At 48.8% G+C, this 71,911-nt stretch overlaps 1 protein-coding gene across 10 annotated transcripts; it reads left to right on the top strand.

Moving 5' to 3' along the window:
• Nucleotides 1-13,232: 13,232 nt before the first annotated feature.
• LOC140711137 (presequence protease, mitochondrial-like) lies at nt 13,233-32,549 on the top strand. 10 transcript variants are annotated; one of them, XM_073014049.1, is made up of 6 exons: nt 13,238-14,416; nt 17,049-17,127; nt 18,868-19,579; nt 19,699-19,788; nt 20,333-20,704; nt 23,440-23,686. In XM_073014049.1, the coding sequence occupies exons 3-5, from the start codon at nt 19,479-19,481 to the stop codon at nt 20,667-20,669; spliced, it is 528 nt and encodes a 175-aa protein (XP_072870150.1). In that variant the 5' UTR covers nt 13,238-14,416; nt 17,049-17,127; nt 18,868-19,478; the 3' UTR covers nt 20,670-20,704; nt 23,440-23,686. The 10 variants fall into 10 exon arrangements, 9 of the variants coding, with proteins under 9 accessions (XP_072870147.1, XP_072870146.1, XP_072870145.1 ...); XM_073014048.1 differs by having other exon boundaries at nt 18,754-19,579; XM_073014047.1 differs by lacking the exon at nt 13,238-14,416 and having other exon boundaries at nt 14,848-17,127; nt 18,754-19,284; nt 19,477-19,579.
• The last annotated feature ends 39,362 nt before the right edge of the window (nt 32,550-71,911 follow it).

Genomic DNA, 71,911 nt, shown 5'->3' with positions numbered 1-71,911 from the left:
CGTCAATGGCTAATTCTAGCGTGTCTTTTGTTGAAGTCTGCAGAAGAGCCTCAACCAGCACCAGCTCTTGAAGAAATTATAAAACTTGTGTTCTTCTGATTCTGGGATTTTTGCCTGAAATGCCTCGTATATTTTTGGGTAGGTGTTGTTAGCACTTGTGTTACAGCATTTGGAGCTCTGCATTTTTGTGATGTGCTAGCTGTGAGGATGTTTAAAATTAGATTCCTAGAAATCAGGTTATAGGAGCTCTCGGCCATGCTTCATGGGTTGTGTTTTGACTCCTCATAGTGGACCCCATTGCAGTGGCTATTCTTAGTATTTGTGGAACACCTGACTGGTGATGCTAGGAGAATGTGATTTGTTTTCTTTGTAAGTCTAAAGTCTAATGACCTTGTAGAGTCTTTATACCCATCTCTTATATATCAGCTTTAATATACTTGAAAATGTCCTCATTGTGCCCTTGAAAAGCAGGCTCACATTTTAAAAGTCATCCTTTTAAAATCCTTTTCTGCAGCCTGTGCCCTTTGTCTGTTTTGTTACCTTCACTGCAACATCATGAAACAGGGACAAGGGCTAGAATCTGTTTCAAACACAGAGCTTGAAACAGGGACAAGGACTAGAATCTCTGTTTCATACACAGAGCTGAACTGTGCTGAGCGACCTGCTATGCTAACGTCTGTTTCTGTCATGAGAGGGAACCCAGACCTCTTGACTTTTCCTTTTGTACATTTTCAAAAAGAATATTTTTTCCTCTCTGGGGTCCATTCCATTGTGGGATTCTCTCCTAAGGCTGTTTCTTTGCATTCCATTTTGACAAGTATGATTTAGTTTCCGAGATGATGAAAGGGCAGTGAAAAGGCCTGGGAAAGAGAAAGCAGGAAGAGAAGGAATTGTCTCATGATTTTAGTCAGAAGGAAATCACTCAGACAGAAACGCTATTCCAAGTGGGTCAGATCCCAGGAAGTGGGATTGAATAAGTGACATGGTATCGCACAACTCTGTTTTACATTCTTGCTGTTGCCAGGGGTAACGAAAAGAACGAGTATATTCATTCCGAGGTCAAATATATATCTTTGCTGACTCTGACTATAATTAGCAGAATTCGTTCAGTTCAAGTTTGAGAATACCTTTACAGAAGAGGGTCTTCGTGCCCGTGTGCCTATTTCTATTTATATGTTCGCACGTATTGGAGTATAAATGTGTGTGTGCTGTGTGTGAGACCTCATTATTTGAAACAAGAAATGTGCAGTAGAGCTTATTAATTACGAGAAGGTACATTTGGGGGATAAACTACTTTGTTTAGAATTGAATAATGGCGTCTTTGAGGGATGTATATATGTATGTGTGTTTGCATTTATGTGTATGAAAGTGTGTATTGCATGTATATGTGTTGTGCATGTATGTGTGCCTTTGTGTGTAATGTACATGTGCATGCATGTGTATATGTGTGCATGTGTATTTGTGTTGCATGTATGTGTGTGCATCTGTTACATGTTTAGGCACGACTGCACATATGTGCAAGTAGACATGCATGGATGCTCGTGTGTATATAGTTATACATGTATATTTGTGCACGTTATGTCTACGCATTTACATATGTATGTGTGTCAGAATGTGTATGTATATGCATGTGTGTTTGAGTGTTGTGTGTATGCTTGTGCATGTGTGTTTGAGTGTTGTATGTGTATGCATGTGTTTGGTGGTATTACGTGATTATGTGAATGTGTGTGCATGTGTGAATGTATGCATTGCATGTAGGTGTGCTTGTCCATGTGTATGTGTGTGTGTGATATGTGTCTGTGCATGCATGCATGTGCACATTTGATTTGTGAATCCTCTCTGGGAGGGGCATGTTCCTGGAGACAGTGCATGGGATCCTCCGCTGTCCTCTCAGGGAGAGAGACATTGTGAAAGTTCGAGCCATTAGGTAAACATGCCTGATGTTCTATAAAATATATATTTAAATATACCACTGGGGTTAAATATATGTTAAATGGGTGCAAAGCTGTTATATTGCATTAAAAGTCATGTTAGTACTTCCTGGTTAAAGGCTTTGTGAATGATTTCCTGTACATGGGACATAATACACCACAGAGAATTACAGTGGGTCAATGGTATTTGCCAGGAGGTCTGGCTTGTGATTGGTATTTCTAGTTGCAGACATGCAGGTTGAGATTTGCTGGACTTAGAGGAGGGTCATTGACTCTGCCCACTGAATGATACCAGCGTCTCTGCTGCTTCCTTTTTCTGCCGGCTTCATCCAGAGCTGGGACAGCTGCTCTCAGACGCATTGTACTTTTCTCTCCATAAAAATCTGCAGCATTTGTTAGCAGTCCAGTAGCAGACCGAGTGGCAGGTCCAGGGGCAGGTCCAGCGTCAGGTCCAGCATCAGGTCCAGCGGTAGGTCCAGCATCAGGTCCAGGAACAGGTCCAGCGGCAGGTCCAGCGGCAGGTCCAGGGGCAGGTCCAGCGGCAGGTCCATCCAACTTTCCACATGGCCCATGTGAAAATGTACCCTCTCCCTTCCATTTTTTAAAGTAGTATCATTAGTAGAGCCTACTGCCATTTCTCCTTGAGCTCCTCACAGTGGATGGTAAGCATTTGCTTTATTAAAGCAAAGTTCTGTGCTCTTTGTGCTAAGTCTCCTCTGCCTTTCTGTGAGAGGCTAGAATTGGGATCGACCCTCAGCTGTGCCAGAGCCTTGGTACACGTCTCAGTTCTGGAATCTACTCTGTGCTTGTTGCCTTCCATCCACCGACAGCCATCTGTCTTCCTGTCACTCCTTCAACACGGAGTCCAGCAGTGTGCACACAGGTGAGCCTGTGTGAATGCTGGTTTTGTAGGATCTTATCGGGACCTTAGTCATCTTTTCACTAGGAAACCAGACACTGCAAGGGACTTAAAGAAAAGCCCAAAGAAGCCGTATCAGTAGAATCATAGAGACAGAATTCTACAACCATAGGAAATGGCATTGATTATCATGAAATGTGCATTTATGTGAGGCATAGTAAAACATCACATTTCTTACTGGGTAAGAGCTTGGAAAAGAGATTATGAAAGTATAACTGACTCTACTCTTGTATCGTGGAACATGGTAAAATGATGCAAGGTATTGTATAGAATGGAACAAACAGAATAGAATTATATAGAGTAGCGCAGAATAGAACAAATAGCATAATGTTATATAGGGTAGCATAGAATAGAAGAAACAGTGTAACATTATGTAGTGTAGTATACAATAGGACAAATAGTATTACATGGTCTAGAATAGAACAAGTAGGATAGTATTGTAGAGTATACAGTTGAACTAATGACGTAGTATTGCATAGCATAATACAATCTAGATTAGAACACACAGCATAGTATTAATATTACGTAGTGTGGTGTGGAATAGTAGAGTCGCATGGCACAGAACAGAGAGGATAGTGTTCTGTAGCACTGATGCAGGAGTTTTGCTCTTTAGCTCAGCTGGGTCCAGGTTCTTGTCTCATGACCAGGAAGAAACAGGCACGGGGACATCGAAGAGTGAGTGCAGTGGAACTTGTTAAGCTAAAAGTTAAGCTCTCAGCGAAAAGAGGGGTCCTGAGAGCAGGTTGCTGGTCGCTCCCTTCCCAGTTGACTACAAGGGCTTTTATGTAGAAGCTGATGGGGCTGGGCTCGCTGTCTAAGGGGCAAATATCTGGTGGTTCCACCCCATTCCCTCGTGTGCATGGGGACCTTTAGTCTGCTGTGAGCATGTTTAGGCGAGCGCCCCCGTGCAAGTCCCCCTATCTGCACAAAACATGGGCTGGAGGCTCTCTGGGACCCTTCCCTTACTGTCTGCCTAAAGCAAGCTGGCTAACTCCTTTCTGTATAGAAGAAAATAGAATAGAATAGAACAGATAGTACAGTATTTTATCGTATGGAATGAAGCTGTAGTATTCTATCATAGAGAATGGAATAGTATAGAATAGAACAAACAGATCGTACTAGTGTAGTATAGAATAGTAGCCTCATGCAGCACGGAGCAGTGTTGTGCTCCCTATGTACAGAGTGTAACCACCATGAGAGCGTTCTTCAGTGGGGCGTCACTGGCCCTTCATATTTCTTTGGTTCTGCGGAAATGAGGAGAGGGAGTTAAGAGAGGGGGAGGAGGTTGGCTTTCTTACTTTTAAGGCGCTCATTACTTCTTGGGGATCATTTGATGGTCCCCTTTGGTAGTATTCTGTGAAGCAGTCTCTGTACTCTGTGTAGGGTGAAATGTGGGGCAGTCTGTGGACTCTGTGTAGGGTGAAATGTGAAGCAGTCTGTGGACTCTGTAGGGTGAAATGTGGAGAGGTCTGTGGACTCTGTAGGGTGAAATGTGGAGAAGTCTGTGGACTCTGTAGGGTGAAATGTAGAGCAGTCTGTGGACTCTGTGTAGGGTGACACATGAAGCAGTTGAGAAAGGATGAAGTCAGAAGTAGCTCAGCAGAGATGCACTAACTCTTACCTGGGAGACTGTGGAGCAGTCTGTGGACTCTGTGTAGGGTGAAATGAGGTGTTTTGTGTAAATTTTTGTCTCATGCCTGGCACATGGCAGAGCCTCCGTGGATCTTGCCGTCATGAACCCTCTGATAACTTCTCTACAGTGCCCTCCACACTATAAATACCACACATTGTGGGAAGTCCGGGCCTTTTCAAAGGCTGGGTTTCTTTTTAACAAAATTGGAATGCCCTGCATATTTGGAATGGCCAGATCATCCTGCACTTTTGACTTCACTTGTCCAGCTGGGTACACCTCCCTGCGTGCTGCCAAGGTTTACAGCGGAATTCCCTGACGCCACTACCCTCACTGCCTGCACCTGAATCTGCTGTGGGGTCATTTCCTTATTGGACTTGTCTGGGGACCTCCTGAGGGGTGGATGGGTCAGGACTGGGTTATCTGGGGAAGGTGTTCATGGCATTCCTGTTTGCAGTCTGTGTCTCTGTTGGAAGAGATGCTTTTAGCACATCCGTTAATCCAGACGTGATTAGCAAGGGGTGTCTCTCTCAGGTAAGAGTTGGTGCATCTCTGCTGAGCTACTTCTGACTTCATCCTTTTTCAAGTCTGTTACAAAGAGAACTTTGGTTTCTCAAGATTTAAGAATTAATGTCAAAGAGCAATTTAGTGTTCTTTTTGAGTCCCCAGCCTTGCTGTGGATGATTCATGAGTCCTTGGTGGTTAGGGCCACAGCACAAGCGGTGGGCCGTCTGTTCCCCACCCTGGTGGATACTTTATCACCCAAAGAAATGTATTCTGTTAACATGTCTCAATTAGAATATTTTAGTAGGAGACAGAGTTATGGCTCTTGTTTTAATTTGTAATAGATAATTACTGTAGCAGGGGCAAGGTTGAGACTTGCAGTGTGGCTCATGGAAAACATTGATTAGAAGCACCCAAAATATATCACCAGCTTTGTTGCTGCAGCTCCAAGGGACTAGGAATGCATATGTATTTTTTCTTTTGTTATTATTTATTATTTTTATTTTTGAGACAGAGTCTTGCTCTGTCACTTAGGCTGGATTGCAGTGGCATAATCTCAGCTCACTGTAACCTCTGCTTCCAGGGTTCAACAGAATCTTGTGTCTCAGCCTCCCACGTAGCTGGGATTACAGGTGCCTGCTACCGTGCCCAGCTAATTTTTGTATTTTTAGTAGAGACAGGGGTCTCACCGTGTTGGCCGCCACCCCCGGCCCGCCCCTCTGGCTTCTGGGAGCCCCATTGCCGGGGGTGCAGGCACCCCCCGCGGTCGGGCTCCCGGCCGCCACCCCCGGCCCGCCCCCCTGGCTCCCGGCCGCCACCCCCGGCCCGCCCTCCTGGCTTCTGGGAGCCCCATCGCCGGGGGTGCCGGCACCCCCCGCGTTCGGGCTCCTGGCCGCCACACCCAGCAAGTGGAGGCAGGATGAGATCACAGGATGGTGTTAAAATTAAAATTAAAAATGAAATTTTGGGCACTCATTGTCATTGATAACATCTTATCAGGAAACAGGGTTTGAGAACAGACAACCTGTCTGACCAAAATTTATTAGGTGGGAATTTCTTCATCCTAATAAGCCTGGGAGCGCTACAGGAGGCCGGGGCTTATTTCATCCCTTCGGCTTCAACCGTAAAAGGCAGAACGCTTCCAAGGGGGTTGTTTATAGGCCTACCCTCAGAGCGCATTCTCTTTCTCAGGGATGTTCCTTGCTGAGAAAAAGAATTCAGCGATATTTCTCCTATTTGCATAAGAAAAGAGAAGAAATATGGCTCTGTTCCGTCCAGCTCACCGGTGGCCAGTTCAAGGTTATCTCCCTTGTTCCCTGAACATCGCTGTTATCCTGTTCTTTTTTCAAGATGCCCAGATTTCATATTGTTCAAACACACATGCTCCACAAACAATTTGTGCAGTTAAGGCAATCATCACAGGGTTCTGAGGTGACATATATCCTCCTCAGCTTACAAAGAAGATGATGGAATTAAGAGATTAAAGTAAAGACAGACATAAGAAATTATAAAAGTATTAACTTGGGAGAACTAATAAATGTCCATGAAATCTTCATATTTTATGTTTTTCTGCCGTGGCTTCAGCCATTCCCTGCATTCAAGGTCCCTGACTTCCCGCAACATTCTCTCTCCCTTTTCCTCTATATAAATGTGCCATGGCGATGAAGGATTGTTCATTGTCTCGATTTGACGCAGGATTCTTCGGCTGGTCCGGCACACTAAAAACAAGCCGATTAAACAGAGACACATAATTCCAAAATTTACTGCAGTAGAGTTCCCAATAGACTTAATCCAAGTCGTTGGGTTTAATCCATAAAGATTTTTTGCCACTTGATCTAACGCCTCAGCTCCAGGCACAATATTTAAGTGACTTTGAGAGGCTTCAAAAATTTGTTCTTTTAATTTAGAAATGTCTAAAGTGAGATTATCTTCTCTTCTTACCATGTGATAAGTAATCTGCTGGTGGGACTGACAGTAGGTACTTCTACCAACCAATTTTGAATAGCAGGCATTAAACATCCTGGTGCTCTCCCTAGGCAAATAGGAGGATAACGTTACCCAGTGGAAATATTTATCATCATTCCTTCTTCCTCCAGTTTGGCAGGGCAACGATCATCTGTGGGACCAGGTACCCACACACTATTATTAACGTATGCTTCAATAGGATTATCCATCCATGTGACTGCCCCAATTAAGGGTGGGAAAGGCACATAGGCCCAGTAGGTATAATTAGCTGCAGCTGCTCCTGCAGGCATGGGGAGACTTACCACCGTTGATACAATCATTAGAGCTGCAAGCAGCATTTTTTTCTGGGGTTTGTGTCACCTTTGTGCTAGCTAGGCTTTTTCCAGCTAACGGTGTCAGCTTCTTTAACTGTGCCCAGGTCGGCAGCTCCGCCTTCTTGGTGCGTGGTGACTTCATCTGTTCTTCTGATATCACCACTTGGTTCATCATGCGAGTCAATGGCGCTCGATTGGGTGTTTCCGTCTCCGTGGAGGTGCTTTTCTCTGCATCTCCGATGGGTTCATTGTAGAACTTTAAATGTCTAGTGGGTATCCAAACAGGAAACTGATTTTCTCCTGGTGAAACACAAGCAAAACCTCTTCCCCAGTTATCACCTTCCCTATTTCCCATGTCTTATTTTTGTTGTCTTTCCACCAAATCAGTTTTCCTTCATGTGGATTGTTCTTTTTACCAGTAAGATGTTGTTCTGCGGAAGTAGTAGTCTGATTTCTACAAATGTTTAAAAAACTTAAAATATAGAGTGCTAGATTAAGCTGCATCTGAGGAGTGGTACACTCCTTACTGTCTCCCCCTTCTTTTTGTTTAACTGAGTTTTGAGTGTTCTATTAGGTCTTTCAACTATGGCCTGTCCTTGGGAATTACAAGGAATTCCTGTTGTATGTGTAATATTCCACTGATTTAAGAATTTTTGGAAAGCTTTAATGTAATAACCTGGTCCATTGTCAGTTTTAATTATTTTTGGAACTCCCATTACAGCAAAACAAGATAATAAATATTTTTTAACATGGGAAGTACTTTCTCCTGTCTGGCAGGTTGCCCATATGAAATGTGAATAAGTATCAACTGTTACATGAACATATGATAATTTTCCAAATGAAGGTATATGTGTAACATCCATTTGCCATAATGCATTAGGACACAGACCTCTGGGATTAACTCCTGCCTCTTGAGTGGGCAGGTGTAGTACTTGACACTGGGTGGAATGTTGTACAATATCTTTTGCCTGTTTCCATGTGACATCAAATTTGTTTTTTAATCCTGCTGAAATTACATGAGTCAAAACATGAAGTTCTTGTGCTTTTATGAATGCAGAGGATACCAGTAAGTCAGCTTGTTCATTTGCTTTAGTTAAAGGTCCTGGTAAATTAGTGTGTGCTCGAATATGAATAATATAAAATGGGAAATTCCTTTTTCTTAGTTTGTTATAACAAATTGAACAACTGGTTTAACTGATCATCCATGCTATATTTAATTAGAGCTGTCTCAATATCCCTTGTAGCCTGTACTACATATGCAGAATCTGATATAATATTAACAGGTTGATTAAAATCTTGTAACACTGTAATGACTGCAACCGACTCTGCCCTTTGAGCTGATTGATATTGAGTTTTGATTACTCGCTCTTTTGACCCTGTGTAAGCTGCTTTTCCATTGCTGGAACCATCAGTAAATACTGTCAGAGCATTTTCTAAAGGTTCATGTCTGGTAATTTTAGGTAAAATCCAAGTAGTCAATTTTAAAAACTGGAATATTTTTGTTTTTGGGTAATGATTATCAATGATTCCCACAAAATTGGCAAGGCCAATCTGCCATGCACCAGAATTGATAAAGGCTTGTCTAACTTGTTCCTTGGTTAAAGGAACAACTATTTTGTCTGGGTCATTACCACACAATTTTATTATTTGTAATCTTGCCTGACCAATTAATGTAGCTATTTGATCCAAGTACAATGTAAAAGTCTCAATTGTACTGTGAGGAAGGAATGACCACTCTACAAGATCAGTATTTTGAATGATGATGCCTGTTGGAGAATGTGTACTAGCAAAAATTAAAAGTTGAGTGGGGCTAAGGGATCTATTCTACTTATTTGCGCTGACTGAATTTTTTCTTCCACTAATTCAATTTCTTTTGTTGCCTCTGGGGTTAATATTCTTTTACTATTTAAGTCTGGCTCTCCTCTTAGGATAGAGAACAAATTTGACATGGCATAAGTAGGAATGCCTAGGCTTGGCCGAATCCAATTAATATCACCTAACAATTTTTGAAAGTCATTTAATGTTTTTAGTGTATCTTTTCTTATTTCTATTTTTTGTGGCTTCATTTTTCTATTTTCTCTCTGCATCCCTAAATAATGAAAAGGAGTAGAGGTTTGGATCTTATCAGAAGCTATTGTTAGTCCTTCACTGGAAACCTCTGCTTGCAGAAATGTGTAACAGTCAATTAATTTGTCTCTTGTTTCTGCAGCACATAAAATATCATCAATATAGTGAATAATATAACAATCTGAAAATTTATCTCTAACTGGTTGAAGGACTTGACCTACAAAAGTTTGACAAATAGTTGGAATATTAAGCAATCCCTGAGGTAATACTTTCCACTGAAACCTGGTGGCTGATCCTTTATTATTTATGGCTGGTATAGTAAAGGCAAATTTTCCACAATCTTGCTCTGCCAGAGGAATGGTAAAAAAACAATCCTTAAGATCAATTATAATTAAAGGCCAGTCTTTCGGGATCATGGCTGGAGAGGGCAATCCGGGTTGAAGAGGCTCCATGGGTTTAATTACAGCATTTACTGCTCTTAAGTCCATTAACATATGCCATTTGCCTGATTTTTTCTGAATTACAAATACAGGAGAATTCCAGGGTGAGAATGAAGGCTCAATGTGTCCCTTTTCTAATTGTTCCTTTGCTAATAAATGTAAAGCCTCCAGTTTTTGCTTAGCTGGCGGCCACTGATTTACTCATACCGGTTTTTCTGTTTTCCAAGTTAATGGAATGGGTTCAGGAGGCTCTACAGTGGCCGCCCTTAAAAATGATACCCTATTCCTTTTCTTTCTTAATTTTTCTCAGTCTCAATTGGGACTTTAATGCCATTTTCATTTTTTCCTAATCCCTTTCCTGGTATATATCCCATCTTAATCATGAGTTTTTGACTCGTGGAGCTGTATAATGGAGCGGGCATAATGATTTCTGCATCCCATTGTTGTAATAAATCTCGACCCCATAGATGAATAGGAATTGAAGTAATCATTGGCTGAACAGTACTTTCTTGATTATCTGGTCCTAAACAATGTAAAATCATGTACTTTCATACACTTCTGAAGCTGTGCCTACGCCGACAAGTCTTCTAACAGCCTTTTGTTTAGGCCAATTTTTGGCCACTAATTTAAAGCAATGCCAGAGATATCTGCTCCAGTGTCTACCAACCCTTCAAACTGTTTTCCTTGAATAATGGCCTTACACACGGGTATGCTCTCAGAGACCAGACTTACCCAATATGCAGCCTTTCCTGCCGGATCAGTGCTTCCGAACCCTCCTGTTCTTTTTATCTCACTCTTTCCAACTTTAATATAAGGTAGGAGTAATAATTGAGCAATCTTGTCTCCTGGCCTGGCACTCCAAGGAATTGAGGAACAAATAGCCAATTGAATTTCGCCTTTATAGTCTGAATCAACCACACCAGTATGAATTTGAACTCCCTTTAGATTTAAACTTGATCTTCCTAAGATTAGTCCTACAGCCCCCTCAGGCACTGGGCCATATACCCCTGTGGGGATTTTTTGTGGAGGCTCCCCTGGAAGCAAAGACTGCTTGTATGGTGCATACATCTACTGCTGCACTGCCTCTTGTGGCGGGGGATAATTGCTGTATTGTGATAACTGGCTTATTCCCTGAGACACTTGTGACAGTGGGGGTTGTTGTTCCTGAAAACCCTGAGGAACAAAGGGCTGAATTTGGAATGCCCCAGTTTGTTGCGGGGCCTGAGGCTGGCCCCTCCTCTCATTTCCTGACACTGGTTGCCCATTTTTATCAAATTTAGAACGACATTGATTACCCCAATGTTTTCCCTTTTTACATCTTGGACATAGGCCAGGTGGCTCTTTATCTGTTGTTGTAGTAGCTTCAGTAGTTACATTTTGCTTACTTGAGACTAGGCAATTCTTTTTTAGATGACCAATTTGACCACAATTATAACATTTTTCCCCAAATGTTCTAACTTGTCCTCCTAAAGCAACTCCTGTGATTGCTTGAGCCATAAGCATAGCTTTATGCATAGCTCCTCCAATTCCATTGCAGGCTTTAACGTACTCTGAGATTACATCTGATCCTGCGGGAACCCTTCCTTTTAATGGCTTAATGGCTGATTGACAATCAAGATTGGTGTTTTCATATGCCATCAACTCCACTATGACCTTACGGACATTTTCATTGGTAATTGACTTTTGAGTAGCATCTTGAAGTCTTGCTACAAAATCAGGGTAGGGCTCTTTAGAGCCTTGTCTTATTGTATTAAAGGAGGGGCAGGTGGTTCCTGTGTCTTGGATTTTCTCCCAGGCCCTAAGGCAGATAGCCCTGATTTGCTCAATGGCCTCATTTGGCATTATTACTTGTTGGTCAACAGTGCTCCAATTTTGACCTATTCCTAATAGTTGATCTGCATCTATGTTAATTGGAGGATTGGCAGTCCTATTTCTTTGGACCTGTACTTGTGCCTCATCAATCCACCAAGTCTTAAATTGTAAAAACTGAAAGGGTGAGAGTGATGATTTTGCCAGAATCTCCCAATCATAAGGAATGAGTCTATGTCCATGAGCAATGGAATCAAATAATGTTCTCATGTAAGGAGAGTTGGGTCCATACTGTTTTACTCCTTCTTTCATTTCTTTTAGCATTTTTATAGAAAAAGACTGATATCTGGCTTCAGCTATGGGAGGCTCTCCCTCTTGGACCCCTTCTCCAGGTGGTCTTGCTTCTAATATTACTGGGAATTGCCATGCCTCAATATCTCCTTGTTTTCTTGCCTCATCAATAATTTTATGTACTGCACTACCCTGTGTACTAGGCGGTGCTGTAGGATTAAGTCTCATGGTGGGCGGCTGAGGATATGGCACCCTGCCCTGTGGCAGTGGAAATGTTCCTGGTTGTCCATACGGATTTTCTGGGGGCTGCCGATACTGCAGCTCGGCTGGCAACCAGTATTGATAGACTACTGGCGGCTGGGATTTATTTTCTACCGGCTGATATTGTGGACACTGTATTTGGATTGGCATTGCCATGCCAGAGACTCTTTTTCTATTTGATCTTCTTTTGGAGTTTGTACTTGTTTAACCTGCATTTGAGGTTGTAAAGTTACAGGCATCTGAGGTGCTGTAAGAGGAGTTGGCCATCGTGGTTTAGATTCTGATGGCTCTGCTAATTCTGGACTCTTTTCTTCTAATTTTAACGTTTCAGGATATACTACCTCCTGTAATTGATTATCATAAACATTTTGCATTGACCGAGCCATTACCAGCTCTGCTACACATTTACAGTGTGAACTTTCCTTTCCTTTCCAGGATTCTATCCCTGCCTCTTTTTCACAATCTACTGCACAGCTTTTAGGGACATCAGAAATTGGAACGCTATCTTCTTCTGTTTGCAATGGTTCTAAAGCTACTTTAATAATGACTCAATCATTCCATACTGTAAGTAGGATGATTTTACCTTCCCTACTTGCTTGTTTTAATTCTTTGCCAATTTTTTCCCAGTCTTTTAGATCTGAAGTTCCCTGTTCTGGAAACCATGGACAAAACTGTTCTATTGTTTGAAATAGCATAATTAGATTTTTGGTAGAGACTTTAACTCCCCCTCTTTTTAAGAGAATTTTAATAAAGCTGTGATAAGAGGCATATTTACTTTCAGTTTGCCCCATTGTTACCCTAGGTTCTTCCGAGTGCACAAGCTTATCGCAAGGCTGACTGTAGATGTACTCGGGAGTCTCTCATCGACTTGTCCTCAATGACCACGCTCTGGTGTACCTTCACCTTAGAGAAAAGCTTCCACGTTGGTCACCAGATGAAGGGGTGGCCTGCCCCTCCACACCTGTGGGTGTTTCTCGTTAGGTGGAACAAGAGACTTGAGAAAAGAAATGAGACACAGAGACAAAGTATAGAGAAAGAAAAAGTGGGCCCAGGGGACTGGCGCTCAGCTTAGAGAGGACCCACACTGTCACCGGTCTCTGAGTTCCCTTAGTATTTATTGATAATTATCTTTACCATCTTAAAGATAAGGGAGTGGCAGGACAATAGGATCATTGTAGGGAGGAAATCAGCAGTAAGACATATGAACAAAAATCTCTGTGACATGAATAAGTTTAAAGGAAAATGCTGTGCCTTGAGATGCATATGCAAACATCTCCATAAACCTTTTAGCAGCATTGTTTCAGCCTATCACATGGGGAGAAACCTTGGACAATACCTAGCTTTTCTAGGCAGAGGTCTCTGCGACTTTGGCCATGTACGTGTCCCTGGGCAGTTGAAATTAAGAGAATAGTGATGACTTTTAACCAGCAAGCTGTCTTCAGGCACTTATTTAACAAAGACACATCCTGCACAGCCCAAAATCCATTAAACCTTGAGTCGCCGCAGCACGTGTCTCTTGCACGGACAAAGTTGGGGGTAGGGTCACAGATTAACAGCATCTCAAATACAGAACAAAATGGAGTCTCTTATGTCTACTTCTTTCTATATAGACACAGTAACAAGCTGATCTCTCTTTCTTTTCCCCACAGAAGTGTTAGTTTTTTATTTGTTCAATCATTTGGAAATGTAAAATCCATTCTTGATTCGCAGGCCACGAGAGCAGGCAGGGACAGGCTGCCCCTTGCCGACCTCTGGAAGGAGCTTAGAGAAGGAAATGACAGGCTGGGCCAGCGCAGCCTCCTCACAGCGAATTCGCTGCAGGAGGGTCCTTCTTAGCAACCACTTCTCATCCTTCATCTTGGCTTCAAATGCAGTTCAGGTGGAGAAAGAGAGAACAGAACTGGCCTCAGCAACAAGAAGGAAGGAGACGCAGGGTCAAGCAGCCCTGTGGACCGATCACACTCAACATTCACACCAAGCGGAGCACAGGCAGGACCAGCCCAGGGGGGCCGAAGTGGAGGCTCTCTGGGGTGGGGGAACTCTGGGTGGGCAAGATTCACAACCTAAAACTCATATAGAAGTTCTACACAGCAGTAGTTACAGAAAACACACACTAAGAAAAGGCCAAAATAAAAATAGGACAGCCACCTTTGACCGCACCTTATCCCTCAGGAACCCACCTTCAAGCCCTGGCAGATGAAGACTCACTTCCTGATGCACTTCCCGGTGAATTATGTGGGCGAATGCATCCGAACTGTCCCCTACACGGACCCAGATCTTGCCAGGTAGGAGGGTGGAGGTTGGGATCTCTCAGGCCTGAGCCTTACAGAAGCAGCTTGTCAAGCCTGTTCGAGTTCACAGGGCATGTTTTAGCACAGGAAGAGTCTGCACTGACTCTGAGTGTTGGACCTGGGGCTTTGTGAGTCTACGAGCAGCCCTCTTTAAACAGCAGAGTCTTTATGAACAAAGGCCCTAACCACAAACTCCTTTCAAAATGCCCCATGTACTCCCCTCATCTCTAGGTGGAAATTGAATGAATTTAGGTTGAGACCTCTGATAAACATGGTAGATTAATCCTTCGTGAGGACAGATGCATGGAACGACAGCAAAGGTAGATCAAGACACAAAGCCACAAGGGAGAGTGGGAGGTGACCCAGGCAGCCATGGGGGCTGCAGGAGAACCTCATGAGCCAGACTGTGGGTGGGTGGGTGGGGGGTGCCTGACCCGGGGCCACAGAGGGACAGGGCAGTGGGGAGAAACCAGGTGGTCCTGCAGAGCCCTGCAGATGGCAGGGCTGGAGGCTGCCTCACAGTCCCTCTGAGGAGTTTGCCTCCCCTGTCTCCCCACCAAGTCAGAAGCTCAGGGAAGGAGGCCCGGGGTTGAGCGGCCGAAGCCACGGCCGAGAGTGAGGGTCAGGCCTGTTCCCAAAGTGGCGTGGGGCGAGGGAGTTTGCAGCCTACGAACTGGCCCTCCAGCCCTTTCTTCCAAAGTGTGGCTGCCCCTCGGCTGTGTTCATCCCATCTGTGGAAACTGGCCAGACCAGGAGGACAGACTCACAGACATACACTTTTGGGGACCTGTCAGTTGGGTGTGGATGACACAGATCTGTGCAAAAATGTTATATCCCGGAAATTCACTTCCTGTATCCTTGTCCCAGGCAGCTACCCCCATGAGGGACTAAACCAAGGAGGAGACCCCCAGGGTCTGGCTCCAACCTCACTGGTCCCAACTGATGGTGCCTCAGCCACCCGAGTGGTAGAGAGGGGAAGGCAGGCTTAGGCCTGGGCAGTCTATCCTGATAGGAGAAGGTGCCGGGCCTCCAGGGTGTACGTGTGTCACAGTAGGACCACAGATGGGGAGGTGTGTAGCCAGGTGGGAGGAAATGTGGGGCTGCAGTGGGGGCCCAGAAAGAGCTCTTCTGTAGAAAAGAGGTGTGTGGTCAGCTGTTTTGTTCATTAATTTCCATATTTGTAGGAGATAAACAGATCTGTCTGCTGTGCCAGCAGAAGAGTGGTCTGTTTCCACCATCCAATAGGAAAATGCAGACAGAAAACGCTAAAAATGTGGAGGTTCCCCCTGGGCCAGGGGGAGTCTAGATCTTTTTTTCCTTGTTTTTTGTATTTTATAATCTTTCAACAGTGAGCATGTGTTTTTAATATACAAGTAATAGAAATTTCTCAAGGAGGAGGATGCATGGATGGATTGAAGGCCATCCCTGCTGGTGCTTGTAGAGGCTCCGTCCCCCAGGGTCTGGCTCCAACCTCGCTGGTCCCAACTGATGACGCCCCAGCCACCCGAGTGGCACTGGGTTTCTCCTGGAGGGCCCACACGAGATGGTCATGACTTCTCCCAGCACAGCCCCTGGGAACATGCCCACTCCTTCCTTGATTTCCCACCTGGCCTATTTGACTCCCTTCATCTGCTTTGGGAAATGGCCCATCTGTGGAAGTGGTGACCCGGGGCTGATCTCGCCACGGGCGCCTTTAAGGAGCCTGTGTCTTTGCTGCAGACGCTACCATCATTGTCTGCCCTGCCTTCTGTCGGAGGAGGATGTGTTCTGGAATCATCTAGAATGTGATGTCACCATTCGCAGTGGAAGGCAGATGAAATCAGCCCCGTTCCTGGAAATGTGATGTATCGGAGAGTGTGTGTTTACTTAAGGGATTCCTATAAAACTCAAAGAGTTTGACTTCAGTTTCCTTTTTTTTTTTTGGTATCCTGATGTGAGACATTTAAATATTCATTTGCACATTTGCCTTTACAATAGAAATAACATCTTTCTACTTCACCAGATTTAAAAAATGCCACATATGCATTGGAACAAGTTAAGCAGTGTGGTGCTGGAAGTGTTAGATTCCCTCCCCACCACCACTGCTTTCAACCATGTAATCCAAGACAACTGCTTGAAAATTGTGCTTCCTTGTGCTTTTTAGTTTTTGTTAATTAAAAAGAAAATCTCATGCCTGTAAGCCCAGCACTTTGAAGGCAGGAGGATCACTTGAAGCCAGGTGTTTAAGACCAGCCTGGGCAACGGAACTAGACCCTGCCTCTACAGAAATTGTAAAAATAGGCGTGGTGGCACGCATCTGTAGGCCCAGCTACTCAGGAGACTGGTGGGAGGATCCCTTGAGCACAGGAGTTCAAGGCTGCAGTGAGCTGTGATTGCCCTTATGCACTCCAGCCTGGCGACAGAGCAAGATCCCGTCTCTTAAAAAACAAGACCAAAAACATGGGACCATAATTTATGTGGCATTATTGTACAACTTGATTTTATTTTCATTTTCACTGAATCCAATAATTACTTCATTGTCTATGTTTTTTTATCAGCCATGGTGTTTTAAACTTGCATTTTTTAATCATTAATTTCAGTCTTAAAATCCTTGCATGTTTGATGACTGCTAAATTCCTACATACAGAAATTCGAGAAAAAGGTGGCGCTTACAGTGGAGGCGCAAAACTCAGCCACAGTGGGGTTTTCACCCTTTACTCTTACAGGTGAGCTTTGCTCTAGTTCACACATTGGGACGCACACGGTGTTTTAGTCTCCTACTCATGATTATCAGTGTCATTTTCTTCTACTGCAGTGAACTTTAGACAAAAGTTGTTCTATGTGCTGCTTTTCACTTCTCGAGCACTTAGCCACACCCAGCAATGTCCTTTCTGGTGCAAGGATTGGGGCCAGCAGCGTAAACGGGAAGCATTCTGTCTTTAGTAAACCCTGGCTTAAGCCAGCATATTTTGGCAAAACACGGTAGTGCCTCCATCCATGGTTTTGCCTTCCACGGTTTATTACCCAGTCACCCTTGGTCTGAAAATATTAAATGGAGAATTCCAGATATAAACACTTCCAAAGTTTTAAATTGTACACCATTCTTCTAAGCAGTGGGATGAAAGCTGACACTGTCTACGGTACCTGCCTGTTGGTCACTCAGTAGCCGTCTAGGTCATCAGATACGCTGTGGGTGTCCAAGAGCTTCTGTTCACAGAACGCTTGTTTTACTTAGCATAACTTTTATTACAGTATAATTGTTGTATTTTGTTAATATCTTGCTGCACCTAATCTATAGACTTTTTCATAGGCATAGGAGAAAAACACAGTATCCATAGTGGCTGTCTGAGGTTGCAACCCTGCTCTGGGGGACCTGGGACACAGGCCCCAGGTGAGGGGCGCGATATAGCCTGAGAACATTCTTAGCTCATTTCATTTGGAGGTGCCTGATGTGGATGCAACTGTTAGCTTTCATAAACATAACACCGTTATTCTAAAATAATAAATTCTTGATTGTGTATGGCTTTGCTGCCCAAGAGAACCTGTATTCTGACACTTTTTAAGAAGGAGTTGGCCAGGCATGGTGGCAAGTGCCTGTGGTCCTAGCTACAGGAGGCTAAGGCGGGAGGATCCCTTGAGCCTAGGGAGGTTGAAGCTGCAGTCAGCAGATTGTGCCACCACACGCCAGCCTGGGCGAATGAGAGCCTGGCTCGTGGATGCAGAGATAGATTAGGTAGGTAGGTAGGTAAGCAGGCACGTAGGTAGAGAAGTCGGTAGCCGTTGCCACCCTGCTGAGTTCTCCCATTTGCTGTGCTGGAAGCCACTCTTCTAGACAAGGATGGGGAAGCAGCTCACAACCCCTCTGCAGCTCTGAGTCAGGGTGGAGGGAGGGCTGGGCTCTTTCCATTTACACAAAGGGAAGTCTGGATCAGCCCCCTCAGACTGATTCCTGTACTGCCCTGGGTGTGTCCTTAAGGGAGATTAAAGGAAAACCTTTGTTTGCTTGATTTTTCCATGTGAGTCTTCTGTAATTTCCTCGTAATCTTGACCTGCCCCCACCCTCCACATCTTTCCTCTCCTGATGTCACAGAGAGGTGGATTTAAATCATCTGGGGAGGACTTTATGCAGACAGACCCTGTCTAAGAGGGAGAACGTGTTGAAAGTCTTATGTGATCGGATTTAAACTTCCACTGAGAGTAATTGAGCAATTTGTCAGGGGGCTGTTTGGACTAGATCAGATGTAAAATAGAGCTGTTAACCCATAGAAAATGTTGAACTGTTAAGTCACAGGTTTGTCATAAACTTGTCCTTTGGTAAAATGCTTGCCTATTTATTTCTCTGGGTTTCCTAGGGACCCAAAAACAATAGAGACACTCCAATCTTTTGGGAAGGTTTACTGGGCAAAATCTGGAAAATTCACGCAGCAAGACATTGACGAAGGCAAACTTTGTCTTCTCAACCGTAGATGCTCCTGTCGCTCCTTCATACAAAGGTATTGTGAATGTAACAGTGAGAATCTCAGTCCACAGCCTCGCAGATGACATTGCTGTTTTCCGAGTTCCCTCATGCACAGGCAGGAGCACCAGCTTCTGGCGCCTCTGTCCTTGCCTGTGATACGATTTCCACGTCTGACACCCTAAATATTGGCCTTGGAAACACGCTTCCCGACATCTGGGCGAGAAGAGTGCATCCTGTCATTTCAGTGTTACTGACCTGAGGCCCAGTGGGGCCAACCCACGGCAGTGACTGGGCTCATTCGTGTGGAAGGATGACGTGACCACGGCCCAGGCCTGGCCACATTACACTGTAGAGCCACTTTTGCTCACAGCATTATCAGCCTCACGCGGTCCTGAATGCATCCACGCTGCAGAAGCAGGCCTTGGTAAGAGTCAGCGTGGCTCGTGGGAGCTAGAGGTCAGGGTGTGATCTCTGGGCTGTTAGACATGACCCTGTGGTTGAAACACGTATGTGAAGTAACAGTGAGATGCACCTGTCCCCTCTGGGACACGAGGGCATAGCCCACTGTGCGAGCTCCTGGGTGGCAGCCCCCCTGTGCCTGTGGTTTGTCTTCTAGGAATGGACCACTTCTTGTACGGCCTCTCGGATGAGATGAAGCAGGCCCACAGGGAGCAGCTCTTCACCATCAGCCACAAGAAGCTCCTGGCCATGAGCGATAGGTGAGTGGGGAGTGGGGAGTGGGGAGCGGGGAGTGGGGGAGACAGCGTCCGGGATTGGAGACCTTAACGGCACTGAAGTAGAAGCCAGTCCTCACTGACCTCGCCTGCCTTCCTCTCAGGTACCTCGGCACTGGGAAGAGCACGCATGGCCTGGCCATACTCAGACCCGAGAATCCCAAAATCGCCAAGGACCCATCCTGGATCATCAGGTGAGCGGCCCTGGTGCCCCCAACTGTGCAGGAGCCCCTGAGACAATAGGCCTCTAGAGCTGAATATGAAAAGTCAGAAATGCTACTGCTTTTCCAAGAATATTATATCATTCTTAAAGTGTTGCCAACTGACTGGCAAGTCAATCTTAAGAGCGACCAGGAAGATGTCCATTGAAATAGTCATACACGAAATGCCAAAGATGCACCACGTAGAATTTTCACTTTCTACTGACTGAAAGGCTTGTTTTACCTCATTAGTTCTAGAATATTTAAGAATCTAAAAATAAAGGGCAACTCTGATTTAACCTCTGCTTGAGTCATTATCTTAAGTAGCATTTAGGGCTTTTACTAAAAAACAGAAGTAAAATGAAAAGGTACACAAAGGTGTCCCGTGTCTGCCTGTGCTGATTCATGAAACTCGATTACACCGAGGCCCTGTGGGAGTGTCCTCCTAACAGACGGAAGTTCAACGGGGCGGCCGGATGGAAGCAGTCCTGAGAAGCAGGTGGGCTGGGGTGAGTAAGCGCTCGCTTCGTCTTCACAGAGCCAGAAAGGAGAGCCACCACGCCAGCTCTTCTTGGCCGTTGGACTCTGATTTCCCAAACAGCTTGTTTTTGGGGTCTCCTCTCCCTCCACACAGCTCTCCACCGCCGTTTCTGAGGCACAGCTGTGGTCTCCTGCAACCTAGAGCTAAGAGGCAGAAACGCTGTCCCTACAGGAGGTGGGCCCACGAGGGCAGCAGGGCCGTCACGCCAGCACCCATGTCTACTCTGGCAAGAGTCATCAGAGAATTCCAAATTAGGTCCCAGCAAGGACCGTGGCTTGGACTGGACGAGAAACTGGCTATCAGATTTTTCAAACCCCCACCTTGGTGGTTTTAACATGCAGCTAGGATTGCAATCAAGAGGCCGAGTAGGTAAGATTCATGTGTTCTCTTTTACTTTCTAAGGAGAGCAGGAGCCTGGGGTCAAGGCCCAGGGTCCTGGCCTGCTGCTGTGGTTGGAAACTGACACATGGCAATAAACATGGCATTCCCCTTGGCCTGTGTAAACTACTGGCTTTGTTCTCCTTTTATGACTTGTGCATAGTTCAGTGATCCCTACTAAAAATATTTTTATAATCTTTGCCCACAAAAGTGCTGAGAAAACCATTAGTAGCCACCCATAGATTGAGGTTTTAATCTCCTACTTAAAAAACTAAAACGGAGGACTGTTGGAGTTGTAGGCAAACGTTTAATACACACATCTGAAAGCATGAGACACAGTCCAGACAGCACGCACTGGAGCTGGTGGGGCACACGGTCGGTGACAGGTGCTTGCTTGTTAGGTATTAATGTCAATAAATACTTTCAGAAAGTGCTGATAAATAACTTAAGTGTTACAAAAACAGATGGTCCACGGTGAGTCCAGGTTGCAGGTACATGCAGGCAGGACTGGGTCAGACGCTCCAGGGCTGGGCTGCACGTGCTCTAGCTGGCCTGAGTCCGACACATCATAGTTGTCCATGTACTTGGCCAGGATCTTCATGAGGGGCCGCAGCTTGAGCCACCACTGTTCTTTGGGAATCCTGTGCCTGTGGAGGGATGGGGGGACAGCAGTGAGGCTGGGAGATGCCACGGCCAGCACAGTGAGCCGTCTTGCCAGAAACACGGGGTTTGTAGGGTCGGCTGAATCAACTAGATAATAAAGCCAATTTCAGGGTCAAATGAAACCATTGCTTTTATATTTCTAAAAAATTCTTCCCAAAGACCTAGTGGTGGTTTCTTATTGTTGTTCTTTTGAGACAGAGTCTCGCTCTGTCCCCAGGCTGGAGAGCAGAGGTGCAGTCTCAGCTCACTGCAACCTCTGCCTCCCAGGTTCAGGCGATTTCTCCTGTCTCAGCCTCCTGAGTAGCTGGGACTACAGGTGTACACCACCACACCTGGCTAATTTTTGTATTTTTAGTAGAGATGGGGTTTCACCATGTGGGCCAGGCTGGTCTTGATCTCTTGACCTTGTGATCCACCCACCTAGGCCTCCCAAAGTGCTGGGATTATAGGTGTGAGCCGCCATGCCTGGCCAAGACCTAGTATTTTTTAACTGAGCTTCAGAAAATCTAGTTCCTCAAACCCCTGAATGAGTTGCCGAAAGCAACAGCAATGGCCATTCTCCTGTCCTGTACTCACGTTGGCTGGGTTTGCTAAGGCAATAAGACCCCAACTTACTCAAAATCCGTTTGCTTCTTCAGCTCTGCCACAGGTTGAAAAATAAGGTTTCTTTTGCTTATTCCCAGCACACAAACGGAATCATCGGTGGTAAATTTTTTTCCTATAAAAGATTTTAAAAAAGATTAACAACACCCTGTCACATGGGCAGGTGGGAGAGCAGAATCATGGGGCGAGATGAGAAGTGAGATTCCTGGCAACCATCCTGAACCTGGCCTGGAAGCCTGGGGGAGGCTGAGAATGGCCAAGAACGGCCGAGAACAGCTGAGAACAACTGCACAGTGTGGCCAGCGCCTGGCCTGGGCAGCTCTGCTCTTGTGGGATCGCCCTGATGGCTTCCTGGAAAGCAGCTTTTGTTTTTCCTCTCAGTGGAGAGAATTTTTCACTAAATAGTGGAATAGAGAAATTACCTTAAGAAATTGATGCCCACGAATACACACACAGAGGAGTGAGAAACATCCATAGCTAAATTAGCAAAAGAAAATCGATGTAGAAAGAATCAGTCAGTTCTTCAAAAAGACAAACCAATTGAAACTGTTCACATCACTGTTTTTTTGTAGACTGTCATTCTTCTACGTTGCACATTGGCAGTGATAATGGTTTGCCCTAAAAAAGCACACACCTGGTATGACTGAAGAAAGCTGAGGGGGGTGGGGGCAAGAAAGATGCTGGCACAAACAGCCACTCAGGAATGAGTGGGGACCAGCCACATTGGAACAATTAACAATTGTATTATACAAAATGTCATGTTTTTTAAAACTTTTCAGTTTATCTAAAGATTTGTTAGAATATGTAACTTACAAAACTGATTTAAGGAAAAACATGCATAGTTCTACAAACATGAACAATTCATTCAGCAGCCAAATCTTCCTCAAAACTGGAAGTTCTGACAGATGGAGTTGCAAGGAGGTTGTCCTAACATACATCCAAAAAATAGAAGGCCCCACTTAAACTGTGAGGGAAACTGCGGGCTGATGCTCAAGATCTCCAGAGCAAAAAGCCTGCACAAAAGAACTTCAGGTTGAATCTAGCAGTGATAAAAGAGAACATGTTACCCACGCCCAAGCTGACCTTATCCCAGGAATCCAAGGTTGGTTAAATAGCAACGCTCAGAGACCAGCAGGAGTTAGAACATCACACGCAGCTCAGTACTGGACTGAAGAAGGAACCAGTATACCCTACTTCTCCCCGATAGGACAGCATTTTCACCAAGGCAGACGGCCTCCCTCCGCGGACCCCTTACCTCTGCCCCAGGCCTCCTTGAGTTTCGCAGTGATCCACTCCATAGCTCTGGCAGAGATTTTGGTTCCAAAGTTTCTATCAAATGGAGAGGGTGCCCCACCCTGTTGGTGGTTAGAGTCATATGAAATATCAGTTATACAGTAACACTTTGTTGTTAAATAGAAATGACGATTTCTATTTCACAGAATTCACGTTTTTATTTCTAGGTCTTTATGGATAGCTGGAACAGAAAAAAACACAATCTCTGTTTCCTGTAGCCTGAACTCAGCCTGTTAAGCAAAAGTGTCAAGTGTTCCCCCTGCCCAGTAAGAGGAGGATTTTAATAAATGGAATGAGTCAACTAACAATCTCCAATATTTTAAAATCTTCAATCAGGATTTCATAAACTCATCTGGGGTGGGGATGGGTCGCAGCTTTAAGAATCTGATAAACGTTGTGGATTCTTTAACAAAATCACACATACGCCTCCTATTTCATCATCATTTCAGGGGATTCATCAGCTCTCTGGAATAAATTCACGGGCTCTGGTTTAAAAGTATAAAGAATAGGAGGTTGTGAGGAAGGAGTGTGTGTGAGTTAGGAATGCTGGACCGCTGTGTCCCAGGCTCAGCTCATGACATGTGTGTGCCTGCATGCAGCTCATTCCAGGTCATTCTGATTTGGGGTGAGTGTCAAGTATATTACATGTCTGATAATCCATTTTAAATCTTAGGAAGCTCCAGTTTTTAACTCGATGAAGTGTTTAATTTGAATAAGCATTTCCAAGTAGTGGGGTTGTCACTGTTTTCATGAAAGCTGACAGTTCCCTTAAAATCCCCATTACTCAAACCTCACCGACAAAAGAATCCTAAAGCTGGTGATGTTTGGCATGACTTAAAAGTTTAGATGATTTGGCTGGGCATGGTGGGGATCACGCCTGTAATCCCACCACTTTGGGAGGCTGAGGTGGGCGAATCACCTGAGGTCAGGAGTTTGAGACCAGCCTGGCCAACGCAGTGAAACTCCATCTCTACTGAAAATACAAAAATTAGTTGTGCATGGTGGTGGACACCTGTACTCCCATCTACTCAGAAGGCTGAGGCAGGACAATCTCTTGAACCTGGAAGAGGTGGAGGTTGCAGTGAGCCAAGATTGCGCCACTGCACTCCAGCCTGGGTAACAGAGCAAGACTCTGTCTCAAAAAAAAAAAAAAAAAAATGTCTCCCAGCTAACTGGGTGTATGCATATACTGCAGATCGTTTTGTTGTATAGTGACAACACACGCGACACATAATGTGACACAACAAACTGACACAGGATGTCGATTTCACCTAAGCCCAGCTAACAGGGAGTGATGAAATCTCGTGCTGTGTTGCTCTTTCCCACCCAGAACGCAAATCATCCCTGTGCCCTAAGTCTCCATGCTGTCTGTGCCTCCTGTCCCTGAGTCACTCAGTAGCCGCCTTGGTTATCAGATGGTTATCAGTACCCACCCCCTCATGTATACAGGGGGCGGGTACTATCCCCAGGTTCAGGCACCCACTGGAGACTTGGGACACATTCCCTGAGGCTAAGAGGGATGACTATTTCCTTCTTCCTTCATAAACATCAGGTGCTAATTAGAGAAATGATTTTAAGATATCTAAAAGAGTAAGACTATAAAGCAAAAATTTTAGTTGTCTAAATGCGGGCAAGTCTGTAGAGCAACACACCACGACTCTGTTCTGCAACTGCTCAGCGTATAGTGCACTCCAGCGGCAAAGAAATTACCACTCATCCAGCCCAAAGTCACAGAGCAGAATCTAAGGACCGCAGTGTTACGGTGACCATAAGATCAGCCCTGGTCTCTCACTCACCTGAGCACAAGGCCCCTCTGGATAGTAGTCTTCATTTTCTGCGTCAGGCGCTCCACATTGGACTGGAAAAGAGCATTTTGTTAATCAGACAATAAACTTCTGCTAAGCACCTACTGTGTGCCAGGTCCTGCAGGGCGGGAAGTGCCAACCACACGTGGTGGTGAGCGTGGCCAAGGAGGCTGCAAGCTCTCACAGCTTGGGTCTCGGGGAGCCTCCCCAGGCGGCGAGAGCACGTCTGCAGCAATGAATGCTGAGCACAGGGCACTGATGTGAGCAGCCCTCACAGCGGCCACTAGAAACGCCTTCCGGAATCAACAGGGTCCCTCTGAAGATGATAATTCCGTGACTGGCCTAGTGCTCATTCATGGCTCTATTGCTCCTTATTTTCATGACGATGTTCTCTCGGCGCTCTCAGAGGAAAAGAGCGACCTGTGGCCTTTCAATGGAATCTCCTATGACGGCCTGATGAACAGTGTCTGATCAGAGAATTTTGTAAACTCTCATTGACACACAGATTTCTTAAGGAACAGATTGTCTTAGAAAAGGGTAACATCCTATATCAGATCATCCTGGGAGGATTACAAGAGGGAGGTAATTCTCTAATGACTCATCCTAAGAAAATGGAGATTTTTACATCTAATCAATCTGTCACTGGGCACGGTGGCAGAATTTCACAAAGTAGGAGCCTGGGCGCAGTCGCTCACGCCTGTAATCCCAGCTCTTTAGGAGGCCAAGGCGGGTAGATTGCCTGAGGTCAAGAGTTTGAGACCAGCCTGGCCAACATGGTGAAACCCCGTCTCTACTAAAAATACAAAAATTAGCCGGGCATGGTGGCAGGTGCTGTAGTCCCACCTACTTGGGAGGCTGAGGCAGGAGAATCACTTGAAGCCAGGAGGCTGAAGTTGCAGTGAGCTGAGATTGTGCCACTGCACTCCAGCCTGGGTGACAGAGCAAGCGTCCATCTCAACAACAACAACAACAAATCATAATTTCTCTTCTGAAGCTCTTGCCAGGTTGAATGCTGGTGAGGCAGGATCTTTGGACAGATTTCTGAAATACGGTCATGAGTCACATAACAGGGGGATATGTTCTGAGAAATGCATTGCTAGGTGACTTGAGCCTTGTGCAAACATCCTACAGTGAACTCTCACAAACCCAGGAGGCAGGGCCTGCCACATATCTGTTTTTCCTGACTACAAACCTAAATGTCTGAGACTGTTGAATACTGCAGGCAATTGTGTATCTAAACATGTCTAGATGTAGAAAAGCACAGTTAAAAATATATATATATGTATATAACATATGTTTTTTAATATATATAATCTTTCTATAAAAGATAAATAACAGTGCACCTGTTTGGGGCAGCTCCAATATCATCTTATGGGACCCACCGCTGACAGAAACATCATGATGAAGTGAATGACTCCACAAGTATTTAATATGACATAGTGAAGAAATTCGTGATTCACATGTCACATAATTAGTGACAACGCCAAGGCCCTTTTTACTTGATCTACTTGGCCCAGAAACAAGTAACATCCTAACCTTTTAAAAGACAATGGTGCCGGGTACAGTGGCTCACGCCTGTAATCCCAGCACTTTGGAAGGCCAAGATGGGCAGATCACGAGGTCAGGAGTTCGAGACCAGCCTGACCAACAAGGTGAAACCCCATCTCTATTAAAAATACAAAAATTATCTGGGCATGGTGGCACGTGCCTGTAATCCCAACTACTCGGGAGTCTGAGGCAGGAGAATTGTTGGAACCTGGGAATCGGAGGTTGTAGCGAGCCGGGATCATGCCGCTGCATTCCAACCTGTGTTGCAGAGCAATATATAACATTATATATTTATTTATATAACTAACTAAAGACAATTGTTCAAGTTGCATTTTATCTGCCAAGGCCTGTCATCCTGCATGGAGTTTAACTGAACACTGCAGGGTCCAGGCCTGGATTCTGCTGTGCCATCCAAGCAGGGGCAGACCCCGGGCTCGGTGACACTCTTCCCTAAAAGAGCCACAGATGCCAAAAAACCACGGCCGTGTGTGTGTCAGTTTAGAGGCAGACGCAGCATCAGAGGCCTCAAGATTTAAAAGAAGCTGCAGCAAGCTTCAGAGCCAGTTGCAGACGTGGGTGGTGATTGTTAGCGGAGGCGCTCAAATCGTTTGTGACAGAAGTGAGAAAACATTAACTACACAACAGACTACATCAAAAAAACAAGCTCGTGTTTCACACAAGAGACTAGAAGGTGTCCTCAACCAGGCACGTCCGCCTTCACCTGACACATGGGAGAGGCATCTGGGCAATGCGAAGGGCATCAAGCATGGCGTGTTCTGTAGTACCTGTCTCCATGCCCCCTCGAAAAGCAAACCACCCTAGATACGATGTTTCACTCCACAGCACCGAGTGGATCCAAAGGGGACGGTCCCCCTAGGCCAGCCCCCGTCACATACCTGCAGATCCCTGATGTCGAAGGGCTCCTTCGAAAATGTATGCGGCAGCGGCTCCGGCCGTGAGCCCCCCATGTTGGCCAGGTAGCCACGGTAGCCGCCCATGGACTTGATGAACACGCGCCGCTTGGTTCCGCTGGCGGACTGCTTGATGTGGTCGCAGGTCTGGTCACAGAGATCAGTCACTCCAGCCCAGGGCCAGGGTGCACCCACCATCCCAGAGCTCCCCGACGAGTAAGTGCAGCAAGGGCCCCCACCGCGCCTGAGCATGCGGTCCCAGCATCGCAGAGGTGAAGGGTGTACAGCAGCCGGGATGTGCCCTTGGAGTGGGTGTGAACATGCCCCCAACCCCCCCACCCCACCGTGGCAGCCACCTGGAGATGACCTCAATGACCTGTGGTGGGGGCCTGGCCATCTGCCGCTCCCTTCTCCCAGGACCCATAAGAGGAGACTGAAAAGACGACCCCACAAGCCAGCTCACTCCACGCTGCTCTCTGTCCCTGCTGAAGCAGCTTTCACCAGACACGGACACCGTTAGGTGTGAGCTGAGAAGTTAGGGGGCTCTCACCTACCAGCTTAGTCCATGGGAACAGCTGTGATCTTCTATTTTCTTCCATTAAAGCTCCCTGTGATTTTAGATCTGTGGCCATCTTCCATTCATCAGTGAATGTTACGTTTATAGAAACTCTACTCAAAGGCAGACGGTGGTTCTTAGACCCAGGTGCCTGGGGAGTCTTTCGGATGCATAGGCATCAGGTCCCCAAGTGAAATGTCTGCCATCCGCCCTCCACGAGGACCCAAGCTCAGTGGGGAGAAAAGCAGCAGAGAAATGCATCGGCCACCTTCCCACCCACACACGAGTCCGGGCTGCAGCGCCCTCTCCTGGGACTCTGCAAAACCTCTGCCTGGACCTCAGCTCCCATCCCGGCACCCTCCAATCTGTTCACACAGACTGGAGACCCATCTATAAAAAACATAAATCTGATCCAGTCATTCAAAACCCTTTGGCTCACTTCAAGTACACGTCAAGACTTTCTCGGGAATCCCTGGCCCCGCCTGCTTCTGATACCAGGTCCCGCTCTAGATCCAGCAACCTCAGGTCCTCCTGGGGCCTCTGGATATGCTGGCTGCTGTGTGCATTCAGGTACAGTGGTGGGCGGGAGAGCAGCCCCCAAAAGAATCCCGGTCCTAATGCCTGGAACCTGAGAACGTTCCCTCATGCGGTGATAAAGGAATCCTGAGGACTATCCAGGTGCGCCCTAAGTGCCACCACTTGCATCAGCAGATGAGGGGTGTAGAGGCCCTGGAGCAGGATGCTGCACACCTACATGGGAGGCGGCAGCACCGGGGAACAAGGCGGGCAAGGCCCGCAGCTCTGGGCACCTGAATGGGCCACGAGGGACTCTCCTGGAGCAAACACTGGCCTCAGTCCATGGCTCCTGCCTTCCAGAACTGTGTGACAGTGAGTATTATTTTCCAGCCCCAGGTGTGTGGTCAGGGTCACAGCAGCCACGGAACACACACAGGCACCTTCCTCAGCTCTGACCAGGAGGGAAATGTCATTTTCTCACGAAAATGCCGCCTGGTTTCTAATGGCAAAGTTCGTCTGTCAGGGGTTCTCGGGGCACCCCATGTCCTCTCTTCATAGAAATCACCCTGGAGTCTCTCCCTGCAGTTAGCTCGTGGTTATTTGACTTGCAGTCCTCACTAGGCTACAAATTCCATGAGGGCAGGAACTGTGGGCTGGACTTCCACCACTGCACCATCAGCAGGACCCGGCCAAGCACCCACAGCAGGCGCTCAAGAAATGCTTGTCTCTGAATGACATAAGCACAGTATTCTCCAGCCAGCCAGCCATCCTGGTCAAGGGCTGATCCTGCAGGATTCCCTAACCGGCCTCCATGGGACTCAGCCAAGAGTAAAAGCATGAAGTGGGGGTGTGGACTTGAGACTGGGGGCCACATGAGAGTCTGTGCACCAAAGTTTAACACCCACTGGGAAATTTTCACTTGAGATCTTCGGATGAAATTTTAAAACACACTTTGTTGAATAAACACAGGCTTCATTAAACCATTCCAACCTATACTTCGTTTCTTTGGCAGATTCTTTTCCTCCCAAAATAATTGGTTGATGTGTTCAAAAGTGAACACGGGCTCTAGTTAGCGGGCCACTTTGCATTGTGTAGAAGCCGAGATGGGGAGAGAAACAGGCAATGGGAAGAATTCCCATCTTTGTGCTTAGGAAGGACAGAGGACAGAAGCCCGTCAAGGGTCCAAAGAGCCCACAACTGCCTTCTTGAAGGGCCAGTGCAGAATTCTGAGGGTGTCACTGTTCCACCTGTACTGGGTTCTCTCTCTAATTGCGATCTAAGACTTAGGATGTCGTAAGGCTTTAAGACTTACCCTTTGTCTTAGAGAATCCCGGGCATGGGAAGGAAAATGTGGGTGGGGCATCAGGACCCCCAGAGCCACAAAGCCTTATGGGTTATTTTTCCAACTGAATCTCCCCCGCAGCCCACCCTGAGGTGGGGAATTACTGTCACTCATTCAAAGAATGACATCAACCACTTAATGACAAAAGAATTCTGCAGGTAAGCAGCTCTCCCAAGAGGCTGATTTGTGCCCGAGCGTGTCTGAGTTCTAGTCCCACCAGGCTGCTGCTGTGGGTGCGTGGAACAGCGCAGCGCTGACACCTGAGCCACGCCCCCGATCGTGTGCTCCTCTGAGTGTAAACACAGTGACAGCTGGGACGGAAGAGTCCGCCTTTACTGGAGCTCAGACACAGCTTTCCTGAACTCTCTCATTACCTAGATGGTGTCTTAAACCTGAATTAGCTTCTAAAAATAGCAAGTCCCTCCGGCGGTGCCTCAGGCAATTAGTCAAAGTAGTACTGACAAGAAGAAGGCTGATCCCAGGCATGGCCCTGCCTGCCTGCAGTGTTTCAAGCCTGGACATCTAGAAACTGCTAAAGGAGAGCAAAGCCAGCGATGGCCGGACCCTAACGACATTCAGTGAACAGGAGTCAAGCGCGGGGCCCAAGGAAGTCCATGGAACGAGCCGTTGCCAACCTCTGCAAAGCCAGTAGAGCACCAGGGAACACGACAGGGAGAAGCCCAGGAGAGAGATGGCCCTCAGCTCGAGTGGGAGGCACAGGAGGCTGCAGCTGACCTCACGGCCCCTCTGCTCCCTTCCCTGCACTGGAACTCAGTTCTGAAGGAAGAACCCGGAACAGAACTGCTGTTTTCCGAGGTTCTGTGCCAAGCTGAACTAAGGAGTCTCCAACAGGGCTGGGAGTTTTCATGCAAACTCTGGAGCTGGTTTGGACGTGAACATCTAAGGTAAAGGCCAGCGGCTGCTCTCCAGGAGGCACCAGGCGGCCAAGTCACTGATGTAACCCCATGTGCCAAGGGGGCCACTGTCCCATTTGCAGATGAGGACCCTCTCTGGGTCAGCTTATCAGGGACCGGAGGGGGCCACCATGAGGGTGTCAGCACCACGCCCATGACTGGCAGAATCCACTCCTTCCAAAGCACATATTGGTGAAACTGCCTGCCCAGGAGGGCATGATCTCGGCTCTCTTCAGAACCTCTCGTCTCACCAGGAAGGCTGTGGTTCCAGGCAGTGGCCCCCAGTGGGCACGCCTCTGTCCCAGAGCTCGTACGTACCAGGCACTCAAACCCCTTCCTGCAGGCTCCCACAGCTGACCCTGCGGCCTCGCTACTCAACGCAGGCGGGAGAGGCAGTCTCCAGAGAAATGGTGCTCACCACTCCCCTAGTCTAGCAGGGATAGAAACACGACCCCAAGGACTGGATATATCCTCTCACTTTTAATCAATAAAGACAGGTTCTTCCTAAGGCAGAGAAGCTAAAAAATTTACCCTGTTCTGGCCAGTGTGACTGACATAAAGCCAAGCTAGAAAAGGGTGAGGGGGAAATCTGGCTCATTCTTAACACAGAAGAAACACACTGCTAAAATAAATGAAAGAAAGCAATGGGAGGAAATGATGTTTCTTGCATTTGAAACATCAACTTGCTTTGTTCAAGAGGTTTAAGACACACGTAAGCCATGCTCCACACACACGGCCGGCCGTTTCTGAAGTCAGTGTTTCTGGAACAAAAGCCTTGGCCTGCCCAGTGAACATTCACACTGAGCACACTGTCGCGAAGCTGCTTGGCCAGCCAGCAGGGGGCAGGAGAGAGCCGCAGGTGCCATGTGGGGTCCCTGCAAACTGGCCTCACTCCCTCAGTCAAGGGCCTTGCCTCTTGCCAATCCAGGGGCTTCCTCCAAGGGGAAGCGGCCTCTTCAGCTGCCACCGCACTGACTTCAGAAGGCTTAGCCAATGGGACAATAGATTCAACAGAGTTCCATGTTGTTAAGGGAAACTTCTGTTACCAGGCAACCTTAGTATCATATTCAATGTAAAATAACCAACAAGATCGTTTCCAAACAAACATGCTAGTAGTGCCTTATCCTTCAATGCTGCTTAAACACGGAGAAGAATGAGGAAAAAAGAGCATGGCACTTACTTCTTAAAAAATAACACCTCTTCCAGGTTCCTTTTACCCATATCATAAAGACTTACAACTGGATTCCCTACAGGAAGGTGGAGTGGGGGTGGATCCCCACGCTGACCCAGCCTCCCCCCAGGTCAGTCACCCGCCCCTCACCGCGGGGTTCACAGCTCTCCAGACACTGTCACCTCAACAAAGAAAGGTGGCATCTCTGAGATCTCTTCACAGGGAGCACCCAAACGGGAGCTAGAGAGACAGACACACCCACAACTGCTGTAAAATCCAGAAACGCAATACATATTTAAGGACTTCATTATTAGTTATTTAAAACTTGAAGAACAAAGTGAGCCTGCTTTTAACCTCTCTGCCACAATAACATCGTGTACGTCTGTCTTCTACCGTTTGTTCCTTCTCCAGCAGCTGCCGCCTGGCTGGCCGCCTGCAGAAGAGCCGCCTCCGGTACTCCTGCGAGGCCCTCGGTAAAAGCGTGAGCACCACGATCACATCTCAGGACGCTGCACACTTTAGGGTCGCCCACAGACCGCCATTGCCAATGCCTGGAAGGCACTGAACGGGCCCTCCTGCTCTTTGTAAATGTCACCTCTCGTAAGCTATGTTGTGTTGAAAATTTTTAACTGCAGTCCACACATACTTCTTTGTTTCTGTCTTGTTTTTATCCTAGAGGCATATTATTATGGAAAATTAAGTTTGCAAGTGTGAAGGGTTTTCTGAAAATCGACTTCTAATCCTGGAAGGACCAAAAAAAAAAAAAAAAAACTGCCAGATGTGGTGCTCACGCCTGTAATGTCAGCAGTTTGGGAGGCCGAGGCAGGCAGATCGCTTGAGCCCAGGAGTTTGAGACCAGCCTGGAAAACATGGCAAAACCCTGTCTCTACTAAAATTACAAAAAAAAAAAAAAAAAAAAAAAAAAAAAAAAAAAAAAAAAAAAAAAAAAAAAAAAAGGATTAGCTGGGCGTGGTGACATGTGTCTATTCCCAGCTACTCAGGAAGCTGAGATGGGAGGATCACCTGAGCCCAGGAGGTAAAGGCTGTAGTCAGCCAAGGTTTGCGTCACTGCACTCCAGTTTGGGCGACAGAGTGAGACCACTTCTCAAAAAAAAAGCAAAAACTGTATAAATCAGTACAGAAGGGAACTGGCTGGGCACGGTGGTGCACGCCTGTAATCTCAGCATTTTGGGAGGTCGAGGTGGGCAGATCACAGCTGAGGTCAGGAGTTTGAGACCAACCTGGCCAATATGGCAAAACCCCATCTCTAATAAAAACACAAAAATTAGCCGGGCATGGTAGTGGGTGCCTGTAATCTTAGCTACTCAGGAGGCTGAGACAGGAGAATCACTTCAACCCTGGAAGCAGAAGTTGCAGTGGGCCGAGATTGCACCACTGCATGCCAGCCTGGGCAACAAGAGCAAGAGTCTACTTCCAAAAATAAAAATAAAATAAAAATAAAATAAAAATACAAAAAAGAGAGCTAATGCTTTTCATTTAAGGGAAGGGAGAAGAACATTCAGTATTTACACATCTCACGCACACATCTGCAGTGGTGCCCTGAAGTATTCAAAGATACACATTCCTACAAACATAGCTCAAAACCACTCACCAAGTTACATGCTAAAAGCACATGCATTGGAAGAATGCTACATTATATTTTTTAAGCATCTGTATCCAATATTTTAGCATACTGTCAATTTTCTCTTCAGGTGCTGTATGCCTAAATTATTACATCTTTAGTCATTCATTTTAGAATTTATGACTTGCTTTAGACAAAAAAATATATTTGAACATAAGCTACTAACTTAATGACTTAGGGGAAAAATTACTAAATTAACTTAGAAGTTAAACTTTGCAAACTGAATTTGTTGGACCTCATGTAAGCTAGATCATCAGTTTTTTAAATTGTTGTGTGTTTCCCTTGAGGATGGAAGTCTCTTTTCTCTCATGCACTGTGCACACCACTGCAGCCCGCGTCTCTCGTCCACTGCACCACAGTGCGACCTGCAATTCACACTGTACCACGCCTTCCACACTTTACCTGAAAGTCACTAAGTATAACCAAGGAGGAAATGAAAAGCAGATAAATGACCTCCACCCCCAAATCTAGCATACAAATGTTAAACATTCATCCAAGTAAAACCAAAAACCCCTGTTAGCTCACGATTGTAACTGGTAGAGTTATGTGCATGGCAATTGAAAGTCTCAAGAAAAAGTTTATACAAAAAGACATCTGCAAACATCGACAGTGCAGAGAGGACTTCACTCTGCATCCAGCCTGTCCTGGAAGCCACGGCCAAATGCCAGGTTGTATAGATCCGAAAAGCAGAAAAAAAAACACAAGTGTTGAAATGTGTACAGTCTTAGCAATGTACAACTTCGATGTAGGATGTGCAGAAACCTTGAATTTCCAATCAGAAAACAGGAACATGAGCAAGTTCCCCAGCAGCGCCCACCTTCTGCCTACGCCACGTTTAACAGGAATGCTGGCCACCTCCGGGGGGAGAGGCTTCCTGGTCACATTCGCTCTGGCAGCCGCACAGCTGGCCCTGCCACAAACACCTGTCTAATACTGAAGAACCACCCGCTCCCTGGGCTTTGCTCACTCTAGCCGAGAGAGCGTATTTACAGAGTATATTATCAACTGAGTCCTCGTTCAATGCGTCAAGGTTGTTGAAGGCAGGGCAACCCCATTCCTGGCCCAATTAAGTGAACTGAGCAGAGCAAATGGCCCCAGTTGGATGGCACTCAGTCACGACAGCAGCGGCCACTATTCACAGGGCACTGGCTTCGTGCCTGGAACAGTTCCAAGCATCTTCTTTCTGTCCGAGGAATGTGCACTGCAACCCTGTGGGGCTATTTGCAACGTCCACCAGAGTTCTGAGGCAGCCAAGTCCAGGCTGTCTGTGGGCCTCCCCGTGTGGCCGTTCACATCCCCTGCAGACCAGACCTCACTGCAGGGACCGCAGGGACCGTGGGTTCCAGGGCTGCCTTGAGGCACATGCCCCCTTCGCCACCTCTTCCTGGCCCCTGACACCAACCCTTACCACTGCTGCCAACACTTTATTTTCTCATGGCTCCTGAGGGGCCTGTTCTTTCTGCCCTTCCCTGCTCTTGGCTTGGAGGACGCCCACATCAACGCCAACGCTCACCTATCCCTACTCCCGCGTCCGGCTTGGAGGACGCCCACATCAATGCCAATGCTCACCTATCCCTACTCCCGCGTCCGGCTTGGAGGGTGCCCACATCAACGCCAACACTCACGTAATCACCACCCCTTCCATGGGACTTCATGCCTAGGAGTCTCAGTATCAGAAAGTCAGATTCCTGTGCTTGTTGGAGAATTTCTTCCCATCATGGAAGTGAAGGAGATACAATTCTAGGTGCCTGCAATAACCTCATTTCCACAGCTAAGCAACTTCAGTAGTAGCACAAAACAAAAAAGTTTTTTTTTTTTAACTTATTTTATACAAGCTAAATATAATTTAATTTTTACATCCACGTTCTCATCAGCTCCCACCTGGTGAGCAGGAGAATAGTAATTTTCAAAGAAACAAATTGTTCCATAATTTCAACACTTAGCATTATCACTATTAAGCAAGAATTATCCCAAAAATACACGATCGTGTTCTCACATTCAAAAATTGATTGTCACACAGTGAAATAGCACTTACTGCAAAGGAATGTTTCTTTTCAGGTTTCTGTTCTGGGGAAAAAAAAAAAAGATTTCTGGCAAAGAGATAAACATTAATTATGTAACTATCCAAAATGCGTCCGAGAAAAATAATGTCATCCAATTAGTTCTTTAAAGTGTTACACATGCAGCTCAGTTTTAATAGTAATTCATCCATAATTATCAAAAGAATCTTTAAAAATCTTAATACTGAAAGAATAACCATAAATGGATACAAAACACAAAGCAGAAGAGTTAACATTTGGGGTAGGTTTTGGCCCATATTTTTAACATATGCATAGTTACTTACTTAGCTGAAGTATATCCCTCTCCTCCTAGGCTCTTCAAGCCTGATTTTCAAACATAGACTGGCTTTTGGTTCATGAAGGCAGCTTTAGAAGATGTCAGGATCGGGCCGGGCGCAGTGGCTCAAGCCTGCAATCTCAGAATTTTAGGAGGCCAAGGTGGGCCGATCACTTGAGGTAAGGAGTTCGAGACCAGCCTGGCCAATATGGCAAAATCCTGCCTATATTAAACATTTTTGTAATTAACCAAGCGTGGTGGCACACACCTATAATCCCAGCTACTCAGGAGGCTGAGGCAGAGAGAACTGCTTGAACCTAGGAAGCGGAGGTTGCAGTGAGCCAAGATGGCACCACTCCCAGGACCCAGTAACACTGGACTAGCAAGATTAATGGGACACGTACGCAGGGTTCAGCTGCAGAAAGTGATGGCACCAAGAATGGTGTGTGCTCAAACCAGTCCCCACCCAGCCAAGCCCCTTCTCCTTTTCCCCACTGGATTCATCAAATCAAATCTCGCTGTCCTTGGCAAACATACCACTAATTTATTTGCTGCCCAGAAGAAAAGCACACTTCCAGTTAACATGACACCCCCGCTATGATAGAACAGCCTTAATTCAAATATGACGTGGAGGAACAGAGGGAGGAGGGGTCGAGGGCCGTTCTGGAATCCACAGCTGTTTTCTGGGGAAAGCCTCTGTCCCACCCGAGCCTGACACTCATGCCACACTGTCCCCCGTGGTGTCTGAAAGCTCCATGAAGACAGGGTCACTCTGAGCCCTTCACACCCACAATGCCAAAGAGGAGCAGGTGTTCAGGAAAAGTCTCCTGCTTGTGCTGAAGACAAGAATAATTCCTCGTGGTGCCCGAATGTCAGGAGAAAACAAGGTACCATGTGGACGCCTTCCAGGTGAATTTTGGAATGACTCTACCGAATGCCACTCATCCTTTTTCAGAACAAAACCAATACCAGAAAACATGTGTCGCCAGCAGAGAGATGGTCCCTTTGACGGCTCACAAACACACCTACGTTACACTGAATTTGTCTCAAAAGCCACCCTCTCTGTGCTAATGTAAAAAGTCTCCTTTATTAACCAGTACCCTTTCCCATCTGGTGCTTTTTAACAAGCAAGACAGTCCTGTAACACTCAGGCAGTCTAAAACGTCAAATGGAAGCCTAGAATCCTCTTCCATGCATCTTCACTGCAAAGTATTTTGACTTGAGCCAAATCGTGCTATTCCTACACCTCGATAGACAACTCAGAGCTTCCTATCAAAGAGATGCAGCATGATTTCTGCTAGGCACAGAAACTGGTGGGGTGGGCATGGGGTTGAGGGAACATTATATAGAAAGCACACCCCGATAATCATCTGCATGAGAGCCACACTGGACAGCAAGCCCCGGTCTGCTCAGTCCCTGCACAGTCACAGGTGTGAGGCCTACACAGGGCAGACACCTGGCACTGAACCCCCAAGGTCGTGACCTCTGCCCCTTCTCTGCTGCCCATCAGTTCCAAGCTTCTGGCAACAACGCCCGCTGCCCCCACTGCCTGATCGACTCTTCGTGAAGAGCAAATGTTGCCAGGATAGCTTATGAGTACATGTGCCAGGAAAGCAGCTCCGACTGACATTGAAACCCTGTTCTCGCACCCCTGGCAGCTACCTTGCCCCCGATGTGGACATGCTTACAGGCTCTGTCTCGCAGAGAGCCGAATGCAGACTCAATGTTGAGTCAGAAATACACAAAGAGAGTGATGGTTAGGAACTGCCTGCCTGTCCCCCAAAACACAGGTTGAAATCCTCACCCTCAATGCGATGCTGTCAGGTGGTCTTTGGGAGGTGATGAGTTCCCAAGGCTGGAGCCCCATGAATGGGGTTTGTGCCTCAGAAAGGAGCCCAGCAAATCCGTCACCCTCCCACTGTGTCTGGGTCAGAGAGAAGGTGTGCATGAACCAGGAAGTGGCCCGCACCAGAACCCACCTGTGTGGCACCCTGATCCCGCCTTCCAGCCTCTAGAACTGTGAGAAATTCCTGTTGTTCATAAGCCACTCAGTCAATGGTGTTTCGTTACAGCAGCCTGAGCTGCCTGAGATGACAATGCTTCACCGTTCTACGGAGACGGCTACTCCCCTCTCCCAGAAAGAGGGGTTTAATTAAAATCCCTGTCTCTCCTCGCCGCCACCACAGATCTCATTCCCCCACCCAGTAAGCCAGCAGTCGCTAGGATTAAAGGAAAAGGAGGATCGTTTTAGACCAGCCCCTCCATGTCGGTCTGAAGCCTTTGACTTTGCCCACTTGCACGCTGGCTGTGTCACCAGGTTCCCCATGCCAGCTCTGCAACTGCACCGGGTCCCAGGCTCTGCAGACTTCTCCAGTTGCCCATCCAGCACACCCATTTCCCTTTCTCCTTTCCAGATTGTCCTTCAATATCCAACCACCCTCTCTGCAACCCAAGGCCTTTTGATCCAGCCGTGCACTGGAGTCCTTGGCTCAGGTAACCCAGGACCAAGCCGTTGGCACCTACGATCTACTGGTTGTGGGGTCTGCACAGCCACTAGCTGCCCCAGCCACACCAGGGCCTGGGAGGGGAGGCAGAGGAAGCTCTGAAGTTGCCAATAGTCACGCGGGGACAGGGGTCCTTGGGATGAGGAGGATGTCATGGAAAGAAATTCAGAGAAAGAGCCCGAGGGCTGGACGGGTCATACCCGAAGCCTGCACTGCTGAGTTTTCCAGGTTTCTGAACTCAATCGCTGACCCACATAGCACATGTTTCCTGAGTGCTGACCCTGTGTGGTATTGGATACGGCAATAAAGCAGGACCCCCACCTCCCCCCGTCCCCCACATACATGGGGCCTCCGTCCTGGCAGGAAGTCAGGCCTGGGCACCCAGCTGGCACAGCGAGCCTGGGAATGGGGCCATTTCAGATGGACAATGGGTGCAGCCTTGCCACAGCCCAGCAGTCACCTGCACTGCCACAGCCAGGCTGAGTCTGGATCAACCGCACAGAAACCTGACCCTCTCAAGGGCACGCCTGCGCTCATTAGGGAGAGACACTGTGTCCTGCTTATCTCCAACACTATCTCTGCATGTCTAGTTACAAACGGATGACACAGTCTCGGAAGCACATATCCCAGGCCTCCCCCTGCTCCTCTCCTTGGTGCCATTGACGGGAAGGGGCCGACATGGCCGTGAGGTCGCATACCCACAGCCACCCTGCCGCTGAGAGGTGGGCCTTTGATGGTTACTTCTGCCAAAGAACCCGCTCCATCTTGGAGCACGTCATGGCGGGCGGGAAGCTCCATCCGGAGAAACAGCGATGCTTCTCCCCAGGGCCAACGGAGGGCACCCCCCACCCTGCATTCAGCAGCTTACTTACATTCTGGAAAACATCTGAATGAATGGGGAACACTAAAATGAAAAGAAAATTTAGAAGGCTGTGTGAAGTCTCAGCGAGTCCAAAGGTTTCTGAACCAAGACTGCTGGGGTCGACGAGCTTACAGGGAAAGTTTCCACACGGGCCTTCAACAGGCAACACTCAGCAGAGAGCGCCACGCTCTGGGCAGAACCTCAGACACCACAAAGTCACATCAGAGCCAACAGCAACTGAAATACAGCTCTCTCCTAAGATGTGCGTGTTACCTGCAGAAAGTTACTAGACACTAAGACGAGGGAAGAAAAGGATAAAGTTAGAAACAAATGTAAAGTAATTTCTGCATACAAAAAAATTCTATATCCACTGGCTTCCTTTCTGGGAGTAACAACTTTTATATAAGATGCACATCCCAGTTGGAAGGAGTCTGGGTTTTCCGTGGGCAGAGACAAGGGCTCTCCAGGAAATGTGAGCCCTTTCTCACTGGCTGAGCCGCGTGCCCTGAGGCCATCCTGGCCTGCCTGAGCACCTCCCTGCTCTGCCTCCAGCCAGCTCCTTCCGGCACTCACCCCGCTGCTCCCAGAGCCTGCGCTTGCGCAGGATCTCCTCTTCTGCTGCTGTCAATCTGCTGCTGCCAAACTTTCAACTTTAGGGCAAATAAGTTGGAAACTAAAAAGTTATAAGACCCCTTAGCTTTTTAAAAATTTGTCTTCTCAGAAAACAAAGATGTTGCCCCCATCTGCATGTTCATATGTGTTTTTATATATTTTTTAATCAATACTTACAAAAGCATGCACTGTTGGCTACATTCAGTTCAATTACATTTGATGTAAGAAGTTTTAAATTCAGTGAATTCAGGCACTCAAAATTTAAGCCCTCTGACATCTATTAATCAAATGGAAATATGACAGGTAGATATTACAAAAATCAAGAAGTGTTTAATATAAATCCTGGACTTTTAGATGTTTTCACAAATGTAATGTATGTATCAGTACACAAACTGAGCATTTTCACAAATCTTTGAGCTCAAATTCCATTCTTAACTTTTACAGGTAAATCAATATCCATATGTGATTTTAAGCAGCTCAAGCATCAGCTCTTAAAAACAACCAGAAATGCTGTGGGCCAATTCCACTGAGTAGCAAATAAGGGAACTGCACCCAACAACCCAGGTACCTCCCCCTGAGGCATCTGGAGCATGAGGATTAGGAGCAGCCTTTGGTTTCTGAGGTGCCCAAGAGTGGGGACTCCTGACTCCCCAAGTCTATGAAGGCCACAGTGATAAGGAAAACTGATGTAAGAAAAAAAAAAAACATCCCTGCCGGCTCCCTGCCACAGGCTTACAGATCTCACTTCCTCTCTGCCCCCCAAAGCCTGACTCCTAGAGAAGCTGGTCAATATACAGGATCCTGGCTATCCTGGCAGTGCTCAAGCTGATGCTGTAATTAACTTTGTAGTGAGTTACTTAATGCAAAGGTTTAACTTCTGAATAATTTAGATATGTGTATTCTAACAGGGAAATCCTGAGAGTAGAACATAGGCCACACCTTCACACAGATGCTATCTGGCTAGCACTTTGCCTTTTCAAGAGATGTTTTTAAAAGCAGTTTTCAATTCATAGCAAAATCAGGAGGAAAGTACAGAGTCCTCACATATCTCCTTCCCCAGCACAGGCAAAGCTTCCATCATTCTCCTGCCCCTACCGGACCAGCACGTCTGTACGACCGACAGACCCGCATCAACACAGCACCACCACCGAGTCCACAGCTCACACGAGAGCTTGGCCTGCTGCTGCTCACTCTGTGGGTTTCAGAGATGTGGAACGGCATGGATCCCCTACGAAAGCCCCACCCGGAGTGGCTTCCCCACCCTACACATCCCCCTATGCTCCTCCCATTCATCCCTCCCTTCCCCAACCCCTGGCAGCTGCTGACCATTTTACTGTCTCCACAGCTTTGCCTTTTCCACACTGTCCTGTGGTTGGACTCAGAGAGCAGGCAGCCTTTCCAGATTGGAGGCTCACTTAGCAACATGCGTTCAAGATCCGTGTCTTTTCATGGCTTAGTGGTCCAGTTCTTTTTAGTGCTGAATAATATCCCAGTTTTGACATAACACAGTTTATCCATTCACCTACTGGAGTGCATCTTGGTTCCTTTCTAGTTTTGGCAATTATAAATAAAGCTGTTGTCAACATCTGTGTGCACATTTCTGCACGGAAGTAAACTTTCAGCTCCTCTGAGTAAACGTGCAGGACCGTGATTGCTTCTGCAGTCAGAGTGCTTAATTCCACAGAAAACTGCCACGCTGCCTCCCGCCGCAGCTGCCCCACTTTCCCCAGCGATGAGTGAGGGTCCTGATGCCCACACACCCACCAGCACGAGATGGTGTCTGAGTTCCAGTATTGACCAGGCTGCTGGGTGCGCAGTGGCGCCTCGCCCTACGACATAAGACGCGGGCCATCTTTCCACGTGTAGATTTGCCATCGGTGTATCTTCTTTGTTGGGGTATATCTGTCCAGGTCTTTGGTCAATTTTTAATCAGGTTGTTCATTTTCTTGTTGCATTTTGAGAGTTCCTTGCGCGGTTTGGATAACAGCCTTTATCAGATGAGTCTTTTACAGATACGTTCTCCCCATCTGTGGCCTGCCCTCTCATGCTCCTGAGACAGTTTTATTTTAAAAAACACTTTAGACAGAAGATGGACCTCCCAGCCCAACACGGTTCTCATTTTGGCCGTGGTCACCACCCTCCCAGCCCTGGTTCCCACCTTTCCACGATCTGCTCGTCCTATGGGGGTCGCTCCATACGAAGTCCCTAACACATCTCCAATGATGGCAACATAAAAGCAGGCAGTTTGCAGGTAGGAAGGAACTGATGGAGGCTGGAGCAGCGTGTGAAGGCCAGCGGCTTCATCCCTCAGGGACAGGCAGGCCTCTCAGATGTCCCTCTGGGTCACCTCCCAAATGAAGTACCCGCCTTGGCCATGGTCAGGAAGCAGGACCTGGCCCAGATCTCAGCATATTTGACCTGGCACGGCATTTACAGGTAAGCCTCCATAACTGGAAACTCTACTCTGGGGAGAACACATTTTCATTATCAAGGCTTATTAATTAGAAACCAAAGAGCAGTGCCTGGAGTGAGGATGCAGGGACTCTGTGTGACCCACACGCTCGTTTCCACCTGGCACAAAGGACCCTGGAGTGAGGATGCAGTGCCTGCTCTGAGTCACCAGCATACCCGTCGTTTCTACGTAAAGAACCCTGTGAGTCTGTCCCAGCACTTTTTAGCCTAGACTTAAAAATTCACAGCCCAGGAAACTCTAACCATTTTAGGAACCTGAGGGGTGGGCCAAGGGGATCTCACTGAGTTTGGTGCTCACTGTGGGGTCGCAAAAGGGTGGCTAGGGCTTCCCGCAAGCACTCCCGGGAGGCCGTGCACTGGCCTGAGGCTGGTTCCACCTCCTGTCCTCGGTTCTCATGCCCAGCAGTGACAGAAGCCCTCCTTCCGGAGCAGTCCCTGGCTCCAGGTCCTAACGTCCCTGTCCAGGCCCCTGGTGGGGCAGCTTCTACCCCAGGGAGGCTGGGACTGGAGACAGCCTGGAGCTCTAGGCAATCCTGGCAACCACCTGCTTCCCGAAGTGGCTGCAGACAAACTTCAGCTTCCAAAACCTGGCACAGGCTGTGTAAGGCCTGGAACGCGGTAGGCACACTTCGCAGGGTCCCTGCTCAGATGCAAAAGCAAGGCTAAGAGCAGGAAAATTATTTAATTACCCTCAGGGTCATCAAATAAAGTCATAGTCACTTAGACCTATATGTGACTAGAAGTATACACATTATAGAAGGGTATATAAATGTAAATACATATATGCTTATTTTCCTTTTACATACCTTACATATATATGTATACGTGCATGTGTATAAAACACTGATGATAAACCGTAGTTAATATTTCAAATCTCAGTCACAAAGATCTCAGAAACAAATTACTATCCTTAAATCCTAAACAAAGACGTAACATTTTACATTCTTGCGAACAAAACGTTCTCTATTGGCATTTTACTTTAAAAACTAAGAATGCATTGCACTCTCTCAATTTCTATTTTAAATAATCACTTTCACTGAGAGATTCTGTAACTTGCTACACCCACCCCTTGATTTCTAACAATAGCTCATTCGTTTAAGAAAAACTGCTCTACGGGACTTTCACTATTTTAAAGCATAATGGTGTCTATCACTCTATACCCAAGAATATAAAGATGCCCTTGCAGATGTTTCCAAAGCAATTCAGATGAGATGGTCTAGACACACAGTTTAGGACAACAATATTTTCAAAAAACACAAATCACATTTTCAAGGGCAGAAGATCAAGACCAAATCCAGGATGTTCTGAAGGGGTCACCTTATATTTAAATTATTTCCTGTATTTGTAACTTGGGTGGAACATGACATCCTTAAAGGTAACCAAATAATGCATCACAGCACTTAAAACCCGCAGCATAACATCTCTTTTCTTTTAAATACACTTAATTTTGTCACATTTTCATTTTCTAATTTCAAAATTTCTAAAGCTCCTAAAGCCTCAAATCGAGATAGAATTTGACTTTGCCAATTCCCAAAGTCACAAGCAGGTTCTATGTCCACAGGTATTTGGAATGTGGTTTCTGATGGAAGCTTCTATGAACACACATGAAATCCCTCTGGACTGCAAAGGCTGACTCAACATGTCTCAGAATGAAAATATATACAGTTGTGATGGACAACAGAACAGATACTAATTACTAAGCCAACAGGAAAGTCTACAGCACTTCTCATACAGAACGAATGCAAAGTGTTTGAGGAAAAGTCTTTCCAACTGAAAATATCAGAGCTGATTGGAACAAAGATGATTCTGAAGATGGTCCTGGCTGCTTTACGAGACTTCAGAATTTTCCTCATCTCCAAGTGAAAATGAACCTCCTGTTTTTACCCACTGAGGACAGGGAGAGGACAGGGTAGGATAACAGACTTTCAAACACTTCATAGGGGGAGAAAGGAAGACGGGTCAGCCCGGTACACCCATCAGCACACCCACACCAACTGTGCAGATGACTAAGCTAACTCTGTGATGGCCAGGCATGTCAATGAGACAGCCGGGCACGGGTGACTTGCCAAGAGACAAGATGGCCAAGTTTGGGTGGAATCCCTGGAGGGTGGTCACTCCAGGGCCTCTCAGGTCTGTGCCCAGGAATCTGCATTTCGAAGTAGCCCAGATAAGCTGCTGCCCAGAGGCCCTCAGCAGTCATGGCTCATGCAGGCAGTGGAACCCTGCACGCCTCCTCCTTCTGCAACGCCTGGCGAGCGTGGATTTTCCTTAATTGATGACACCACACTCCTCTACGCCTACTCTCACCATTGGTCCCAAGTTTACTGAACTTACAAACATAACAAGAGAAGCGAAGTACAAACGAAAGCATCCACCTGAAACAGAACTGACCAGGGCTCGCGTCAGCGGACACAGCAAACAGTGCATATCTGTGTACGGCTCACCACTCACAAAGCCCACGGCAGCGCAGTTTCCACTCAGAACATCCGGGTGGCTGTGGGCAGGGAGAAGATGCTGCACAGCTGTTTCTATGCTAAATACTTAAAGGTGTGAATTTTACTACATGTAGAAAAATGTGGGTTTAACATACAAATGTGTGCCTTCATGTTAATTACATGAAAACACGAAATCCAGGTGTTTCGGTTCATACCACTGTCGAGAATTTTTTGTTTGTTTTCATACAACTGCCCAACTGGGGCCCAGAACCAACACCTACCAGCTGTGTCACTGCATCTGTTTTACTGTCACACACCAGCCCTACACCCCCCACACAAAAACGTCATGGCACTTAATAAAAAATTAATTTTACAACATAATTAACAGACAACTTGTGGTCCTCTTCAAAGAGATTGCAGCACATGAAGGGTTTCAAATACAAGTCTGTTCTGGGTCTCCTGATCTCAGGACCCGTCCACACTGGTGGCTTTAACGGTGCTTCGTGGAAACTTCCGGAAGGCGTGTGTGTTATGTCTAAGAGCAAACTGCCGTTCACACCTCAGCACGGTTTGCCTCTTCTTTCCTCCATCCCACAGGCACCGTTTTCTCCCAGGGAGCTGGTGCTGTGCCCTGAGGGTCTGTCCCAAAAGTCTCTGGTGCCATTGTGGAGAACCAGCCTCCGTCTGTCCAGGTGTGTTGTACAGAAAGCAACTCATCCAAATCTGTTTTAAAAACACACTCGCATTTCCTGCGAGTGTCATATGAGGGAGAGCTCGGAATGTTTCAGGTTTCAGAGCATTTTGGAGTAGGGACGCTCAGCCTGAATTTGAACGTCTTTTCAAGGAGGCCACACACTGAAGCCCCCGATGTCCGCCCCACACAATCCCAGCACACCCTCTGAAGTCCCCAGCAACAAGATTTTCTTTCTACAAAAATAAAAAAATAAATAAAAAAATAAAAACCCCAAGTCACATAAACTTACACGCAACCACTGAAGGGGGTTGTGGACACCTGCACAGACTGGATGAAATTGAACTGCCACATCTTTCCCAGTGGTTTCTTGACTCCTGGGAATAACTCAGCGTTCACACCCTCACTTCTGGATAAGGGAGAAGATGCAAAGAAATCTGTTAAAACAAAGACATGGAAACAAGTTTAAGAAGGGTTTGAAAGGTTCCTCCTGTCCCCCTGGAGGGGAGAGGAGGACGCCTGGAAGGCTTACGGGGGACAGGAGCACAGCCTCCTCGGTGTGCCATGGACGTCGCCTCGCTGAGGGGAGAGGACGATGCCTGGAAGGCTCACGGGGGTGGGAGCACAGCCTCCTCAGTGCTTTCTACACTCAGCAGCTTCAGAGATTCCCGTAGAAGCAGAACGCGTGAGAACCGAGACCGGAACACACCCCAAAGAAAGGGGATGAGGGGTCAACAAAAGCATTCGCTCATTACCAAGGAGCACGGGCATGACGCCGCTTCAAAGAACGTGTGAAAAAGTCACTCACGGGTGTTTCAGAAAATAAGGGTAGCGTGAGATTGCTCGATCAGTTCAAACAGGCTGCCATCCCCCAGGCCATGAAGCCCGAGATGAGCCTCTCACAGTGAACAGAAGTCACTCGCACCTCTGCCAGAGAAAGTCCTACAAGCCGACACGTGACCTCACGAAACCTGGCCTACAGCCCGTCGACCACAGTGAGTCTCACACGGTACATCCCTCCAGATGGTTAAGGACCCCAGCCTTCTCGACACCAGGGATGGGTATCGCGGAAGACAATTTTTCTGAGGGGTGGTTTTGAAATGCAACTGTTCCACCTCAGGTCAGGCATTGGATCCTCATAAGGAGCACCTCCGAGATCCCTTCACATGCCGTTTACAATAGGGTCCCAGCGCCTAGGAGAATCTAAATGCTGCCGCTGATCCAAGAGGAGGCAGAGCTCAGGCGGTCATGCTCACTTCGCCCGCCACTCACCTCCGGCTATGACCCCGCGGTCCCTAACAGACCATGGACCAGCACCAGTCTGCAGTCCAGGACTAAGCCCTACTGGCCAGCACACACACACCAGCCCAGGTGGAGACACTACTCGTGACCCTGGCTGGGCAGGAAGGAAGCCTGAGGGCCATTTCCTGACCAGGATGCCACACCCCCGACCCAAATACAGAGGTTCCCCATAAAAACCCACTGTACACTCACCAGAAAACAGAGCCACACCTGGGCAACACAACGAGACCCCCCATCCCTGCAACAAAGAAAAGAAAATTAGCCAGGCATGCTGGTGCGTGCCCCAGGTCCCAGCTGCTCGGGTGACTGAGGGGGGAGGATCGCCTGAGCCAGGGATCACGCCACCGCATGCCAGCCTGGGTGACAGAGCAAGACCCTGTCTCGGAAAATATAAATAAACTCAAAACCAACAGAAACTGGGTGCATGTAGGGTGGAAGAAACGCCGCAGGAGACTAGCGAACGGCACCACAGGGTTTCTATCAGGAAGAACAGCACGTCTCCCAACCAAGTGCTCCCGCCCTCATGAGACCCTGTGCTTGGGAAGCACCAGCGAGGCCACGTGGCTGGCCTCTTCCTGCTTTAAATCAAGTGGAGCCAGACGCTGCGATGACACACAGGGACTATGACAAACCCTGGAGGTTCTAACTGAGAAAACAATGACATGTGTGAGTTCCTATGACAACGTCTCAAAACAATGGAAGGAGGGTACCGTTTGCAGATAAGACAACTTCTGAAGTCTATTCAAGTGTTACCTCTTGGGAAAATAGGGAAGACTCATTTTCTCCATAGACAGCGCACACACAGCACTTTGCCACACATAATACAAGGCGGTTTATGGCAGTGGCCGCATATTTTCACGTGTATCACCTTTTGGGCATCTTCTAGGTTTGCTAGAGCCGGCGGCTACTTTTATTCCCCACAAAACACACAGAAATGCATGAGCATTATCTCCTCTCATGGAGCATCTACACTAACAGGAAGAAGAATGTCGTGCTCCAAGTGTACCTGCAAACACGGTTTTCTTCTGAAAACCCAAGTGCATGCAAAGCAAACACGGCATATCACTAAAGCGCACAGGAGAGCAGAGCACCTCTTAGTAGAAAGCATGTAAAGGATAGCTAGTTGGGAGCATTATTTTAAAACGTTTCTATGGAATGAGTTATCCCAGGGAGCCCGTTTGGTACCTGCATTCAAAGGCAAGTCATTATTCGACATCCAACCTTTAACAGAAGGTTCACAGTAAGATCCCCGGAAACGGCATTCCCCTGGTGACTTTTCAATGCTCAGATTGCAGTATCGATACAGCTTGGTAAGCAGTCAGGAGAGGGGCGGCTCAGAGGCTGAAAGCACACAGGTCAGGGCCCTCCTGGGTCCGACAGCCTCACCTGGGCCTCGCTTTCTGCACTGCCCAGGGCTGCTCATGAGATTGTGCCGAAACGGATGTGTGCACGCCAAACAGCTCTCAGCAGGGGCTCAACAGCCAGAAGCCGTTCCACCACACCGTCATCCCCCTTCTAACCAGAGAACACCCGATACAGAAACAGGAGAAACAGGTATTAAATGAGTTGGCAAAGCCAAAATCCACCCGGATCTACCACTCCAAAACAAACATACACCACACTGCCCAATATTGATGGGAGCCAAAAACATGGAAGTCCTGAGAGCCCACACTGACCACAGCCAGACACCACTTCTGCAAGAACCAAGCACGCGCCTAGAGATCGCCCGTGATGACCCAGGAGAGCAGCTTGGAGCAGAGACAAACGTGAAGAAGAGGCACAGGGGCCAGGGTGCTGGGTGTGCCCGTCTGTGTGACCTCACTGAGATTGCTGACCTCTGGCCCTTGGTGTCCGTCCTGTGGAGGAGGTAGCCCCCAAATCCCTGCCTCCCTTCAGCGCTCACTGAGGCTGCCCTGAAGCCTCCCCAGGGCTGAGACCGCTTCGAAATCCTGTCAACTGCACACCCACATAAGCACACAAATAAACAAAGTGTCAAGTACGCAGACAGGAAAAGAAAAGTATGCCAATCCTCCCCTATCCAACAGGCATTGAAAAAGGAACAGGAAAATTGTGGTAGTCTTGAAACCACCACCAGCTATCACGTCCTGTTGAGATGTTTTAGCCAATCAGGAACATCTCTTTACCAAGCACCTGTGTGTTTAGGAAGTCCGTTGACAGATTCCAAACAACCTCGGAGCCTGCGACCTGACCCCCATTCTACGCGCATCACCTCTCCGGCGGAACAAGCCCTGGACACCATTCAGATGGCGAGGAACAGGAGCAAGGGTAGCGTTCCCTCACCACCACCAAACAAGCTCGACCCCGAGGAGCCCGGAGAACAGCGACGTTTGCTTAGACGCTTTCCCACTGACCTTGTCAGAGCGAACGTTCCCATCCCACGCCACCCAGTGTTTGACTCTCCCTGGGATGCCAGCAGCCGCCAACCCTCACAACTCACAAGCTGGAAACAGAGGCCAAGCTGACAGGAGGGAGGCCTCTCTCCATCCCCTACTGAATTCGCTCAGGACACGGAGGTTCCCAAACACACACGGCCCCGGGTATTCCACACCTGGAGAACATTCTAACAACAGACGCTGCAAAGACGTTCCCCTAAAGAGAAACTCAGTTTCTAACTTCCCTTAGGGAAAAATAGGAGGCCCAGAACTTTCCAGAAAATCAAGCCTGGGAGGAAGCCCCTCACCTCTGGCACTTCCTAAACCTGCCTTCCCGCAGGTGCTCAGGGATGTCCCCGCGCCAGCCCCGTCCACCCAGGACGGCAGCAGGGCTCAGGCAGCCAGCACCTGGGCAGCAGGCGAAGCAACCCCAGGGTGAAAACGTCATCCCAGGCACCACTTCCCGGAGCCCCTCAGCAAGAAAAACAGAGGCGGGACCAGAACCGAGGGCTGACTCGAGGCTGGGGAGCCACAGACCCGCACAGTTCAATCATCGGACACGCTCTGCTGTGGACAGAGGAGCCCAGCCCAGGGAGAGGCCAGCACAGAGATCCTCGTGCCGGCTCCACGGGCCAGCGTCCCCCAGGGCTGCAAGTTTGCGATCACAGCTTCAGAATCGGGTTCCAGAATCTTCCGGAATCAAAGACACACCCAACTGTAAAGCTGCCAGGACAGCAGGGCCCAGGAGCAGGCTCAGGGGAGGAGCAGGTAGAAACCCCACACACAGCACACACGTGTGCATGCTTACTCCACACATGCCACCCCTTCACCCGATACTATACACGCAAACGCCTCTATGCACTCCATACACACCCTCAAATACACTCACCAAATGTGATGCGTGTACACACTCCACACACCCTCCAACATACACGGCACACGCATGAACACGCTCACTCCACACACACCTGCTAAATACACTCACCACACACGCACAAACGTGACACACGTGCACACTCATTCCAGACCTCACGCCCCTCACCAAGTACACAGGTGCACACATCCCCAAGTCCAGCACCTGCAGACTCCACAAGCTTTGGTTTCCCCCACTGTTTCTCTCATCACATGAGATCCACACACACACGTGTCATTTACTGACATCTAACACCCGGGGAGGCCCTTAGACAGAACTGCAGTCACAAGTCGGCTTCATTCAGGCATTCATCACCAGCCCCTGGAAGCCACCTCTCCTGTCCCCACGGGGAGGGGGGGCCGAGACCACAGGCGTCGCTGGGCTTACAGATCCCCAGGCTGGCAACCCAGCGAAATCAGGAGGGCTCGGCCACGGCCCTGGAGGGAGACGGGTACTGGCTCAGGTATGCGGCACACGGGTCCTCATTTCCATGCGGCGTCACCTACGACAGCGTCGGGTGAAAGCCAGTGGGGCTTGGCATTCCTGGGATAGACGGTCCTGGAATTACAAGGGAAGCTTTTTTACTTCTCCCCTCTGAACACATGAGGTCCATGGTCCCCGCTCACATCTAACCCTGGGAATCGGAATCGGTGACTCCTTGTCCACCTGAGGACCACCCAAGAGGATCCACACACCTGCTGCAACAGCAGCACCGCACCTGGTCCGCAGGGGAGCAAAGCAAATCCCACCTTTTGACGAAAACTGGATTACCCCGACACTGGCAGCCTGCAGTGTGTATATATCGTCAGGCCCCCACATCTGCGGCGCCACCTGCAAGAGGAACACAAACCCTTAGTCCCGGGTTCTCACGATGGCCTGTGAGGTGGATGCTGGCACCTTCTCTTCTCCCAGTGGAGAGGAGAGAAGGCCAGGGCCAGGGCCAGAGCTGGCGTGTCAGGAGGGTCAGGGTTCAAAAACCCCATCATCCGCCTCACAAAGCAGCCCTGACCGTTCAAGTGACTTCTATCATCAGCCTGAAAATGGACCACAGTTACCAGTAATTCTGAGTGCTGTTCCTTCTGACGTCAGACATTTCGCTAGAAAGATTTTGCCAAATCGGCTTTCAAAATCCTATGCTATGAAATGTCTAATGAAAATCTGAGCTGTGAAATAAAGCACACATTTCAATGAATCCCAAAATGACTATCACAAAGGAAGCTGTAACTTGAAGTGAAAAATATCCTCTAAATGACATCAGCCAGAATTACCTGCCATCATTACTGATCCCATATGATTAATGAATTCTACAGCATCATCTCAGATATGAACTTAAAACCATGAGCTGAATGCACATGTTAGCACAACCAAAGTTCTGCTTTCATAAGCAGCACAGGCGTCTCTGGAGAGGATTTTAATTGGGACTACAATGCGCACGGTGGTGGTAAGAGGTTTCATGCCGGCTGTTCTCCAAGGTGCAACACAGAAACACCACTAACCTCGAAGACACCTTTGTAACGAGATGATGAGAGACGATGTGGACAGAATACTGGAAATATTTGAAAAGGAGAAACAATGCAAGGAAAGAATCTTATCAGTTACCCTTTAACACGCTTAGAAAAAACCGATTTCTCTTTTGGGATGATTAAAGAAGAAAATGACATTTCTGGATTTTTTTTTTTTTTTTTTTTTTTTACATTTTTCTTTCTGAGACAGGGTCTTGGCTCTGTCACCAAGACTGGAGTACAGTGGAGCAATCACAGCTCACCGTAGCCTTAAGTGTTCTTCCCACCTCGGACTCCAGAGTAGCAGGGACCACAGGCACGCACCACCATACTCAGCTAATTTTTCTGTTGTGAGAGAGATGGGGTGTCTTGCTCTGTTGTCCAGGCTGCTCTTGAACTCCTTGGCCTCACAAAGGGCTGCGATTACATTACGGGCATAAGCCAGCGTGCCCAACCAACCTTTTTCTTAATTCTATAACAATTACGCCGCATTCAGAGGAAGGATAACTATTAGTGAGAAGAAACTTGGCGAAGCAATATGTTGATACGAAAACAAAATGGTAACAATTCCTCATTGTGACATTTGAGTTTGAAACTGTTAACATACCAAGCAAAAATGATAGCTCAAATCAGGTTTTACAAAGAAGTCCAATAGATGATGATTCCAATTGTATGTTTGTTTCTAGATCTGAGAAAGTCAGTCATAGCCAACTTCTACAGTTTTGTTGCCATAGACCCAAGATTAAATCACAATGTGCGGGCGAACGTGCCCCAGGGTGCGGCAGGGAACCCCACGCCCACCAAGCACGCATATGCAGAAATATTTTGCCCAAATCTATTTTCCAACATAGAATTAAAGAGGTCCCATATATACTTTTCTCTCTCCCCACCAAGTATGTGAGGTCAAGTTTATCCTAGTATTCGATAAAAAGGCTCACGTGAAAAAGGGAACAGCAACGCTCAGGCGACCCCCGCAGGCCCCGGCAGATGCTCTATAGCAGAAGGGACGCGGCACAGGCAGGGCTGTGGGTGCACCTGCACCCTCGCTAACCTCATGGTGCAAGCACCCGAGGCTCTACAGATTCCACTCCCAGAGTTAGTGGGAAACTCCATCCTAGCACCGGGATGCTCTCCGTTGCTAGATGTACCTGCTTTAAGATATGCATGAACTGTCCTTACTCTACACACGAGACTCACTAGGAGATACTTTCAGATTTATCGGAAAATAGACATTCCAGCAAATGCATTTCTGTAAGATTCTCTACCTCTTTTCACTGGGTGGGGGGTGGGGGAGGGGGGAGGGGGAAAAGGTAACTTGCCTCCAAGGGTTGGAGACAAAGCCGTTACTGCAAGACAAGAGTGCTGCGCACCCCGGGAACCGCTGCGCCACGAGGCACGAGGCACGAGGCACGAGGCACGGCCGTGCACACCGGACGCAGGAGTAGCACACGAGGCTAGCACAGGTTGACGCCAGCCCTCTCCAGAAGCAGGCCTGTCCCTTCCTCCTCCCCCTCAGCCCCCAGCTCCCTCCAGACCTCAGTGGCTGCTGACAGGGCAGAGGCCACAACTAGAGGAGGCTCTCAACTCCACCAGGGACAGGAGCCCCGGACGCTGGGGACTCCACTGCTGCCCTCCGCGCCCACCTCCCTCTGCTCCGCCTTTCTCAGGAGCGAGGCGTGGCCACTTTGACCCTCTCTTCCCTTCTGTGGCTCCTACAAAAACCAGTGCAGCGAGCCCAGGCTGCCTCGCACGCCACGGATGCCCGGCACAGGCCACATGTCCTCATCCAAGCTCCTGGGGCAAGAAGGCTCTTGCAGTATTTCGCTTTCTGGTTGAGCATCCCCAGCCTGAAATCCAAAGTGCTCCGAAGAGCATTTCCTGCGAGTGTCATATGAGGGAGAGCTCGGAATGGTTCAGGTTTCAGAGCATTTTGGAGTAGGGACGCTCAGCCTGAATTTGAACGTCTTTTCAAGGAGGCCACACACTGAAGCCCCCGATGTCCGCCCCACACAATCCCAGCACACCCTCTGAAGTCCCCAGCAACAAGATTTTTGTTCTTCAAAAAAAAAAATAATAAAAGGTAAATAAATCAATAAATAAATAACCCCAAGTCACATAAACTCACACGCAACCACTGAAGGGGGTTGTGGACACCTGCACAGCCTGGATGAAATGGAACTGTCACATCTTTACCAGGGCAATTTCAAGTCATTCCTCAAAACACACACCTGTTTTACTGAGCTGCATTTTAAGGTGAACACACACAAATCATTTCGGGGAAACAAATGTCACTTTGGGCTGTGTGTGGTTTCTTGACTCCTGGGAATAACTCAGCGTTCACACCCTCACTTCTGGATAAGGGAGAAGATGCAAAGAAATCTGTTAAAACAAAGACATGGAAACAAGTTTAAGAAGGGTTTGAAAGGTTCCTCCTGTCCCCCTGGAGGGGAGAGGAGGACGCCTGGAAGGCTTACGGGGGACAGGAGCACAGCCTCCTCGGTGTGCCATGGACGTCGCCTCGCTGAGGGGAGAGGACGATGCCTGGAAGGCTCACGGGGGTGGGAGCACAGCCTCCTCAGTGCTTTCTACACTCAGCAGCTTCAGAGATTCCCGTAGAAGCAGAACGCGTGAGAACCGAGACCGGAACACACCCCAAAGAAAGGGGATGAGGGGTCAACAAAAGCATTCGCTCATTACCAAGGAGCACGGGCATGACGCCGCTTCAAAGAACGTGTGAAAAAGTCACTCACGGGTGTTTCAGAAAATAAGGGTAGCGTGAGATTGCTCGATCAGTTCAAACAGGCTGCCATCCCCCAGGCCATGAAGCCCCTGAGATGAGCCTCTCACAGTGAACAGAAGTCACTCGCACCTCTGCCAGAGAAAGTCCTACAAGCCGACACGTGACCTCACGAAACCTGGCCTACAGCCCGTCGACCACAGTGAGTCTGACACGGTACATCCCTCCAGATGGTTAAGGACCCCAGCCTTCTCGACACCAGGGATGGGTATCGCGGAAGACAATTTTTCTGAGGGGTGGTTTTGAAATGCAACTGTTCCACCTCAGGTCAGGCATTGGATCCTCATAAGGAGCACCTCCGAGATCCCTTCACATGCCGTTTACAATAGGGTCCCAGCGCCTAGGAGAATCTAAATGCTGCCGCTGATCCAAGAGGAGGCAGAGCTCAGGCGGTCATGCTCACTTCGCCCGCCACTCACCTCCGGCTATGACCCCGCGGTCCCTAACAGACCATGGACCAGCACCAGTCTGCAGTCCAGGACTAAGCCCTACTGGCCAGCACACACACACCAGCCCAGGTGGAGACACTACTCGTGACCCTGGCTGGGCAGGAAGGAAGCCTGAGGGCCATTTCCTGACCAGGATGCCACACCCCCGACCCAAATACAGAGGTTCCCCATAAAAACCCACTGTACACTCACCAGAAAACAGAGCCACACCTGGGCAACACAACGAGACCCCCCATCCCTGCAACAAAGAAAAGAAAATTAGCCAGGCATGCTGGTGCGTGCCCCAGGTCCCAGCTGCTCGGGTGACTGAGGGGGGAGGATCGCCTGAGCCAGGGATCACGCCACCGCATGCCAGCCTGGGTGACAGAGCAAGACCCTGTCTCGGAAAATATAAATAAACTAAAAACCAACAGAAACTGGGTGCATGTAGGGTGGAAGAAACGCCGCAGGAGACTAGCGAACGGCACCACAGGGTTTCTATCAGGAAGAACAGCACGTCTCCCAACCAAGTGCTCCCGCCCTCATGAGACCCTGTGCTTGGGAAGCACCAGCGAGGCCACGTGGCTGGCCTCTTCCTGCTTTAAATCAAGTGGAGCCAGACGCTGTGATGACACACAGGGACTATGACAAACCCTGGAGGTTCTAACTGAGAAAACAATGACATGTGTGAGTTCCTATGACAACGTCTCAAAACAATGGAAGGAGGGTACCGTTTGCAGATAAGACAACTTCTGAAGTCTATTCAAGTGTTACCTCTTGGGAAAATAGGGAAGACTCATTTTCTCCATAGACAGCGCACACACAGCACTTTGCCACACATAATACAAGGCGGTTTATGGCAGTGGCCGCATATTTTCACGTGTATCACCTTTTGGGCATCTTCTAGGTTTGCTAGAGCCGGCGGCTACTTTTATTCCCCACAAAACACACAGAAATGCATGAGCATTATCTCCTCTCATGGAGCATCTACACTAACAGGAAGAAGAATGTCGTGCTCCAAGTGTACCTGCAAACACGGTTTTCTTCTGAAAACCCAAGTGCATGCAAAGCAAACACGGCATATCACTAAAGCGCACAGGAGAGCAGAGCACCTCTGAGTAGAAAGCATGTAAAGGATAGCTAGTTGGGAGCATTATTTTAAAACGTTTCTATGGAATGAGTTATCCCAGGGAGCCCGTTTGGTACCTGCATTCAAAGGCAAGTCATTATTCGACATCCAACCTTTAACAGAAGGTTCACAGTAAGATCCCCGGAAACGGCATTCCCCTGGTGACTTTTCAATGCTCAGATTGCAGTATCGATACAGCTTGGTAAGCAGTCAGGAGAGGGGCGGCTCAGAGGCTGAAAGCACACAGGTCAGGGCCCTCCTGGGTCCGACAGCCTCACCTGGGCCTCGCTTTCTGCACTGCCCAGGGCTGCTCATGAGATTGTGCCGAAACGGATGTGTGCACGCCAAACAGCTCTCAGCAGGGGCTCAACAGCCAGAAGCCGTTCCACCACACCGTCATCCCCCTTCTAACCAGAGAACACCCGATACAGAAACAGGAGAAACAGGTATTAAATGAGTTGGCAAAGCCAAAATCCACCCGGATCTACCACTCCAAAACAAACATACACCACACTGCCCAATATTGATGGGAGCCAAAAACATGGAAGTCCTGAGAGCCCACACTGACCACAGCCAGACACCACTTCTGCAAGAACCAAGCACGCGCCTAGAGATCGCCCGTGATGACCCAGGAGAGCAGCTTGGAGCAGAGACAAACGTGAAGGAGAGGCACAGGGGCCAGGGTGCTGGGTGTGCCCGTCTGTGTGACCTCACTGAGATTGCTGACCTCTGGCCCTTGGTGTCCGTCCTGTGGAGGAGGTAGCCCCCAAATCCCTGCCTCCCTTCAGCGCTCACTGAGGCTGCCCTGAAGCCTCCCCAGGGCTGAGACCGCTTCGAAATCCTGTCAACTGCACACCCACATAAGCACACAAATAAACAAAGTGTCAAGTACGCAGACAGGAAAGGAAAAGTATGCCAATCCTCCCCTATCCAACAGGCATTGAAAAAGGAACAGGAAAATTGTGGTAGTCTTGAAACCACCACCAGCTATCACGTCCTGTTGAGATGTTTTAGCCAATCAGGAACATCTCTTTACCAAGCACCTGTGTGTTTAGGAAGTCCGTTGACAGATTCCAAACAACCTCGGAGCCTGCGACCTGACCCCCATTCTACGCGCATCACCTCTCCGGCGGAACAAGCCCTGGACACCATTCAGATGGCGAGGAACAGGAGCAAGGGTAGCGTTCCCTCACCACCACCAAACAAGCTCGACCCCGAGGAGCCCGGAGAACAGCGACGTTTGCTTAGACGCTTTCCCACTGACCTTGTCAGAGCGAACGTTCCCATCCCACGCCACCCAGTGTTTGACTCTCCCTGGGATGCCAGCAGCCGCCAACCCTCACAACTCACAAGCTGGAAACAGAGGCCAAGCTGACAGGAGGGAGGCCTCTCTCCATCCCCTACTGAATTCGCTCAGGACACGGAGGTTCCCAAACACACACGGCCCCGGGTATTCCACACCTGGAGAACATTCTAACAACAGACGCTGCAAAGACGTTCCCCTAAAGAGAAACTCAGTTTCTAACTTCCCTTAGGGAAAAATAGGAGGCCCAGAACTTTCCAGAAAATCAAGCCTGGGAGGAAGCCCCTCACCTCTGGCACTTCCTAAACCTGCCTTCCCGCAGGTGCTCAGGGATGTCCCCGCGCCAGCCCCGTCCACCCAGGACGGCAGCAGGGCTCAGGCAGCCAGCACCTGGGCAGCAGGCGAAGCAACCCCAGGGTGAAAACGTCATCCCAGGCACCACTTCCCGGAGCCCCTCAGCAAGAAAAACAGAGGCGGGACCAGAACCGAGGGCTGACTCGAGGCTGGGGAGCCACAGACCCGCACAGTTCAATCATCGGACACGCTCTGCTGTGGACAGAGGAGCCCAGCCCAGGGAGAGGCCAGCACAGAGATCCTCGTGCCGGCTCCACGGGCCAGCGTCCCCCAGGGCTGCAAGTTTGCGATCACAGCTTCAGAATCGGGTTCCAGAATCTTCCGGAATCAAAGACACACCCAACTGTAAAGCTGCCAGGACAGCAGGGCCCAGGAGCAGGCTCAGGGGAGGAGCAGGTAGAAACCCCACACACAGCACACACGTGTGCATGCTTACTCCACACATGCCACCCCTTCACCCGATACTATACACGCAAACGCCTCTATGCACTCCATACACACCCTCAAATACACTCACCAAATGTGATGCGTGTACACACTCCACACACCCTCCAACATACACGGCACACGCATGAACACGCTCACTCCACACACACCTGCTAAATACACTCACCACACACGCACAAACGTGACACACGTGCACACTCATTCCAGACCTCACGCCCCTCACCAAGTACACAGGTGCACACATCCCCAAGTCCAGCACCTGCAGACTCCACAAGCTTTGGTTTCCCCCACTGTTTCTCTCATCACATGAGATCCACACACACACGTGTCATTTACTGACATCTAACACCCGGGGAGGCCCTTAGACAGAACTGCAGTCACAAGTCGGCTTCATTCAGGCATTCATCACCAGCCCCTGGAAGCCACCTCTCCTGTCCCCACGGGGAGGGGGGGCCGAGACCACAGGCGTCGCTGGGCTTACAGATCCCCAGGCTGGCAACCCAGCGAAATCAGGAGGGCTCGGCCACGGCCCTGGAGGGAGACGGGTACTGGCTCAGGTATGCGGCACACGGGTCCTCATTTCCATGCGGCGTCACCTACGACAGCGTCGGGTGAAAGCCAGTGGGGCTTGGCATTCCTGGGATAGACGGTCCTGGAATTACAAGGGAAGCTTTTTTACTTCTCCCCTCTGAACACATGAGGTCCATGGTCCCCGCTCACATCTAACCCTGGGAATCGGAATCGGTGACTCCTTGTCCACCTGAGGACCACCCAAGAGGATCCACACACCTGCTGCAACAGCAGCACCGCACCTGGTCCGCAGGGGAGCAAAGCAAATCCCACCTTTTGACGAAAACTGGATTACCCCGACACTGGCAGCCTGCAGTGTGTATATATCGTCAGGCCCCCACATCTGCGGCGCCACCTGCAAGAGGAACACAAACCCTTAGTCCCGGGTTCTCACGATGGCCTGTGAGGTGGATGCTGGCACCTTCTCTTCTCCCAGTGGAGAGGAGAGAAGGCCAGGGCCAGGGCCAGAGCTGGCGTGTCAGGAGGGTCAGGGTTCAAAAACCCCATCATCCGCCTCACAAAGCAGCCCTGACCGTTCAAGTGACTTCTATCATCAGCCTGAAAATGGACCACAGTTACCAGTAATTCTGAGTGCTGTTCCTTCTGACGTCAGACATTTCGCTAGAAAGATTTTGCCAAATCGGCTTTCAAAATCCTATGCTATGAAATGTCTAATGAAAATCTGAGCTGTGAAATAAAGCACACATTTCAATGAATCCCAAAATGACTATCACAAAGGAAGCTGTAACTTGAAGTGAAAAATATCCTCTAAATGACATCAGCCAGAATTACCTGCCATCATTACTGATCCCATATGATTAATGAATTCTACAGCATCATCTCAGATATGAACTTAAAACCATGAGCTGAATGCACATGTTAGCACAACCAAAGTTCTGCTTTCATAAGCAGCACAGGCGTCTCTGGAGAGGATTTTAATTGGGACTACAATGCGCACGGTGGTGGTAAGAGGTTTCATGCCGGCTGTTCTCCAAGGTGCAACACAGAAACACCACTAACCTCGAAGACACCTTTGTAACGAGATGATGAGAGACGATGTGGACAGAATACTGGAAATATTTGAAAAGGAGAAACAATGCAAGGAAAGAATCTTATCAGTTACCCTTTAACACGCTTAGAAAAAACCGATTTCTCTTTTGGGATGATTAAAGAAGAAAATGACATTTCTGGATTTTTTTTTTTTTTTTTTTTTTTACATTTTTCTTTCTGAGACAGGGTCTTGGCTCTGTCACCAAGACTGGAGTACAGTGGAGCAATCACAGCTCACCGTAGCCTTAAGTGTTCTTCCCACCTCGGACTCCAGAGTAGCAGGGACCACAGGCACGCACCACCATACTCAGCTAATTTTTCTGTTGTGAGAGAGATGGGGTGTCTTGCTCTGTTGTCCAGGCTGCTCTTGAACTCCTTGGCCTCACAAAGGGCTGCGATTACATTACGGGCATAAGCCAGCGTGCCCAACCAACCTTTTTCTTAATTCTATAACAATTACGCCGCATTCAGAGGAAGGATAACTATTAGTGAGAAGAAACTTGGCGAAGCAATATGTTGATACGAAAACAAAATGGTAACAATTCCTCATTGTGACATTTGAGTTTGAAACTGTTAACATACCAAGCAAAAATGATAGCTCAAATCAGGTTTTACAAAGAAGTCCAATAGATGATGATTCCAATTGTATGTTTGTTTCTAGATCTGAGAAAGTCAGTCATAGCCAACTTCTACAGTTTTGTTGCCATAGACCCAAGATTAAATCACAATGTGCGGGCGAACGTGCCCCAGGGTGCGGCAGGGAACCCCACGCCCACCAAGCACGCATATGCAGAAATATTTTGCCCAAATCTATTTTCCAACATAGAATTAAAGAGGTCCCATATATACTTTTCTCTCTCCCCACCAAGTATGTGAGGTCAAGTTTATCCTAGTATTCGATAAAAAGGCTCACGTGAAAAAGGGAACAGCAACGCTCAGGCGACCCCCGCAGGCCCCGGCAGATGCTCTATAGCAGAAGGGACGCGGCACAGGCAGGGCTGTGGGTGCACCTGCACCCTCGCTAACCTCATGGTGCAAGCACCCGAGGCTCTACAGATTCCACTCCCAGAGTTAGTGGGAAACTCCATCCTAGCACCGGGATGCTCTCCGTTGCTAGATGTACCTGCTTTAAGATATGCATGAACTGTCCTTACTCTACACACGAGACTCACTAGGAGATACTTTCAGATTTATCGGAAAATAGACATTCCAGCAAATGCATTTCTGTAAGATTCTCTACCTCTTTTCACTGGGTGGGGGGTGGGGGAGGGGGGAGGGGGAAAAGGTAACTTGCCTCCAAGGGTTGGAGACAAAGCCGTTACTGCAAGACAAGAGTGCTGCGCACCCCGGGAACCGCTGCGCCACGAGGCACGAGGCACGAGGCACGAGGCACGAGGCACGAGGCACGGCCGTGCACACCGGACGCAGGAGTAGCACACGAGGCTAGCACAGGTTGACGCCAGCCCTCTCCAGAAGCAGGCCTGTCCCTTCCTCCTCCCCCTCAGCCCCCAGCTCCCTCCAGACCTCAGTGGCTGCTGACAGGGCAGAGGCCACAACTAGAGGAGGCTCTCAACTCCACCAGGGACAGGAGCCCCGGACGCTGGGGACTCCACTGCTGCCCTCCGCGCCCACCTCCCTCTGCTCCGCCTTTCTCAGGAGCGAGGCGTGGCCACTTTGACCCTCTCTTCCCTTCTGTGGCTCCTACAAAAACCAGTGCAGCGAGCCCAGGCTGCCTCGCACGCCACGGATGCCCGGCACAGGCCACATGTCCTCATCCAAGCTCCTGGGGCAAGAAGGCTCTTGCAGTATTTCGCTTTCTGGTTGAGCATCCCCAGCCTGAAATCCAAAGTGCTCCGAAGAGCATTTCCTGCGAGTGTCATATGAGGGAGAGCTCGGAATGGTTCAGGTTTCAGAGCATTTTGGAGTAGGGACGCTCAGCCTGAATTTGAACGTCTTTTCAAGGAGGCCACACACTGAAGCCCCCGATGTCCGCCCCACACAATCCCAGCACACCCTCTGAAGTCCCCAGCAACAAGATTTTTGTTCTTCAAAAAAAAAAATAATAAAAGGTAAATAAATCAATAAATAAATAACCCCAAGTCACATAAACTCACACGCAACCACTGAAGGGGGTTGTGGACACCTGCACAGACTGGATGAAATGGAACTGTCACATCTTTACCAGGGTAATTTCAAGTCATTCCTCAAAACACACACCTGTTTTACTGAGCTGCATTTTAAGGTGAACACACACAAATCATTTCGGGGAAACAAATGTCACTTTGGGCTGTGTGTGGTTTCTTGACTCCTGGGAATAACTCAGCGTTCACACCCTCACTTCTGGATAAGGGAGAAGATGCAAAGAAATCTGTTAAAACAAAGACATGGAAACAAGTTTAAGAAGGGTTTGAAAGGTTCCTCCTGTCCCCCTGGAGGGGAGAGGAGGACGCCTGGAAGGCTTACGGGGGACAGGAGCACAGCCTCCTCGGTGTGCCATGGACGTCGCCTCGCTGAGGGGAGAGGACGATGCCTGGAAGGCTCACGGGGGTGGGAGCACAGCCTCCTCAGTGCTTTCTACACTCAGCAGCTTCAGAGATTCCCGTAGAAGCAGAACGCGTGAGAACCGAGACCGGAACACACCCCAAAGAAAGGGGATGAGGGGTCAACAAAAGCATTCGCTCATTACCAAGGAGCACGGGCATGACGCCGCTTCAAAGAACGTGTGAAAAAGTCACTCACGGGTGTTTCAGAAAATAAGGGTAGCGTGAGATTGCTCGATCAGTTCAAACAGGCTGCCATCCCCCAGGCCATGAAGCCCCTGAGATGAGCCTCTCACAGTGAACAGAAGTCACTCGCACCTCTGCCAGAGAAAGTCCTACAAGCCGACACGTGACCTCACGAAACCTGGCCTACAGCCCGTCGACCACAGTGAGTCTGACACGGTACATCCCTCCAGATGGTTAAGGACCCCAGCCTTCTCGACACCAGGGATGGGTATCGCGGAAGACAATTTTTCTGAGGGGTGGTTTTGAAATGCAACTGTTCCACCTCAGGTCAGGCATTGGATCCTCATAAGGAGCACCTCCGAGATCCCTTCACATGCCGTTTACAATAGGGTCCCAGCGCCTAGGAGAATCTAAATGCTGCCGCTGATCCAAGAGGAGGCAGAGCTCAGGCGGTCATGCTCACTTCGCCCGCCACTCACCTCCGGCTATGACCCCGCGGTCCCTAACAGACCATGGACCAGCACCAGTCTGCAGTCCAGGACTAAGCCCTACTGGCCAGCACACACACACCAGCCCAGGTGGAGACACTACTCGTGACCCTGGCTGGGCAGGAAGGAAGCCTGAGGGCCATTTCCTGACCAGGATGCCACACCCCCGACCCAAATACAGAGGTTCCCCATAAAAACCCACTGTACACTCACCAGAAAACAGAGCCACACCTGGGCAACACAACGAGACCCCCCATCCCTGCAACAAAGAAAAGAAAATTAGCCAGGCATGCTGGTGCGTGCCCCAGGTCCCAGCTGCTCGGGTGACTGAGGGGGGAGGATCGCCTGAGCCAGGGATCACGCCACCGCATGCCAGCCTGGGTGACAGAGCAAGACCCTGTCTCGGAAAATATAAATAAACTAAAAACCAACAGAAACTGGGTGCATGTAGGGTGGAAGAAACGCCGCAGGAGACTAGAGAACGGCACCACAGGGTTTCTATCAGGAAGAACAGCACGTCTCCCAACCAAGTGCTCCCGCCCTCATGAGACCCTGTGCTTGGGAAGCACCAGCGAGGCCACGTGGCTGGCCTCTTCCTGCTTTAAATCAAGTGGAGCCAGACGCTGTGATGACACACAGGGACTATGACAAACCCTGGAGGTTCTAACTGAGAAAACAATGACATGTGTGAGTTCCTATGACAACGTCTCAAAACAATGGAAGGAGGGTACCGTTTGCAGATAAGACAACTTCTGAAGTCTATTCAAGTGTTACCTCTTGGGAAAATAGGGAAGACTCATTTTCTCCATAGACAGCGCACACACAGCACTTTGCCACACATAATACAAGGCGGTTTATGGCAGTGGCCGCATATTTTCACGTGTATCACCTTTTGGGCATCTTCTAGGTTTGCTAGAGCCGGCGGCTACTTTTATTCCCCACAAAACACACAGAAATGCATGAGCATTATCTCCTCTCATGGAGCATCTACACTAACAGGAAGAAGAATGTCATGCTCCAAGTGTACCTGCAAACACGGTTTTCTTCTGAAAACCCAAGTGCATGCAAAGCAAACACGGCATATCACTAAAGCGCACAGGAGAGCAGAGCACCTCTGAGTAGAAAGCATGTAAAGGATAGCTAGTTGGGAGCATTATTTTAAAACGTTTCTATGGAATGAGTTATCCCAGGGAGCCCGTTTGGTACCTGCATTCAAAGGCAAGTCATTATTCGACATCCAACCTTTAACAGAAGGTTCACAGTAAGATCCCCGGAAACGGCATTCCCCTGGTGACTTTTCAATGCTCAGATTGCAGTATCGATACAGCTTGGTAAGCAGTCAGGAGAGGGGCGGCTCAGAGGCTGAAAGCACACAGGTCAGGGCCCTCCTGGGTCCGACAGCCTCACCTGGGCCTCGCTTTCTGCACTGCCCAGGGCTGCTCATGAGATTGTGCCGAAACGGATGTGTGCACGCCAAACAGCTCTCAGCAGGGGCTCAACAGCCAGAAGCCGTTCCACCACACCGTCATCCCCCTTCTAACCAGAGAACACCCGATACAGAAACAGGAGAAACAGGTATTAAATGAGTTGGCAAAGCCAAAATCCACCCGGATCTACCACTCCAAAACAAACATACACCACACTGCCCAATATTGATGGGAGCCAAAAACATGGAAGTCCTGAGAGCCCACACTGACCACAGCCAGACACCACTTCTGCAAGAACCAAGCACGCGCCTAGAGATCGCCCGTGATGACCCAGGAGAGCAGCTTGGAGCAGAGACAAACGTGAAGGAGAGGCACAGGGGCCAGGGTGCTGGGTGTGCCCGTCTGTGTGACCTCACTGAGATTGCTGACCTCTGGCCCTTGGTGTCCGTCCTGTGGAGGAGGTAGCCCCCAAATCCCTGCCTCCCTTCAGCGCTCACTGAGGCTGCCCTGAAGCCTCCCCAGGGCTGAGACCGCTTCGAAATCCTGTCAACTGCACACCCACATAAGCACACAAATAAACAAAGTGTCAAGTACGCAGACAGGAAAGGAAAAGTATGCCAATCCTCCCCTATCCAACAGGCATTGAAAAAGGAACAGGAAAATTGTGGTAGTCTTGAAACCACCACCAGCTATCACGTCCTGTTGAGATGTTTTAGCCAATCAGGAACATCTCTTTACCAAGCACCTGTGTGTTTAGGAAGTCCGTTGACAGATTCCAAACAACCTCGGAGCCTGCGACCTGACCCCCATTCTACGCGCATCACCTCTCCGGCGGAACAAGCCCTGGACACCATTCAGATGGCGAGGAACAGGAGCAAGGGTAGCGTTCCCTCACCACCACCAAACAAGCTCGACCCCGAGGAGCCCGGAGAACAGCGACGTTTGCTTAGACGCTTTCCCACTGACCTTGTCAGAGCGAACGTTCCCATCCCACGCCACCCAGTGTTTGACTCTCCCTGGGATGCCAGCAGCCGCCAACCCTCACAACTCACAAGCTGGAAACAGAGGCCAAGCTGACAGGAGGGAGGCCTCTCTCCATCCCCTACTGAATTCACTCAGGACACGGAGGTTCCCAAACACACACGGCCCCGGGTATTCCACACCTGGAGAACATTCTAACAACAGACGCTGCAAAGACGTTCCCCTAAAGAGAAACTCAGTTTCTAACTTCCCTTAGGGAAAAATAGGAGGCCCAGAACTTTCCAGAAAATCAAGCCTGGGAGGAAGCCCCTCACCTCTGGCACTTCCTAAACCTGCCTTCCCGCAGGTGCTCAGGGATGTCCCCGCGCCAGCCCCGTCCACCCAGGACGGCAGCAGGGCTCAGGCAGCCAGCACCTGGGCAGCAGGCGAAGCAACCCCAGGGTGAAAACGTCATCCCAGGCACCACTTCCCGGAGCCCCTCAGCAAGAAAAACAGAGGCGGGACCAGAACCGAGGGCTGACTCGAGGCTGGGGAGCCACAGACCCGCACAGTTCAATCATCGGACACGCTCTGCTGTGGACAGAGGAGCCCAGCCCAGGGAGAGGCCAGCACAGAGATCCTCGTGCCGGCTCCACGGGCCAGCGTCCCCCAGGGCTGCAAGTTTGCGATCACAGCTTCAGAATCGGGTTCCAGAATCTTCCGGAATCAAAGACACACCCAACTGTAAAGCTGCCAGGACAGCAGGGCCCAGGAGCAGGCTCAGGGGAGGAGCAGGTAGAAACCCCACACACAGCACACACGTGTGCATGCTTACTCCACACATGCCACCCCTTCACCCGATACTATACACGCAAACGCCTCTATGCACTCCATACACACCCTCAAATACACTCACCAAATGTGATGCGTGTACACACTCCACACACCCTCCAACATACACGGCACACGCATGAACACGCTCACTCCACACACACCTGCTAAATACACTCACCACACACGCACAAACGTGACACACGTGCACACTCATTCCAGACCTCACGCCCCTCACCAAGTACACAGGTGCACACATCCCCAAGTCCAGCACCTGCAGACTCCACAAGCTTTGGTTTCCCCCACTGTTTCTCTCATCACATGAGATCCACACACACACGTGTCATTTACTGACATCTAACACCCGGGGAGGCCCTTAGACAGAACTGCAGTCACAAGTCGGCTTCATTCAGGCATTCATCACCAGCCCCTGGAAGCCACCTCTCCTGTCCCCACGGGGAGGGGGGGCCGAGACCGCAGGCGTCGCTGGGCTTACAGATCCCCAGGCTGGCAACCCAGCGAAATCAGGAGGGCTCGGCCACGGCCCTGGAGGGAGACGGGTACTGGCTCAGGTATGCGGCACACGGGTCCTCATTTCCATGCGGCGTCACCTACGACAGCGTCGGGTGAAAGCCAGTGGGGCTTGGCATTCCTGGGATAGACGGTCCTGGAATTACAAGGGAAGCTTTTTTACTTCTCCCCTCTGAACACATGAGGTCCATGGTCCCCGCTCACATCTAACCCTGGGAATCGGAATCGGTGACTCCTTGTCCACCTGAGGACCACCCAAGAGGATCCACACACCTGCTGCAACAGCAGCACCGCACCTGGTCCGCAGGGGAGCAAAGCAAATCCCACCTTTTGACGAAAACTGGATTACCCCGACACTGGCAGCCTGCAGTGTGTATATATCGTCAGGCCCCCACATCTGCGGCGCCACCTGCAAGAGGAACACAAACCCTTAGTCCCGGGTTCTCACGATGGCCTGTGAGGTGGATGCTGGCACCTTCTCTTCTCCCAGTGGAGAGGAGAGAAGGCCAGGGCCAGGGCCAGAGCTGGCGTGTCAGGAGGGTCAGGGTTCAAAAACCCCATCATCCGCCTCACAAAGCAGCCCTGACCGTTCAAGTGACTTCTATCATCAGCCTGAAAATGGACCACAGTTACCAGTAATTCTGAGTGCTGTTCCTTCTGACGTCAGACATTTCGCTAGAAAGATTTTGCCAAATCGGCTTTCAAAATCCTATGCTATGAAATGTCTAATGAAAATCTGAGCTGTGAAATAAAGCACACATTTCAATGAATCCCAAAATGACTATCACAAAGGAAGCTGTAACTTGAAGTGAAAAATATCCTCTAAATGACATCAGCCAGAATTACCTGCCATCATTACTGATCCCATATGATTAATGAATTCTACAGCATCATCTCAGATATGAACTTAAAACCATGAGCTGAATGCACATGTTAGCACAGCCAAAGTTCTGCTTTCATAAGCAGCACAGGCGTCTCTGGAGAGGATTTTAATTGGGACTACAATGCGCACGGTGGTGGTAAGAGGTTTCATGCCGGCTGTTCTCCAAGGTGCAACACAGAAACACCACTAACCTCGAAGACACCTTTGTAACGAGATGATGAGAGACGATGTGGACAGAATACTGGAAATATTTGAAAAGGAGAAACAATGCAAGGAAAGAATCTTATCAGTTACCCTTTAACACGCTTAGAAAAAACCGGTTTCTCTTTTGGGATGATTAAAGAAGAAAATGACATTTCTGGATTTTTTTTTTTTTTTTTTTTTACATTTTTCTTTCTGAGACAGGGTCTTGGCTCTGTCACCAAGACTGGAGTACAGTGGAGCAATCACAGCTCACCGTAGCCTTAAGTGTTCTTCCCACCTCGGACTCCAGAGTAGCAGGGACCACAGGCACGCACCACCATACTCAGCTAATTTTTCTGTTGTGAGAGAGATGGGGTGTCTTGCTCTGTTGTCCAGGCTGCTCTTGAACTCCTTGGCCTCACAAAGGGCTGCGATTACATTACGGGCATAAGCCAGCGTGCCCAACCAACCTTTTTCTTAATTCTATAACAATTACGCCGCATTCAGAGGAAGGATAACTATTAGTGAGAAGAAACTTGGCGAAGCAATATGTTGATACGAAAACAAAATGGTAACAATTCCTCATTGTGACATTTGAGTTTGAAACTGTTAACATACCAAGCAAAAATGATAGCTCAAATCAGGTTTTACAAAGAAGTCCAATAGATGATGATTCCAATTGTATGTTTGTTTCTAGATCTGAGAAAGTCAGTCATAGCCAACTTCTACAGTTTTGTTGCCATAGACCCAAGATTAAATCACAATGTGCGGGCGAACGTGCCCCAGGGTGCGGCAGGGAACCCCACGCCCACCAAGCACGCATATGCAGAAATATTTTGCCCAAATCTATTTTCCAACATAGAATTAAAGAGGTCCCATATATACTTTTCTCTCTCCCCACCAAGTATGTGAGGTCAAGTTTATCCTAGTATTCGATAAAAAGGCTCACGTGAAAAAGGGAACAGCAACGCTCAGGCGACCCCCGCAGGCCCCGGCAGATGCTCTATAGCAGAAGGGACGCGGCACAGGCAGGGCTGTGGGTGCACCTGCACCCTCGCTAACCTCATGGTGCAAGCACCCGAGGCTCTACAGATTCCACTCCCAGAGTTAGTGGGAAACTCCATCCTAGCACCGGGATGCTCTCCGTTGCTAGATGTACCTGCTTTAAGATATGCATGAACTGTCCTTACTCTACACACGAGACTCACTAGGAGATACTTTCAGATTTATCGGAAAATAGACATTCCAGCAAATGCATTTCTGTAAGATTCTCTACCTCTTTTCACTGGGTGGGGGGTGGGGGAGGGGGGGAGGGGGAAAAGGTAACTTGCCTCCAAGGGTTGGAGACAAAGCCGTTACTGCAAGACAAGAGTGCTGCGCACCCCGGGAACCGCTGCGCCACGAGGCACGAGGCACGAGGCACGAGGCACGGCCGTGCACACCGGACGCAGGAGTAGCACACGAGGCTAGCACAGGTTGACGCCAGCCCTCTCCAGAAGCAGGCCTGTCCCTTCCTCCTCCCCCTCAGCCCCCAGCTCCCTCCAGACCTCAGTGGCTGCTGACAGGGCAGAGGCCACAACTAGAGGAGGCTCTCAACTCCACCAGGGACAGGAGCCCCGGACGCTGGGGACTCCACTGCTGCCCTCCGCGCCCACCTCCCTCTGCTCCGCCTTTCTCAGGAGCGAGGCGTGGCCACTTTGACCCTCTCTTCCCTTCTGTGGCTCCTACAAAAACCAGTGCAGCGAGCCCAGGCTGCCTCGCACGCCACGGATGCCCGGCACAGGCCACATGTCCTCATCCAAGCTCCTGGGGCAAGAAGGCTCTTGCAGTATTTCGCTTTCTGGTTGAGCATCCCCAGCCTGAAATCCAAAGTGCTCCGAAGAGCATTTCCTGCGAGTGTCATATGAGGGAGAGCTCGGAATGGTTCAGGTTTCAGAGCATTTTGGAGTAGGGACGCTCAGCCTGAATTTGAACGTCTTTTCAAGGAGGCCACACACTGAAGCCCCCGATGTCCGCCCCACACAATCCCAGCACACCCTCTGAAGTCCCCAGCAACAAGATTTTTGTTCTTCAAAAAAAAAAATAATAAAAGGTAAATAAATCAATAAATAAATAACCCCAAGTCACATAAACTCACACGCAACCACTGAAGGGGGTTGTGGACACCTGCACAGACTGGATGAAATGGAACTGTCACATCTTTACCAGGGCAATTTCAAGTCATTCCTCAAAACACACACCTGTTTTACTGAGCTGCATTTTAAGGTGAACACACACAAATCATTTCGGGGAAACAAATGTCACTTTGGGCTGTGTGTGGTTTCTTGACTCCTGGGAATAACTCAGCGTTCACACCCTCACTTCTGGATAAGGGAGAAGATGCAAAGAAATCTGTTAAAACAAAGACATGGAAACAAGTTTAAGAAGGGTTTGAAAGGTTCCTCCTGTCCCCCTGGAGGGGAGAGGAGGACGCCTGGAAGGCTTACGGGGGACAGGAGCACAGCCTCCTCGGTGTGCCATGGACGTCGCCTCGCTGAGGGGAGAGGACGATGCCTGGAAGGCTCACGGGGGTGGGAGCACAGCCTCCTCAGTGCTTTCTACACTCAGCAGCTTCAGAGATTCCCGTAGAAGCAGAACGCGTGAGAACCGAGACCGGAACACACCCCAAAGAAAGGGGATGAGGGGTCAACAAAAGCATTCGCTCATTACCAAGGAGCACGGGCATGACGCCGCTTCAAAGAACGTGTGAAAAAGTCACTCACGGGTGTTTCAGAAAATAAGGGTAGCGTGAGATTGCTCGATCAGTTCAAACAGGCTGCCATCCCCCAGGCCATGAAGCCCCTGAGATGAGCCTCTCACAGTGAACAGAAGTCACTCGCACCTCTGCCAGAGAAAGTCCTACAAGCCGACACGTGACCTCACGAAACCTGGCCTACAGCCCGTCGACCACAGTGAGTCTGACACGGTACATCCCTCCAGATGGTTAAGGACCCCAGCCTTCTCGACACCAGGGATGGGTATCGCGGAAGACAATTTTTCTGAGGGGTGGTTTTGAAATGCAACTGTTCCACCTCAGGTCAGGCATTGGATCCTCATAAGGAGCACCTCCGAGATCCCTTCACATGCCGTTTACAATAGGGTCCCAGCGCCTAGGAGAATCTAAATGCTGCCGCTGATCCAAGAGGAGGCAGAGCTCAGGCGGTCATGCTCACTTCGCCCGCCACTCACCTCCGGCTATGACCCCGCGGTCCCTAACAGACCATGGACCAGCACCAGTCTGCAGTCCAGGACTAAGCCCTACTGGCCAGCACACACACACCAGCCCAGGTGGAGACACTACTCGTGACCCTGGCTGGGCAGGAAGGAAGCCTGAGGGCCATTTCCTGACCAGGATGCCACACCCCCGACCCAAATACAGAGGTTCCCCATAAAAACCCACTGTACACTCACCAGAAAACAGAGCCACACCTGGGCAACACAACGAGACCCCCCATCCCTGCAACAAAGAAAAGAAAATTAGCCAGGCATGCTGGTGCGTGCCCCAGGTCCCAGCTGCTCGGGTGACTGAGGGGGGAGGATCGCCTGAGCCAGGGATCACGCCACCGCATGCCAGCCTGGGTGACAGAGCAAGACCCTGTCTCGGAAAATATAAATAAACTCAAAACCAACAGAAACTGGGTGCATGTAGGGTGGAAGAAACGCCGCAGGAGACTAGCGAACGGCACCACAGGGTTTCTATCAGGAAGAACAGCACGTCTCCCAACCAAGTGCTCCCGCCCTCATGAGACCCTGTGCTTGGGAAGCACCAGCGAGGCCACGTGGCTGGCCTCTTCCTGCTTTAAATCAAGTGGAGCCAGACGCTGTGATGACACACAGGGACTATGACAAACCCTGGAGGTTCTAACTGAGAAAACAATGACATGTGTGAGTTCCTATGACAACGTCTCAAAACAATGGAAGGAGGGTACCGTTTGCAGATAAGACAACTTCTGAAGTCTATTCAAGTGTTACCTCTTGGGAAAATAGGGAAGACTCATTTTCTCCATAGACAGCGCACACACAGCACTTTGCCACACATAATACAAGGCGGTTTATGGCAGTGGC

Source organism: Chlorocebus sabaeus, unplaced genomic scaffold (assembly GCF_047675955.1).
Source record: "Chlorocebus sabaeus isolate Y175 unplaced genomic scaffold, mChlSab1.0.hap1 unalloc_scaffold_217, whole genome shotgun sequence".
Lineage (NCBI taxonomy): Eukaryota > Metazoa > Chordata > Mammalia > Primates > Cercopithecidae > Chlorocebus > Chlorocebus sabaeus.
The sequence above is the reverse complement of the archived record's forward strand: the minus strand, read 5'-3'. Positions and strand labels throughout refer to the sequence as shown.

Bases quoted from the DNA above. Each gene is read 5' to 3' on its own strand.
- LOC140711137 (XM_073014044.1), top strand. From the start codon at position 14,365: ATGTGGGCGAATGCATCCGAACTGTCCCCTACACGGACCCAGATCTTG. The intron at 19,580-19,698 runs GTGAGTGGGGAG...CCTTCCTCTCAG, and splicing joins CTCCTGGCCATGAGCGATAG to GTACCTCGGCACTGGGAAGA. The intron at 19,789-20,332 runs GTGAGCGGCCCT...TCGTCTTCACAG, and splicing joins GACCCATCCTGGATCATCAG to AGCCAGAAAGGAGAGCCACC.